Raw genomic sequence first — 72,089 nt, forward strand, 5'->3', positions numbered from 1 at the left:
CCCACATCACCTGCAATCTGCCATTCAGGTTGGTTTTCCAGACCTACAGCAGGTGCAGTCATGACCGGGTTTGCAGATATGGCATGAATCCATGCTAGATGCCATCTGACAATTGCCTGGAGGACGACAGAGGGTCCCAAAATCCAAGTTTGGGTGCCAGACATATGCAAATGGACTAGCTGTGGGAGCGCAGTATTGAAAAAAGAAGCGGACTAGAGGTTGCGTCTTGGTAGCCGGGCGGGAGCTTAGAGAAAAAGATGGACAGTCTGCCACAAATGGCGAGAAATAGACAGTTAGCAGGGTGCATTGCAGCACTGTCTGACACACTCTAATGCTCACCTACCGAAAGATAATGGTTAATCACAATCCATACCTCCCATGATAATTTTTTTCCTGGGTGTAGAGACCTGGCCTTTATAACCCTGACATGACATATTCCTGCCTAACCCGCCCATATGGCCCATACCCTAACTTTAATTGTTGCTCATTCACAAGCATTATATTTACTCTGACAGTGCTCGTTATTGGTTGAATGTGTTGCTCTTTTATATTTGGTTTGACATACTGAAGGATACCTTGTTTTCCCATAGTTGCGTTAACTACCTACAGCACGCAAAGGAGTCTACACACTGACATAATTACAAAATGTATGTGAATCTAGAGTACTTAACTTGATGTTAACTCAACCCTGCTTGATTCAAATGTTATGATATCTGATATACCTGTAATGTGAACATTCAATAAAATAGTTTATTTGAGAAAACTTAAACTCATTTCTGTTCTCAAAAGGCAAGGCTCTGTCAAAGATGAGAGCTACGCCAGTTCCGCCCTGCTATACACACACAACACCATTCTGATAGCACACACTCCAAATGGACTCAGAGGTCTCATAGATAACTTTGTAAAGTTCATTGATAGCTTGGTCCTTGGATGAATGTCACCAAAGCACATTTTTATCATTTGTGTCTGACAATAGTGTAAAAGAATGGTAAAAGGCGTTACCGTGGTGAATAATTTCCCATATTTGAGCATGTTATTCAGCCCACGAAGACTACCCAGCATCTTTAATAGATTTAATCACTCATTTTGCAGGGATGCTGAGGAGTCTATTTCTAAAATGTATAAGCTTAAATTCCTGTCATTTATGACATATGGGGCATCCACATGGGATTACTGGCATTCCTCTAAACTCCAATAGGTGTTGAATCATTTTTGCAAACAATTGTGGGCCTTTCTCCATCCAACTTTCACTATTTTGCACACAAGGGGTTGGACTTTACTTATGTTGATGATTTTATCAAACTTGCCCCTCTCCTCTCATTATAGGGAAACTGACATGATTCTTTAAGAACAATATTTTTGCTGTCACAATCCCACTCACCTGAAAACCAGGAACTGTGGAAATGGATAGAGTAGCCCCTCCACACTGATCACAACAGGATGAGTGATTGATCTCAAGGGGAAAGTAATGTGAATAAACCCCACTAGATGCCTTTGGGGTTGAGAAAGATGGTGAATGAAGGGGAGTCCTGGAGCGTCGCGATAAGGGAAGGAGGGTATCACAGACAACGCCTGTTTAGTAGGAGTCTTAGGAGTGAAGGGTAGTTTAAGTTCTGAAAGACATAAACAAGAGAGGGACTTTAGAGGAGGAATGGACTAGAGGGAAGAGGGAATAGCGTTAAGGAGACCTTCTATCTAATAGAAAGAACAGGAGAATGTGCAATCAATTCAGGTTTCAATTGCGTGCTGATTTTTTGTTAGTGTTATAAGCCTTGAAGGGGAAGTTCTCCCAAGAATCCTCAGTACTCCAGGGAGAAATAATGAAGGAGGGAAATCCAAACAATCCAACGAATCGCAACAGTAGTTGTAGCTCAATGTAGTGTTGTTGAAGGCTCCGAATTCACACCGGGAAGGCACATAAGGAGACAAGTAACCATGCCTGCGGTTTTGTGATAATGAGTATAATGAACACGGCTCCTGCCACGCTCCTGGTGGGGAAATAACTGATTAAGAGACCGCACCCGCAGTCAGTATGCCAAGTAGATGCTCACGGCTCCTGCCGCGCACCTGGAGAGACAAGAAATGAAGATGTGACCGCAACCGCGGTCAGTATGCACAGTAGGTGCTCACGGCTCCTGCCGCACAGCTGGAGAGACAAGAAATGTAGATGAGACCACAACTGCGGTCAGTATGCACAGTAGGTGCTCACCGCTCCTGCCACGCACCTGGAGAGACAAGAAATGTAGATGAGACTGCAACTGCGGTCAGTATGCACAGTAGCTGCTGACGGCTCCTGCCGCACACCTAGAGACACAAGAAATGTAGATGAGACTGCAACTGCGGTCAGTATGTAAATTGGGGGCTTCCGGCTCCTGCCGCTCACCTAGGGAAGGTAACAGTAATGCTAAAACCGCAGTTGCGGTTATGTACATAACAAACCGTGCTCACGGCTCCTGCCGTGCACCACAAGTGGATTCGTGGTTGGGAAGACGACGAGCGGTCAACAGCCTCAGCCACACACCCCAGGAGGATATCAAGAGTTTTAAACCACGTCCGCGGTTGGGAAGCGTCATGAAATGTCAACGGCTCCTGCCGAACAACACAAGGGAATTGGAAAGCTGAGAACTGGATTTGCGGTCCGGTAAAGCAACAAGGTGCCAACGGTTCCAGCGGTGCACCTGGAGAAGGTCAGAGGTCAGGAGACTGCATACCCAGTCAGCAGGGTTTGAAGAGTGCTCGCCGCTCCTTTCGTGCACCGATAACAGAAGATTGTGAATGCTAAGGGCTCCTGCGCTCTCTCCAAGCCTGAGCTCCGTATGAAGGTAAATTCCAATAAGCCAAGCAACTTGTGTTGGCAACTGGCGTCCCTTAAATAATGTGATCCCTGCACACATGGTGTGTCTCAGCCAATGGGAAGGAGAGGGGATATAGCAGGGAAAGGAGAACAGCATCCTGGACCTGTCCCAGTCCGGGTTCCGCAGCAACCACAGCACCAAAACTGCCCTCATTGCCGCCACCGATGATATCAGGGCCCTGCTAGACAATGGAGAAACCGCGGCCCTCATCTTCCTGGACCTACCAGCCGCCTTCAAAACGGTCTGCCATTGCACACTTCGCACATGCCTCAACGATGCCGGGATCCAAGAGAGGGCCCTGGACTGGACCACCTCCTTCCTCTCCGGCAGAACACAGAGAGTCTGCATCCCCCCCTTCTCTCCGAAGCCACCGAGATCATCTGCGGCGTACCCCAGGGCTCATCCCCCAGCCCAATGCTGTTTGACATCTACATGGCACTGCTCACCCACGTTGACCGACTGCACGACCTCAACATCATCTCCTACGCTGATGACACCAAGCTGATCCTCTCCCTCACCAAGGACCCCCACCCTGCCAAAACCAACGTCCACGAATGAATCGCCGAGTGGATGAAGAACAGCCGACTGAAGCTGAAGTCGGAAAAGATGAAAGTCTTCATCTTTGGATCCACCCCCTTGGCCTGGGACGGCTCCTGGTGGCCGACCGCACTGGGAACAGCTCCAACACCCACCGACCACGCACGCAACATAGGGGTCATCCTCGACTCCACCCTCTCCATGACAAGGCAGGTCAACGCCATCTCTTCCTCCTGCTTCAACACCCTCCACATGCTCCGCAAGATCTAGAAGTGGATCCCCACCGAAATGAGAAGAACGATTGCCCAGGCCCTCGTCAGCAGCAGGTTGGACTGCGAAAACACCCTCTACTCAGGAGCCTCTGCGAAACTCCTGAAACGACTTCAACTCATTCAGAATGCCTCTGCACGCCTGATCCTCGACGTCCCTCACTGCAGCCACATCACACCCCACCTTAGAGACCTACACTGGCTCCCCGTCAATAAAAGGATAACCTTCAAGCTCCTCACCCATGCACACAAGGCACTCCACAACACCGGACCAGCGTACCTCAACAGACGACTCAGCTTCTACACCCTCGCCTGCCAGCTTCACTCCACCAACCTCACCCTCGCCACAGTCCCCCGCATCCGAAGAGCGACCTCCAGCAGCAGATCATTCTCACCCCTCGCTGCCAAGACCTGGAATACCCTCCCCATCCACCTACGGCAGACCCAAGACCTGCTGACCTTCAGAAGACTCCTCAAGACCTGGCTTTTTGAGCAGTAGCAGCATTCTCCCCCCCCAGCACCTTGAGACCCTCACGGGTAAGTAGTGCACTTTACAAACGATTGATTGATTGACTGATTGATTGATTGATTGATTGGAAAGATAGAATATGTTTAATGGAATAAAAAGTGAAGTATGTCAAGGACATAAGTGGTAACTTTACCTCCCCTCAAGGGTCTTCTATTAGGTTGAGGTTTAGCTGCATTACGTGCATGATACCTCCGTACCAGGTGGTGTGCATGAACATACATGGGAGGGTTCCCAGGTCCTTTCCTCAGGAGGGTATTCCTTCCAATCCACCAAATATTACAGTCTCTCATTTTGTTTCCGTGAATCCATATTATGGTTCACTTCATACTCCTCTTGGTCATGAAGTAGCAATGGGGATGGCGGAATCAAGGGATGAGTAGAAAGAACAAAGGGCTTCAGAAGGGAAGTGTGAAACACCGCATAGATGCGATATTCATCCAGTAGTTTCAATTTCATAGCCACAGGACTGATGATTTGTACTATCTAAAAGGGACCAACAAAACGTGGCTGCAACTTTTTGGGTCCTGTTAATCATAGGTTTTTTTAAGATAACCAAACATTATCTCCCAGGGTATAACTAGGAGCAGGGCATCTATGTGTCTCTGCCATGTGCTTTCTTAATTTCTTTGGTCAGCTGTAATTGGGATTGGGCTGTCTTCCATATCTCTTTCAGATTTCTACATAGGGAATCTATTGCAGGGCCTTTAAAAGTGGATTGCAAGGGCACTGTTCTAGGGTGAAAACTCATGGTACAAAAGAAAGGTGACATACCTAGAGCGGAATACAAGCTGTTATTGTATGCAAACTCCACAACAGGAAATGCTTTTACCCAACTACTGGTTAAAGTGGCTAACAAACAACAAAGATACTGCTCCATTGTCTGGTTCATTCTCGCTGTCTGCCCATCCGTCTGCGGATGGTAGGCGGGCGACAGACGTAGATCCATTTTTAATGTGGAATCTATTTCCTGCCAACATTTAGAGATGAATTGGGGCTATCGATAGGAAACAATTATAGAGGACGCTCCATGCAAACGTATGACGTTTTGTATGAAAACAGATACAAGTTCACTGGCGGTAGGGATCTTGGGAAGAGGCACACAATTTGCTATATTAGTAAAGGAGTCCACCACTATGAAGATAGTGGTGAAGCCTTCTTCCTTAGGAAGATCCGTGATAAAATCTATACTCACAGTGTGCCAGGGATAAGGGGGGACAGAAAGAGGATGTAATACCCCAACAGGCGGGGTGTGAGGTACTTTCTGTGTTGCGCATATGGGGCAAGAGGTGACATAATGTTGTATATTTCTCCCACCAAAACCATCTGTTACAAATATCCTTAGTCTTCCAAGTACCAGTGTGGTCCCTAAAGCCGAAGAGTGGATCCACTGTAAAACCTGATCACGATGTTTGCTCGGAATGTACAGCTGTTTCCCATGATAGAGCAGACCCTGTTTCAGACTATAATTGGGTTGGTCCAACCAAGAGGACATATCTGTTTCGGTTAGTGCTTTTTTCAGCTCGGCACATAACTGATCAAAGGAAATGCACCCTAGTATTTTATCAGGGGGTATTCATGCCTCAAACTCAGGATTAATTATTTTATGTGGGAGTGACACACTTAGACGAGACAGAGCGTCTGCTTTGACCTGTTGTGCAGCAGGTTGGTAAGTGATCACGAAGTCAAATTTGTTGAAGAAAGATACCCACCATATTTTTCTGGGTGTTAATGCCCTAGCAGTGTGAAAGAATTCTAAATTCTTATGGATCAGAATAAATGGGTATAGGATGTATAGCTCCCCAAATGTAACGTCTCCACTCCTGAAAGGCCTTTTTAATGGCGAACAATACTCTTTCTGCGATTGTGTAATTCTGTTCCACAGGTAGTAACTTCTTTGAAAAGAATGCAACAGGATGCATTTGTCCTGTCATGTCCCTTTGCGATAAGACCCCTCCTACTGCATATTGTGACACGTCTACTTCAACGAAGAAAGGAATAGCTGGGTCAGGGTGTATCAAAACAGGAGCAGAGGTGAATTCTGCTTTTAATACATCAAATGCGTGCTGTGCTTCTGGAGACAACACAAAAGGAACCCCTTTTTTCACTAGCCTGGTTACGGTGTTACCACATATGAGAAATGCGTGGTAAAGTGTCTGTAAAAATTCGCAAATCCGAACAGAGACTGTAAGTCTTTAACACAAGTGGGTACAGGCCATGATAAGATTGCTTCTACCTTCTTTTTATTCATTTGTATCCAGCTTTCAGAGATCACAAAACCCCAAAACTCTACCTTGGATCCATGGAAAGTGCATTTCTCAAGTTCAGATAGCAGATTCTTTTCTCTTAGCCTTTGTATCACTTGTTTCACATGTTCCTTGTTTTCAGCAGGGGTTTTAGAAAAGATCAGAATATATATTAATCGTCTATATAGACGATTAAGAAACGGTCCAGGAAATCCCGGACTATTTCATTCATGAAAAATTGAAAGGCGGCAGGGGCGTTGCAAAGGCCAAAAGGCATTAAACAGTATTCGAATATGCCAAATTTACAGTGGAACCCTGTTTTCCACTCATCCCCTTCATGTACTCTGATGAGATGGTACGCCCCTCGGAGATCCAATTTAGTAAACACGGTGGCATATTTTCTTTGGTCAAGTAGTACAGGGATGAGTGGTAACGGGTATTTATTCTTGATGGTAACTTTGTTAAGTGATCTATAATCTATGCACAGGCGAAGACCTCCCTCCTTCTTTGATATAACAAAAAGAGGCAATGAGATCAGTGACAAAGAGTGATACATCGTCTGTTGAAAAAGGAAGTTTGTTAGTGTAAGATGAATGTGGTATATGGAAGATGATAGCACATTACTGCATGGCTATGGTTCAGTAGGCCATATCATGGATGAGCTGCACTTTATTCTGAGAGACCATTGCAGTCATGTTAACATTAGTACAATTCTCACAATACTTTTCCATGGCCTATATGGCACCAGGTCTATATGGCATCTTACTCTGAATGTGTATAAAGTTAATATGACTATGTTCTGTGGATACATCCCTGGTGCATCCATGGTTGGGGTGCTTACTAGTTGTTTGAATGACATTTGAAGTGAATGTATGATCCAGTGGTGATGTTGGTGGAGCGTGTGTCAATTTCACTGACCGCACAGTGAGGCCAATTGCCTCTTCCATTGGAAATGGATGGTGACTCAGTGGATGAGTGTCTGTCAGTTCCACTGGTTCCCTCCCCCTGATGGCAATATTCTCCTTTAACTGGACCCATCAATGGTTCTGGTGGTGACCCCTACTAAACTACTTTGCTTCTGTATCCCTATCCAAATTATTCTCTTGTGCCTTCACTCACAATTAATTTCCAAACAGTTTGGCATTTATTGCCAAACACTTTTAACAATGTTTTATATATTTTTTCCTCCTATATTCTCTCTACTGATTGAGGTAGCCGCGAGGAGCTTGTGTCTCAAAGCCGGGGAGAGGAGATCAGCGTGACTGTAGTGGCAGTGGGGGCAAACTACAACACCCATCATTCCCAGCGCCTGGAGGTGCTTGAAAACGCAGGCCGGCAGCACGATGTAGCCGTGATTAGCTTGTGTCTCGAGCCCGGGGAGAGAAGACCAGCGTGACTGCAGTGGCAATGGGGGCAAACTACAACGCCCATGAGTCCCAGCACCTGGAGGCACTTGAAAACGCCGACGACGGCCTGCAGGATGGTGTAGTCGCAAGGAGCTTGTGTCTCGAGCCCGGGGAGAGGAGACCAGCGTGACTGCAGTGGCAGTGGGGCCAAACTACAACGCCCATCATTCCCAGCGCCTGGAGGCGCTTGAAAACGCTGATGCCGGCCCGCAGTGCGGGACACGCACGAGGACGTGCCTGGGCCACGCCCGGCAAAGCCTGGGCCAAGGGAGGGCCCGTCCACTCCCGCTGGCCTGGGCCCTCCCTCTGATACCTGACATCTGGATTATGGTACTTTCATTCGTTTTATCTATTGAACCCCTTATTAAAAATGGTAAGAAAGAAAACAGTTGTGGACAAAACAGGGAGAGATAGTGTGGCAACCCTTGATGCGCTTCTGACTAGAGCTGCAAGCGTCCTATCTCATGAAATAGAGCTCAGAGAGAGGAGCTTGTCCATGGAACCGCTCTTGCTAGCCAATACATCATCCCCAGGCAGCATTTGGAGATTGTTCCCTTGTCCCCCGTTTTCCAATCACCTGACGACCTTCCACCTGGTCAAAGGGAGTCCTCAAAAAATTCTCGATCACCTTCTACACCCACCCCGAGGGGCAATGAATCGCCAACTTGCATTAGTGTGGTCAATCCTGCCCCCTTAAAACAACAAAAGGTGCATGGAATTGCCAAACCAAAACAAGCTAAACCTGCAAGAGTAACTAAACCAAGGGCAGTAAATGCAAAACCAGCTGACCGAAATACTGTGACATCGCAAGCTTTACCAAGTACAAGCCCCACGCCCGTGTGTTAGAGATGGACAATGAATTTTGGGTAGAAGTCACTAAACGAATGACCAGTCTTCTTGATCCTATTCTTTTCAAATTGACAAAGATTGAAGAAAAATTAGTTGCCCTTGAGTCTCAATTTACATCTGTACCATCTTCAACCCAGAATGCAGAATCTACACACACACGCATGGTTAATCCACAACACAATTCCTGTGCCCGTGGGGATGTGATCACTTTATCATCTTCAAGTATCCCCCCAAGTACAGCCATATCGGAGGGTTCACCACCTCTACTGTATGAGCAATCCCGCCCTCAACCACCAGCCCAATCCTCACTAGTCAAGGACAAAGAAGAAGAGACACACAAGGCAAACCGGAATGCACAAGGGCCAGGGGAACCAAGAATGGCACCTCATCCACCAAGAACAGGCCATCTTCCTGCAGCAAGGGAAGCTAATAACCGCCAACAATCCCTCTATCCGCCTTATTACTGGTGCTGACCAATGTTCCCCTTTTGCCCCCAAACCAGCAGGAATCGACCACGCAGATTATGGACAAATGCCTGCACTGGCTATCTAGCCAATCCATGAACTAGGGTATGGGCAGTCATAAGTTAGCCAGCCAAATTATCATGGCTAGAAGGGTGAGTTGGGTGGGCAAATCAATGAAAACTTTTTCTGGGGACTGCGTAGTGATAACTTTTGAAAATCCTTATACTGGCTTTTTCCTCCTCAGGAATTTGGATAGGCCTCGCCCTAGGAACACGCAGATTATTCCTCTACCAATGGAATATTTTTATAAATAGGCCCCACTTCCAGGTCACAATCAGAGGGGCAGCTTAAGATCAGGATCTTTAACGTCACATTAGTTAGACTGCCCAAACACCATATCGGGTGTCGGGTTCTCAAACAGATTTGAAGCCCTTTCTGATATGGAAGCATACGACTGAGCATCAATACCCACGTACCCACCTCATACAATCTCACCCAATATTGTGCCCACTAGGCAGGTTTCACCCTTGTCCATTTTACCCAGGGAAACAGGGAACAGGAACATCATAGGTCTAGTTTCATGGAATTTAGCAGGAATTGCTTCAAAAGTAAGAAACGTGGAGTGGCTTAATTATTGGCAAAAGAGGGATGTTATATGGTTCCAAGAAAACTGGTCAGTGGAGCCAGTCTTCTTTGCAGGGTTTCAGTTTATTTACACTCCAGCTGTCCCTTCATCGTCAGGCAGTGCAAAAGGCGGTTTACTAACCCTGGTTTCTCCAATTGGAGGTGAAAGATCAGGCCCATAGGATATTAATTAATTTCTACAATAATAACTTTGGGGGCAACATGAAACAAGTGGTTGATTATCTAAATAACGAAAATCGATCAATTAATTTACAGACAGAGAAGGACCCTCCCAGCCTTATCTGGCTGGGGGATTTTTATATTCATTTATATAAACATACTAAGGTGAGTGTGTGTGGGTTGGAAGATCCAGAAGGTAACCCTCTTATACATTTTACGCACAGTGAAAATGGTGACACGCTTAATAGGCTACTGCATACAAGTCACCTGACAATAGTTAATAGTGGCAAGACAGGTCAAATAGAGCCCACATTTAGGAGAAACAACTCAGAGTTCACAATTGATTTTATTTTAGTTTCTTCTGTTTTACAGGATAGAATTGATCACTCTTGCAATGTTTTTACCGACCACACTGACCATGCAATATTACTTATTCATCTAAGTATCCCCCAAAAAGTGAAGAGACATCATCCGTTAGTGAATAACATCTCACTATCTAGAAATAATGGATATCAACTATAGTGGGCACAGGTGGAAAAAAAAAGAACCTGGTCCCTGACATATTGACTAAAGTGAAGGGGGACATTCTACTCTGTCTGATTGAGGATGTCTCTGCCTCCCTTTTAGTCTCCCAGTTTGAAACCCTTCTTCTAAAATTAAAAGCCACACTTTCCCATCATAAACCAGCAAATGGTACACCACCCGGTTGGTGGTTCGATTCACGATGCTCCCTAGCTAAGGGAACCCTTGATAGTGCCTTAAAAATGAAACCTAGAGTTCCAGCACTGATAAGTTCACTTCGCAAAGATTATAAACAGGCAAGAAGTATACATGTTAAGGAACTAAGGGAGAAGGCCTTGGAGGATCTGGGACAAGCCGCAAGTTCATGTGATAGCAGGGAGTTCTGGAAAGTTATAAATGCTCCATTCTTCAAAGTCTCAAATGATCTGTCCTTGGATAGCCATGTAGAGGAAGTTGCATGGATAGGGCATTTCGAAAGCATCTTTGCATTACATTCCCCAAAAGAGTTTCCCCAATTAGACCAACTGTGCCACACTAACGGGACCCTGACCTTCTCTCTGCATGAAGTGAAAAAGGGATTGGAAGCCTGTGTTAAAGGAAAAGCTCTGGGTCCAGACAGGATCCCAATTGACCTTTTCCAGGTCGATTTCGAGCTATGGGTCCCTTTGTTGACAAATGTATTTAACAGTATAGAGGTGGTGGGTCCCCCATCTTCTTGGAGCCACAGTATAATAGTCCCAATCTTTAAAAGGGGAGATAGAGGCTGCCCTAGGAATTACAGGCCCATTTCCCTCCAGGACACAACTGCCAAACTTATGGGCCGGCTGTTGTTAGCCAGGTTGGAGGAGTGGGCCCAAGACCACAACATTTTAATGCAATATGGTTTCAGAAGGGCAAGGGGACAGTGGACCAATGTCTCAATCTCTCACTTTGCATAGACAAGTACACAAAGGCCAAAGGAGGGAAGTTATATATGGCCTTCGTGGACTTGTCAGCGTCCTTCGATTGTGTGTCCCACCCTAGACTGAAGTTGATGATGGAGGGTATGGGGATTGACCCGCTGATTATCAGCTTCATTCGTTAGCTGTATGCCAATGCCACTGCCTCTGTGAGGTATGGCAGAACTGGGGACTACATGCGGTCATTCAAGATTGAGAAGGGAGTCAGGCAGGGCTGTGTCCTTGCCCCATTACTTTTCTCCATCTATACCAACGGGGTGGAGGCGGCCCTGTCTGGCCTCGCCCTAGATGTCCCGAAATTTTACAACATCTCTCTCCCAATTCTGGCATACGCTGACGATGCGGTTTCAATTGCTAGGACTGGGATAGCCCTTCAAAGCCTTATATCCTCGTATGTGTCATTTATGGCCTCATCAGACCTCAGGCTGAACAAATCCAAATCATTCATTATTATAGCGGGAGGTCCTAGAAGCATTAAAACATCATATTTCCATCTGGTCTAATAAAAAATCGAGGTAGTTGATTCCTTCCCATACCTGGGAATATTGTTTGATAACAAACAACCCTGGAACAAACTAGTGGCTGCAAGGGCCCTGGGTATGGAAAGAGGAACCCAAGCCATAAAGGGCTTTGCTAAAAAATTAGGCGTCAGCCCTCTTAATATAATAAAAACATATACCAAGCTAAAACTAAGGCGGCGGCAACCTATGGGGCTGGAGTGTGGGGAATGGACCAAATTGATCAACTGCAGATAGTGGAAGACACCTTTTTTAAGACCAGGGTCTCGCTACCACCTTCTACATCTAATTATATCCTGCATCTCGAATTGGGCCTCCCATATCTGTCTGACTTTATCAGAATGGCACCCTTTCTGTTGAGGCTCTCGATTTGGCAAAGGGCTACCGTCAAACTGACCCAACATATAATTGGCGATTGCCTGGGGCTCGAGGGCCATAGCAGGATTGACTGGCTCAGATATTTGGAGAGGGAAGTGATTACAATAGGGCTGGGAGACCTCTTTAGGGACCCAACAAACTGTATTAATGTCCCTGAACAGAAATGAATTAACCCATTTTTGCTGTAGGCCAACCGTGACCGCCGGGAAAAGAACAGGCATTCCCAGGCGCTTGCAGTCTATGATCAAATTCCACCAAGACCAGAGGAAGGATACTGCTACCTTTCTTCCGTAACAGTAGCCGAACACAGATTTATTCTGCGGCGCTTCCGCCTGCATCTAATTCCCTTGATGTTGGGGTACAAGCATGCAGATCTAGGGCCCTGCCCCTGTGATAACTGTTCACCACAGTCTGACCTACATTTGGTCCTTTTCTGTAAGTTTTATCTCAACGAAAGAAAACGGTTCCTCCTCCCAATTTTAGGGCGGATACATTTCTTGCAATGCAGAGTGGCACTGCATTTTCTGAAAGCTCTTTCGAACCCCCACGTCTGTTATTTTGTAGCTTCCTTTTTATGGGCCTGATGGAGGAATAGAAGGGCCAGGGGTTTGCTATCATGAATTATGACTCTTGATCTTCACAAATTTATTTGTACAGACGATTTCGGTTTTATGAACAAATTAAAAAAGTTTAATAGGGTTTTAAAAATGTTTTATGCTTTTTTAATGTGATTTAATCTATGAATTTGTGCTTTTATGATCTGTCTGCACATAGATCAAATAAAGATTTAAACTGAAACTGACTGAGGGCTCACCATTTCCATTGTAACTTGATATTCTCTTCAACTCAGAATCTCTCTGGGCTCTCTTCTGGCCGGGCATTGTGAAAGGTGTGACCCACATCCTGGTTCGGATGTTATACAGTACTTCTTGTATGAAATTAGCAATTGGCAACTACATTCAAATCCTAAATTACAATTCAGTTCTAGTCCCACACAACAAATATCAATTCACTATTTTGGGATTAAAAATCATACCAAATCACTATTGATCTACTTTTGAGGTATTTTTGATACATACTGATTTGAGATTTTCATTTTCCAAGTTGCAATTTACATTAAGATCTGCAGATTGATGCGTTGTGTATTAGATCCCTGCTTTCTATCACAAACCACATAGTAGCTATAAAATGAGTAGGGAAAATTTCAGCCCCACAGAAAAGGCAGGACAACCATATTTTATAAGGAAAAAAAATAATATCCACCGTACATGAAAAAGGTATTGCAAGTCAGCTCAGGTTTCTAATACTTCATAAAAGTGAAACATGTTAATTTCTGTTGCTGAAAACAGTATTGATGCAGTTTATGGTTCTGGGGCCATATTACACATAGCGCCCAGGTGGTGCAATGGGCGTTTGCACCTGCTTGGCGCACCCCCGGGGCACTTTCGTATTACAGAGGTGACCGCAGATGCTTGTGCGGCTCCTTCTGTGATACTGATAGCATTGGCGCACCTACAGCACCAGCGCTTTCTCAAGAATACGTTCCATCATTTGAATGGGGGCGTGGCCCCATGCAAATGAGGGATGCCCTTTGCCTGTATTATAGACGCGGGCGCCGAGGCAAAGAAGCTGTCAGGGGGCGCACTGACACTGCTCAGTTTACTATTTCCATTACCTCCTTTTCATACTTCCGTGCTTCTTCCCTCCTTCTATTGGTGGTGGTCCTGTCATTTCATCCTTTTTGGAAATAAGTGTTATAAAACTGATATAAATACTTGGGGCCTGATCCACAGAGGTAGACTTAATCTTTGATGTAAGTTTATGTTTATTTGGGAATTCACAAACAGTAAGTTTACAAGTGCGGAGGCTCCACTATCAGGGCAGAGAAATTGCACGTAAAAGGATAGACATATCGTATGTTTTTAAGTGCAAATTTCTCCGCCGTAAACTTACTATTAAAAAGAAGGCTTGTGAATTCTAAAATAGAGGTAAATTTGCATACAAGTGTAAGTTTACATTTCTGAATCAGGCCCTAATCGTGCACCCTTACTAATTAGGATAAAGGTTGTTCTACCCTTCGCAATCCCTATTTCGTTATTTTGTATTTTATTCTAAATATGGTAAACAAACTCGTGAAATTATAACTTGTTCTTTGAAGCAATCTATGAATACAAGTATTGAACGTAGCATCAAGGCCAATTTAAAAAAAAAGGGTAATATATTACATCTCTTAGTATAGATATGCACAATTTTTAAATGATATCTGAAGTGCTAGAGAGCTGTAATCAGATTTTATTCAGATTGCAGAGAACCACAGGAAGAAGTCATTATACTCAGTACTTTCCTGATTGCTAATGAGTAAAAGCACAATTTAAATGTGGCTCGTAATATGTGGCTATTGTAATTGTATTGTCGTGTTGTCTGGCCAAGGGTAATTTCCTCTATTTCATTAAGCATCAGTCTGTAGCGAGCTATTAGCGTCCAACCAAATGCATGTTCCAAATGGAATGGACACAATGTTAATCAGAGCCCAGGAATAAACTCAATTACATATATTACCCAAACATTCTGCATTTGTGCACTTCACAGAGTTTAGAGCTTTTATTTCTAAAAGTACAGATGATTTTCAAACTACAGGAAAGAAAGAGTAAAGCACCAAATATACTACACACTGTTGCAAAAATTGGTTGCCATTTGCAACCAGTATTTCTTTGAGCAGTAAAGATTTTAATTTTACGAGCACATTTTATGAACATGCCTTTGCAGTAATATGTGGCTCCATAAAACTTCGATTTGCAGGTGGGTAGCAAAAATATAAATGAGGTAGGTTGCAAATTGTGAATCACTCTGATTAATGTCTACCACACAGATGGTGGCCTGCTATGATCAGTACGCCACACTGTCTGTAATGGCTTTTAAAAAAAGTAAACTTTTTTTTTTTAAAGGCAGCCTGTTTTCTTTCAAAAAAAGAGATGTGTGTTTTAAAATGTGTTCTGTTTTTCAAAAGCTTGTTTCAGTGTTGGCAGTGTGTAAAGTTGTTTTGCAGCACACAAACAGTAATAAATTGAAAAGACAATACGTGAACAATCTCAAATCAATTTGGGAAATAGAGTGAATTTGAATGAATACAATGACACCAAAAGAAGTTAAATCCAATCAGTAGAACCAGACATGAATTTTTAAAGTTTTTAGAGCAAAATAGCACTTAAAGTATCAAAGCGCCAATCGAAGGTATCTGGTCACGCAAGACCAGGGCAAAGTTTAAAGTTGAGGCCAACCACAATGGAGTGCAGGTTGAATAGACCTTTGGACTTATAAGAAATTTTGAAGAAAAAATCCTGAGAAGGTAGAGTTTAGCAGGGCACGGCAACAGCCTGGTCCCAATGAGGAGTCGTTGTTGTCAGAAAACCGATGGAAGGAGTCGCAGTGAAGATTTTCTACCTTTGGACTTTGCCACTTTTTTGAAAGTCAAAAATCTCCAGCGGGTCAGTGTTACAGGCTGTGACTGACCAGGGCACAATGATATCAGATACCTTTACCTAGGGGTGCCACTGAACAGTATTAGCTGATATGTAGAAAAACACAGCAGGAGCTATAGCAGATTCAGGCTGACGAGCGATGCCCTGATCCCGGTCTATTGTAGGTTTTTAGGGCACTTTTTGGTGAAACATTTTTTAAGTCCCAATTTTAGGAACAGGCAAGAGCAGCATCTCTAAGACTACTTCCAAGGTCTAGTTCCTGGGAGGCACCCCTTGGGTTATTAGCAAAGGCCAGGAAAAAGGGTTCAAGATCTGTGGATCTTGTAGCTCACAAAGGAGGCCAACCAACTGGCCCTTGGAGTCACTTTCAGGGGTCCTGAGTTCAAAGAGATGGTCCAGTTCTCCTTCAAGCTTGCTGCTGGTAGGCCTTCAAGCAGCAGAGCAGTCCTCTGAAAGCAGCAGAGCTGTCCTCTGGGGATCCAGATGGTCTTTCTGAAGGGCTCCACAGGTCCAGGAGTGTACTGAAGTGTTGGTCTGAGGATCCAATATTTGTACCCGGTGCCAGCTTTTGAAGTGGAGCAACATCCTTGGCTACCCCCACATCTGGTTCTGCAAACTTCTTCCCTTCTGTCCATGCTCCAAGACTTCTGGGGTGACCAAAAACTAGGGTCAGGTTCATCTGTGTGTGTGTGTGTGTGTTCAAGTCCCTATGAAATGAAAGTGAGGCAGGGAGCCGCTCTGCCCCAACATTCCTGGCAAGATTGCACATCCTGCCTATACCCAGTCCTCTTTGTCTCTCTGTCTGACAGAATACACAAACACGAGCAGCAAATCCATTCACAGCCATGTGATCCAGCACAGTGGCAGCAGATACTATGGGCCTCATTACGATGTCGGTCGGAGTTGCCTCTGACCGACATCGCTGCAGATGCGGAACCGATTGACCTCCGGTCGGCGGTACTGACACCACAATTAAGATGTGACCACACATGGTGTGGTTGCAAACTTCCATTTTTCAATGGGAGCCTGTACGGCGGTCCAAAACCGGCCGCAGCACAAGCTCCCATTGTAACTGTGCTTAGGAAGGTGGTATGGGTAATAGGATATAGGCGCCAAGGTAATTACACACTCCTAAAATCTATGTTTATGGCATCAAATTTTTTTCTAAAACGGTGCTGAAGGGATTGAGAGAACCACCAGCCTCCCTATTATTTCTGGCCGAAGCCAAACAGGAACATAGTATACATTTCCCCAGCACACGCAATTCTATAACATTTTCATTTCTGCTGTTTTACACATATAAAAGAAAGCACATCAAGTCAGGAAATCAGTTTCTTCTTATTTCTCATCCGAGTTGTTTAATGAGTGTGATCTTTCCAAGCCAAAGCCAACACGTGTTTCGTCGCCTCAGTATTTTTGTACACGCGACTTGTTCACGGCTAGGTAGGAAATAAATGCATAAAAGCTAAAATTACTTATACGTATGCATCCATTTGTAAACACAAATGTGCACCCAGGGTAAGGACAACACCATTAAAAGTGTGAGGGCCACATCCTTGCACCTCCACAATCTGTGTTCACGCACATATACATTTTACATGATGTGACATGTGTGTCCTGAACATCTATGATGCTCATACTTTAAATCAGCATCTTTAAGAAAGCAAAACACAGTGAACGTGACATCGGGAAATTATGTGAACGTATCTAGTTCTATATGTAGTTAAGAAGGCAAGCCACCTATACCTTCTCCGTGTCACCCAGTGACAGAAACAAAGTCTCCAAATTGTGAATTGAGAAAAACTCTCTAGCGTCACAACCTATGAAAATTACTCCATAGAATGGTGAATAAACTAACCTGAGTAGAGTGACTGAATAATAGTCTGAAACAATAAGAAAGAACATCTAAGTTCAGAAAAGGTCAACAAAATGTCCATTTATAGCAAGTCTGCACTGCACGATAAACACAAAAGCCCATGAGACTACTACAATACATACATGTAGTGTGGTGATAATTCCATGCCACTCTGATCCTGTGGCGTGAGGTATAGTCTTAAACTTCAGGGCAAATGATAATGTACCCAATATCCTCCTGGTACTCGTGTTAAGCAATCTGTGGACGATATAAATTATAAAAGACTAGTCTAAGAATGGGATTTTACTGAATTCATGTAAAACAAAAGGGCGCAAGACAATACTATTCACGCCTGCATGAAACGCCACAAAATTCATTATGTGCCGCCAAAACCTACCCGTCAAGGTGCCGATCCGCGTCCCCGTACCTCACGCCGTCCCTCCTGAATTACGAGAGCAGGTGTTCATCGCAAAGTGCTCTATTTGAAGTGAAAAATCCCCGAGACAGCGTAAGACGTATACGTAAGAACATCTACGGTAAACAATCCCGCCATCTTGAAAGTTACAATAATACTATCAAAGTGAACATAGCTGGAACACCTAATGAGTAGCATTATTTTCTATGTGAACCTCACAAAGCCACAAACACATCCTTCCTATACGTGCATATGTGTGTGTAAGGCACATAACTGAAACCGAGTGTTATTTAAATTATTACATGAAGCTGAAGTGGGACTACGTCCCGATTGCTGCGGCCATCTTTGAAAGGTCCCGCTGAGCATCACCTGTGCTTATAGGTCAGCACTGTGGCGAGAAGCTCCATATACGCTCCAAATACGAACAGATCTTAGTTTCAAATGTAAAAATCACCTGTGTTACGAAGGTGAACAATGAGGCCTATTAACATCATTATGTGTGTGATATTAGCACTAAGCTTTGTCTACATATCAATGACTATTGTTTACAGTGAGTAACTGTATATTGTAAACAAAGTATCACAGTGCATATTATGGATTTTATTGTACAGTACAGATGACAATTATCTCTTCTTGTATCTCCTGTTTGGGAAGAAATGTGCATACAAATGTATCCACAAAAACAGTCATATGTTATTTTAAAGCAACTCCCTTTTACAATCTTCATTTGCCTAAGAAGTAATTCATCTCGTGATCCACATTAATCCCCACTTCCGTGGTCCGTAGTTTGAGGATCCATGATGCCTCATTTCTGCGTAATCTCAATTCTCCATTCCCCCCCGTGGGTGTACCGGAGTCTGTTCTATCCCATAGAATGAGAAATCTTTGTGTAGTCCCTGAGCAGGGCAATTGGCGATATGTGTCGCAATAGGGTATCTGAGATCACTCTGTTTGACGGCCCTCATATGTTCTCCAATCCTCTCTCGGAGTGTCCTAATAGTTCTTCCCACATCGTTTTTGTTGCATCTACACTCTATTATATACACAACAAATTTAGTGCTGCAATTGATGTTTGTGTTGATCTTGTGGGTTGTGTCATCTGGGCCCAAAAATTCTAATTTCTTATCAGCAGCCCATTTGCATACTGAACAATGTCCACATTTGTAGAAGCCCACCGTGAATGTTGTGAGCCAGTTGGTGTCTTTTTTGGATGTGGGGTAACTAGGGCTCAATAGGTTCCTGAGACACATGCCTCTCCTGTATGTGATTTCTGGTCTGTCGTTAATCGACCCAATTAATGTTGTGTCCTCTCTCAAAATGTGCCAGTGTCTGTTAAGACTCTTACTTAATACATTAGAAAGATTATTGTAGTTCGTAACTAATCTGATTTTGTTGTCTTCTTTCTTTTTGTTTGTATTTTCCTTCAGTGTGTCTTGTCTCTTAATTCTCCCGATTCTAGACTTGGCCTTCTCTAGAATTGTTTTGTTGTAGCCCCTTTGTTTAAAACGTTTCAACATAGTCTCAGTACATGCTTCAAAGTCTAGTTCTGAGCTGCAGTTACGTCTTGCCCTGACTAATTCTCCATATGGGATAGCATTTATCTATTAAGGTGTTCCACAAATCTGATCAGTCTCTCAGTGTCTCCTGTCCAGATCATCAGACAGTCATCAATGTATCTGCCCCAGAAAAGAATAGAGTCTGTCCACTCTGCGCCCTGTGGGCCCCAGATCCTGGAGGAGATGTGGATCTGGGGACAACAGGGCGCAGAGTGGACCTTAATAGTAACACCTTAAACATCAGATTTACCTATGAGCATAGCAAGGAGAACATTGTATTTTTGGATACAGAACTTTTGGTGAGGGACAGCCAAATTTAGAGCAGGTTATACCGCAAAAGCACAGCGTGCAACTCCATCCTTCACGCACCGAGCTAACATCCCACTCATCAGATAAATGCTATCCCATATGGAGAATTAGTCAGGGCAAGACGTAACTGCAGCTCAGAACTAGACTTTGAAGCATGTACTGAGACTATGTTGAAACGTTTTAAACAAAGGGGCTACAACAAAACAATTCTAGAGAAGGCCAAGACTAGAATCGGGAGAATTAGGAGACAAGACACACTGAAGGAAAATACAAGCAAAAAGAAAGAAGACAACAAAATCAGATTAGTTACCAATTACAATAATCTTTCTAGTGTATTAAGTAAGAGTCTTAACAGACACTGGCACATTTTGAGAGAGGACACAACATTAATTGGGTCGATTAACGACAGACCAGAAATCACATACAGGAGAGGCATGTGTCTCAGGAACCTATTGAGCCCTAGTTATCCCACATCCCAAAAAGACACCAACTGGCTCACAACATTCACGGTGGGCTTCTACAAATGTGGACATTGTTCAGTATGCAAATGGGCTGCTAATAAGAAATTAGAATTTTTGGGCCCAGATGACAGAACCCACAAGATCAACACAAACATCAATTGCAGCACTAAATTTGTTGTGTATATAATAGAGTGTAGATGCAACAAAAAATATGTGGGTAGCACTATTAGGACACTGCGAGAGAGGATTGGAGAACATATGAGGGCCGTCAAACAGAGTGATCTCAGATACCCTATTGCGACACATATCGCCAATTGCCCTGCTCAGGGACTACACAAAGATTTCTCATTCTATGGGAAAGAACAGACTCCGGTACACCCACGGGGGGAATAGAGAATTGAGATTACGCAGAAACGAGGCATCATGGATCCTCAAACTACGGACCACGGAAGTGGGGATTAATGTGGATCACGAGATGCATTATTTCTTAGGGAAATGAAGATTGTAAAAGGGAGTTGCTTTAAAATAACATATGACTGTTTTTGTGGATACATTTGTATGCAAGTTTCTTCCCAAACAGAGGATACAAGAAGAGATAATTGTCATCTGTACTGTACAGTAAAATCCATAATATGCACTGTGATACTTTGTTTACAATATAATATACAGTTACTCACTGTACACAATAGTCACTGATATGTAGACAAACCTTAGTGCTAATATCACACACATAATGATGTTAATAGGCCTCATTGTTCACCTTCGTAACACAGGTGATTTTTATATTTGAAACTAAGATCTGTTCGTATTTGGAGCGTATATGGAGCTTCTCGCCACAGTGCTGACCTATAAGCACTGGTGCTGCTCAGCGGGACCTTTCAAAGATGGCCGCGGCAATCGGGACGTAGTCCCACTTCAGCTTCATGTAATAATTTAAATAACACTCGGTTTCAGTTATGTGCTTTACACACATATGCACGTATAGGATGGATGTGTTTGTGGCTTTGTGAGGTTCACATAGAAAATAATGCTACTCATTAGGTGTTCCAGCTATTGTCACTTTGATAGTATTATTGTAACTTTCAAGATGGCGGGATTGTTTACCGTAGACGTTCTTACGTATACGTCTTACGCTGTCTCAGGGATTTTTCACTTCAAATAGAGCACTTTACGATGAACGCCTGCTCTCGTAATTAAGGAGGGACGGCGTGAGGTACGGGGACGCGGATCGGCGCCTTGACGGGTAGGTTTTGGCGGCACATAATGAATTTAGTGGCGTTTCATGCAGGCGTGAATAGTATTGTCTTGCGCCCTTTTGTTTTACATGAATTCAGTAAAATCCCATTGTTAGTCTAGTCTTTTATAATTTATATCGTCCACAGATTGCTTAACACGAGTACCAGGAGGATATTGGGTACATTATCATTTGCCCTGAAGTTTGAGACTATACCTCGCGCCACAGGATCAGTGTGGCATGGAATTATCACCACACTACATGTATGTATTGTAGTAGTCTCATGGGCTTTTGTGTTTATCGTGCAGTGCAGACTTGCTATAAATGGACATTTTGTTGACCTTTTCTGAACTTAGATGTTCTTTCTTATTGTTTCAGACTATTATTCAGTCACTCTACTCAGGTTAGTTTATTCACCATTCTATGGAGTAATTTTCATAGGTTGTGACGCTAGAGAGTTTTTCTCAATTCACAATATGGAGACTTTGTTTCTGTCACTGGGTGACACGGAGATGGTATAGGTGGTTTGCCTTCTTAACTACATATAGAACTAGATACGTTCACATAATTTCCCGATGTCACGTTCACTGTGTTTTGCTTTCTTAAAGATGTTGATTTTAATTATGTGCATCATAGATGTTCAGGACACACATGTCACATCATGTAAAATGTAGATGTGCATGAACACAGATTGTGGAGGTGTAAGGATGGGGCCCTCACACTTTTAATGGTGTTGTCTTTACCCTGGGTGCACATTTGTGTTTACAAATGGATGCATACGTATAAGTAATTTTAGCTTTTATGCATTTATTTCCTACCTAGCCGTGAACAAGTCGCGTGTACAAAAATACTGAGGCGACGAAACACGTGTTGGCTATGGCTTGGAAAGATCACACTCATTAAACAACTCGGATGAGAAATAAGAAGAAACTGATTTCCTGACTTGATGTGCTTTCTTTTATATGTGTAAAACAGCAGAAATGAAAATGTTATAGAATTGCGTGTGCTGGGGAAATGTATTCAAGCTCCCATTGTAGTGAAAAACAAATAAAGGAGTTTTTCACTACCAGGACATGTAAAACTTAAATCCATATGCCCTATAAGTTACCTCTAAGGTAGGCCCTAAAGGTCCTATTGGGCTCTGGTGCCTACCTTAGGGGTGATGTATATAAGTATTAAAAAGGATGGTTTAGGCCTGGCAAAAGGTTTATTTTGCCAAGTCAAAATAGCTGTTTAAAAAATGCACCACAGGCTGCAGTAGAAGGCATGAGACAGTGCTACTTTAGTGGGTGGCACAATGAGTGCTGCACGCCCACTAGTAGAATTTAATTTACATGTCCTGGGTATATGTAGGGGATTACAAGTCAAATACATGTGCCAATCAGGTGTAGGCCAATTTAACCAGGTTTTAGGGAGAAAGCACAAGCAATTTTGTGCTCGTTAGCAATGGTAAAGTGCAAAGAGTCCTAAAGCCAACAAAAACAATTTTGAAAACAGGAGGGATGAAAGCAAAACATTTGCAGGAAGACCACACCAAGGATTTAATGTCTAACAGGTCACAACACCATTTTAGGATTTTAGGGATTAATACATTGGAAAAATATATTTTTGTGATTGGCAACATAGAATCCAAGTGTTTGCGATCATACAAATCTGGCTCATAGCTATAGTGCATTGTCATGCTACTCAGTAAAGTGGGCACTGAGAGACACACAAGACTGGGAGAACACTCAGGGTCTCATTCTGAGTACTGCAGGAAAACCAGGATTTGGGTCAAACACTGTTTGCCCTTGATTCTGATAATCTAAGTTTCCACCCTAAAGAATGAAGATTTTCATGTGGATCAAATTACCTCACCGTATAACCCACCCATCAGAATGAGTGCCTCAGGCTGGTGGTAAGAAACAGTAAAAAATGCCAATATGTCCGCCCAATCAAATTGAGTGGGTGGACATGTAGCTATTTCTCAGATGAAAAAGATTGGCTGCGGCAGAGACAGAATAGTCTCAGCCATGGCCAAACTGACAGTCTGATGCATTTAAATCAGGAGGGAAGACCTTCATGTTGGTGGTATGTGTAGTCCGTCACTGTTGCAACATAATGCCAACTTATAAATCACCCTGTCAAAATGTATCCCATGCCACATGTAACCCCAAAAACTAAGGCTTTCAGTTTACAATTAAAACAGCTTCAACCAATAGAACATCACCCAAGGGAATCTTCTCTTTTTAGTAGAAAACTGGAAAACACCATATGTTGCTGCATATACACCACTTTGACAACAGTAAGTACTAAAGCAGTAAAAGTGCAGCCTCTACCACTAAACACTTTCTGTTTGTCATGCTCCTACTATGACCCATATTGGCCCTTGTAAGCCACTCAATATGTCTTTTTGATCATCCACAGAGTTGGATTTCCATGAACCACATCTACTCCTGTTTTAGGAGTATAGCTCACCTCATATGACTTTAGATCACTGGTCCCAGCACATTTCTGTGTACCCCAGGGCAATAGGTACTACTATGATGTTACCCTCCTATATGAGAAGAAATAGTAGTTTGTTTTCCAAAAGCTCAGGTAAAAAGATTGGGACAACAAAGATCACTTTGTCCTACAGACACATCTAAAATCACACTAATCCAAAGACACGCTGTATCCAACATTGCTATTCTTAATTTTACATTGCAATTGTTTGAAACCATGCCTATCAGAGCTGTATTTCCTCTTAGAGAAAGACAAAGCCCATACCTTGAGAAATTTCCAGCAAACATGCAGAAGTCCAGAAGAGGTCCATGCACCAGTTTCTCTAAGTATTTGCTGCATAGACTGCATACAATAACTTAGAAAATCTACAAGTTAGTGCAAGAGCTGCAGACACTGAAGCTTTTAACGGAAAGAAGTAGCCACGGCTCTGTGTTTCTTAATATACGATGAAGGCAGAATAGTTTGACCATGGACTTGATCTGTGCTTCCAGACACTAGAAGAGTGTGTTCATTATCAAGCCCCAGGATAATCAATGGAAATATTGACCTGTACTCATATTTTTAACCAAAATAGAATGTGCACTAGAAAATTGAACACTTTTGTAAGAAGTAGGGTTATTGGTTGAGAAGGGCACGCGCCCTTCTCCAGCAACAGCCACAATACCCATCAAAGTGAACCACTAAAAAACCTCTATTCAACCTTCTGGTAGTTCGGCACAAAAGCAGCTAGGCTAAACTTAGAGACAATGTATAAAGTATTTATACAGCACTCACACAGTAATAAAATGAAAACTGGATTCCCCTAGGAAAAGTGCCTGGCCTGGACAAGGTGCAAGGGGGGCTATATAAAGCTGATAAGGAGATCAGGGGTATCTATTTTAAGCTGTTCTTTAATAGTATCATGAATGGGTTACCCATGCCACAGTCATGGGTCAGGGCTGAGATTATTCCGATCTACAAAAAAGTTCTAAGGTCCCTCTCTTCCAACTATTGACCTATAAGCCTCATTGATAGCTTACAGAAGCTTTTTAGTCTAATCTACTGAACCGATTGCAAGCTTGGATGGAGGATGCAAATGCGCTTACTCCCCTACAAGCTGGTCTTAGGGAAGGAGCCAGAATCACTGACCAAGTCTTCCAATTGCAATTAGTATATTGGATATATGTTACAATGGGTGGTGGCCATTGATATGTTATCTTTGTCGACCTTTGGTCGGCATTTGAACTCGTCACTAGGGAGACCCTGTGGGAAATCATTAGCAGGCTTCATATGAATAATTATGTCCAGGTCAGGTGGGAAACTTCTGGGGAGCTGACAGGCCCTATGCCAGTGTCTCAGGGTGTGAGACAAGGGTGTATCTTAGGTCGAACACTTTTCTTGCTTTTCATTAATGACCTAATGTCCTTCTTGGAGCAGTGTGAGCATGATGCCCGAGTCTGGCTAGCAGGAAGATCCCGGCACTCCTGTTTGCAGAAAATGCCTTGTTGATCTTGAAGTCTCCCAAGGGAATTCAAAATCTTCTTGATCAGTTCGGTGTGTTCCTCAGACAGAAAGGACTTTAGACCTATATCAGCAAAACTAAGTATATGGTCGTACATCCCTGTCATGCCACTTGGTCACATCCAGTCTTCAATGGTGTTCCACGAGAGAGCGTCCACACTTTTAACTATCTGGGGTTTACCCATAATGAGTCTTTTGGCTGGTCTTCCCAGATCCAGAAGTGCAAACTTAGGCTGGAGCATTTTACAGGTCGCATTCTGAGCGCTGTTCAGTGATCTAGCTTTTGTCCGGTAACACCAGCATTGTAAATCTACAACCTGCAGGCACTTGGGGGGGTTGTTACATGGTGGAGAACTCTGGGGGCATGATAATGCAAATGACATGGAAAAGTTGAAGAATCGATTTCTATGACTCCTCACCAATTTTCTAGTTAGCATCCCCCTTGTTCCCCTCCAGCTAGACCCGGGTACTAGATCTCTTACCAATAGGGTAAGACTTAGACCTCTGATGTATTGGAGGAGGATTTGGTCTGCTGCCCAGCTGGTATCCTTCAGGATGAGCCTAGATAACATTTTAAAGTGGCATGGGGTCAATAGGATTACTTGGTTGGAGTACATCAAACGTGGTTTAATTGAGATCAGCAGTGAGACCCTTTAGGTACATCCAGAATATGCTTATGTTATGTTAGGGTATTTAAGCCCATGCTAAAAGGGATTTGTTAGAGACACATAGATGAAGGGCTTCATAGGCTTGGGAGTGTGGGCTTCTTCACCTCAGGTTCCCTAGAGTTCAAGGAAGCTCACTCACTGGAAGAGTACATGGATGATATTGAGCCCCTAGCTGCTAGCACATTGTATATAACATTTATGTTTGAGGCCCTGCCACTTCAGCCATTTAAGGTGAGATGGCCGCGTTCCTTTATTGAGTTGGAGTTGAGCTGCCTCTTCTGACCTGGGACTAAAGAAACCTTAGAGCATATATTGTTCTTCTGCCCTAACACGCACACAGGCGGGTTTGGATTTTGCCATAATGTCACAACATGGCGGTCAGGGACCGTAGATCTATTAAGAATATTAGGATTAAATACAGCCCACTCAATAGTCTTTGCCATCTCCCGATTTTAAATATACATGTGAAGACATATTCTGAAATGGGTTGCTTTCCCACCAGCAGATAGGTTGGGGGACTTGTATTTTTCTCCATTATTTAATATGTAAGTGGCTGATATTTTATGAGTGACAATTTGATTTTATTAGGGATTTGGATTATTGGCTATATTCATATCTATTTTATCTTTGCTATATCATGATTCAATGAGGCCTATCCGCTGTTAATGTAGGAATTATATGCTTTCCTAGTAGGGATTCCATTGTGTTAACTAACACGGGCATGTAGCATTTAAAATGTGTCCCGGCATGCTATTGCAGCCTGAATGCTGTTTTAAACTTCCAATTTGACTTTGAGGTTCTGTAGCGATCCGAACCCGTGTATTCGGTATCGTAGTACTGACACGATTTTAGTACCAATGAACCGTAAATGATCCATTATATGCATGACAGTGTTTTCGCTGCGCAACTAGCATGAATTCGCTGAGATATAGGCCATTCTGTTTTAAGTCATGGCATCCATTTTAGTTACGGCATCCATTTTGTTTCTTGCCCTCACATAGTCAATGAACGGGCGATGACCCCGGCAGAATCACCTTGTTAAGGATACGTAAGCTCGAGCCCCGAGAAAGGCTGACGCTGCATGACTAGGCAGAATCAAGCTGCCTCCCTTGCCTGAGGCCAGTCCTGCTATACTGGTTCTCGTGTCCATTGTCCTGACTGAAAGGCCGAAGACGGTAGCCATGCCCGTTTATGATCCATAAACACCTCTTATCCTACTTTTCAATCCTTTGCACCTGGCTCTGCTCCTCTCCTTCTGGGCTTTTACAATGGGGAGGTTACGATTTTTATGATGGGGAGGATCGGGCAAAGAATGGAAAACTGACAAGGGGACCTGATCGAATACCGAAAACCTACGATTAGTTATTGTTTGATATCTATTTACTGTTTGTTTGGGATACCGGGTTGGGCATGAGAAATATTCGTGTAATGTTGCCTAAAGACATTTTTCGTGTATTTAAGGAACAACCCACTTAATGCAATTTGAACAGTCTCGTAGATTCTGCCTCTGTGTGGTTCCTATGACTTCTGTGTCCCTGCAGTGAATAAATCTTGGTCTCTGACGCCACCATCGAGAAACCCGCGTCTCTGTTTATTTGTGCACCGAGACAGGAAGGAACTCATGGGTCTTCGGGTGTTGTTTCCCTGACACCTCTGGACTCTTAAAAGTCCAGAACCTCAAATTGGCGCCCAATGTGGGGCGACATCATCCGGTACCGGTCCAAAGCCTGAAAAGTTCGAGGAGTTTCGTGTAAAGATTTCGGAGGGAGGTACCCCGCTTCATCGATCCCTGCATGTCGTAAAAGTGGCCCGACGATCTCTTCCACGAGGGTTCCCGTTCCCAGACGGCTACAGAGGACCGCTGCCTTGACTGTCGCCCTGTCTTGGACCCGAGGTGCAGACCTTAGTACGGCGAGACGTAGACGGGTTCTCCTTGGTGACGTCTTCCACATTTCAGATAAGTATTAAGTGGGTTACGCTCAGTTTGGTTGTTCCTTGTTGCTCTGGTTTAATTCGTAGATTATCATTGGTTGCTCTTGTTTAGATAATCTTTGTTTTGGTATTGGTTCATTTTGGTAGGCCTAAGTTCCCTGCGCATTTTGGTTGGAATTTGTCTTTGTTTGTCATGACTAACAGTAGTAATTGTTTCCTGTCCTGGTTACGTTGCAACGGGGATTCCCGGTTGGAGGATTCGTGTTCGGTTCCTCCGATTGGAACTCCTACATATGAGCTCTATTGTAAACACGGTGTAGGTCCTATTGCGTATAATGATGTATGGGTCCGTTATACCAGAAAAGATGGTGTCCTTAGTTGGCCACCGCATGGTAGCTTCGAAAGCGAAATTCTAGACAATCTAGAAATGAAGTTGTTTAAAAGAAAAGCCCGGCCGGCAATGCTTGATTCTTTTCGCGTATGGCGTAAAGAAGCCAAACAGAGAGAAATTAGGAAGACGAAGAAAGAACAGAAAGAGAAAGGGTTGACTTTAATGGAGTCTGCTAGGCAGCTGCATGTCAACGAGACTGAGAAAGCAATGGAGATGGCGAATAGAAAATATAATTTGGCAATTGATAAATGTTACCCTGTATTGCCATCTTGCCCTACTAAGCCGATAGAGGACCATGAAAAGGATCCTCTGTTGTCTTACCTGTTGAATTCACCTCCACCGTATGCACAGGGTATTACAGTACCACAGTTACTACCTGTTGTACAGCCAGCTGCTGGTCAGCCTGGAATAGTTGCTCCACTTCCTTTGATTCCAGCTCCTGTCTTTCCCGAAGTTAATGTTCCTTCGGCACCCCCTCTTCCTGGGTCGCCTGTTCCGCCTTTGCCTGTCGTTTCGCAAAATGCTTTACCTACTACTCCCACCCTTACTATTTCATCTGCTCCAGCTGCCCTGTCCCCGAACCCTGTGGACATTCTGACTCCGCTTTCCGTTCGTCGGAAAATAACCGACTCTCTAACGAATATCTTAACTCCTCTCTACAGGTCTTTAATTGGGACCCCCGTTTCTGACTCTATACAGAGACGTAGCCAGCTTCCTGGTCCCCAGGAACGAGAAATGTTAGATTCGACAGCTCTTAGGTGGATGTCGAAAGCTGCGAAGTATGATGCACGAAGAATGTTAGATACCTTTATGCAATGGAATGAACCAACTCAACGTTATGTTTTTGACGTGATGTGTTCTCTTGTGCGGGAGGAATGGGAAGATGATGACTTAGATTCCGTCCCCTCTGATCTGATAAATGTTCAGCAGAAATTTGCCGCAGGAATGGTGATAGGTTCAGAAGTAAGGGAAGCGATAGAACTGATTTTAGCTTATAGGGATGATTTGCCTCTTCAAGCGCCAAGGGACCCTGATGGTTCACCGATTACTAGGAAAAGACGAGGTCAATATCCAATGAGGGAAGCTCCACCGATATGGCGCGATGCAGTCCGAGCTGATGCGGCTAATGGTATTGCAGCTGCTCCGGCACAATTCCAGAGAGTGTGGATACACATCCCTTGGAAGCGGGCCGAAGTATTAGCAGTCAAACAAGCGCTACCAGACCCACGTAAAAACCCTGCTGGTTATTATAAAGAGTTAACACAGACAGTTCAGGCGTGTGTCATGAATTTGGCAGACATTGAAATGCTATTTGGCAATGTAGTGCCACAACCTATATGGGCCAAGATTCGGCAAGAGAACCACCCAGTCGCCCTAGGAGGTGATTGGCCAGCTATTGTAGCAGCAGATGCGCAACAAGTTGGCGGTGCTAAACCTGAACCTCTGATTGCTGCCTTACCTGGCAGAATAATTAATCTGATGAAAACGCTGATGCCAGTGTTACGAGTTAATTGGGATAAGCTATCGGCATGCAAGCAAAAGAAGGACGAAAGCGTCTCTGACTTTTTCACTAGATTTGAAGAGACCTTTGTAGACCACAGTGGGCAAGATATGAGTACTGAGGGAGGCCAGAGGTTGTTTGTCGACAATTTTGTGTTTAACTTACTACCTGAGCTTAGTAATAAGTTAAAGGATTCTGAAAGTGCATGGGCAGTGTCGACGACAGCACAGATACTTGCAACTGCTCAGTATTACGAGAATAGAGAGAAAGAAGAGAAGGAAAAGTCAGAAAAGAAGACAAAAGATTTGAAGACTAAAGTACTATTGCAACAGGCGTATCCGCCTCGCTCGAATCAGTCAGATTCACAGCAGCGACCCCAGTTTCAGCAACAGCCACAATTTCAGCAAGGGACGTCCCAAAGATTTAATTATGGTTCTTCCCGACAACAGTTAGCATGGAATCAGTGTGCCTATTGTAAAAAGGAGGGTCATTATAAGAATGAGTGTCCGGTACTGCACGCACAGACTAGTGGTGTCCCAGCTCAGAGAGGTAATGTTGGGTTTATGCAAGCTCCTAGAGGTAGAGGACGTGGTACAATGACACCACAAACCGATCGCCCATCAAATTATTTCGATCAGCGAAATGTACAACCTGCGCAACTAGGTAGATCTCCACAGTATCATGTTGAAGATTACTATGATCATAATGAAGAGATTCAGAGAAGCGAGTACTAGGACAGCCACAGGCAAAGAGAGGGAGTAGTATCAGTTCCAGTTGATCAGAGTGGACCTTATGTCGCAGTAGTTACATCAGGCGTGGTTGAACCGTTTCTGTTGGATACTGGCGCGGCAAAAAGTTCAATTATGCATGCGAAACTCCCCGGCGCACCTTTGTCTGGCTTAACGAACACTTCAGGAGGTTTCTCAGGCGCCCCTGTTCACAATCCTGTTTCTAGTCCTTTATCAATTTCCGTTGGGCCATGCGAACTAGAAGCACCCCTTATCCTAACAACCGGTTGTAATGAGAATCTGCTTGGTTTAGATCTGTTGAAACGCCTGCATGCAACACTGTACTGTTCTCCTTCAGGAGTACAGCTCACATTAGGCAAAAGAGTCATCTCTCCAATGTACTTGTCGATGGATAAGCTCCCACCGGAGCTGCGTTCTCTCCCTGATACTCTTTGGGCGACTGGTCCTAACGATGTAGGCCTCTTGGAAATCCCCCCTTATGTGGTAAGTCTGAAAGCGAATGTTAGATTCCCACGAATCCCACAGTATCGGATTTCAAATGAAGGTGAACGTGCACTTTTGCTGATTGTGAAAGACTTAACCCCTTCGATGCTCATGACGGAACGGTTCCGTCATGAGCATCGGTTGGGCTGTGCTCATGACGGAACCGTTCCGTCATGAGGACAGCCCCCGGGGGAAGCGCTGGCGCTCCCCCCCTTGTCCCTCGATCTTGGCCCCCTTTACGGGGGTGGCAGCGGAAGAGCTTCCGCTGCCACCCCCGACCCCCCCCGAGCCCCCCCACGCTTTCTGATGACGTCAGCGCGCACAGCGCGCGCCGGCGTCATCAGGAAGCGTTGGACGCGCTGGAATCCATTTCTTCCAGCGCGTCCGAGGGGAGCAGAGGTAGGTGTTTGGCGTCTGGTGGGGGCCGCGGCGGTGAAATCTCTAGTATTGAGGCATCGGGGGAGAGGAAAGAGTATTTCCTCTCCCCCGATCTCTCAATACAGGGCATTCCTGCTCCACGATCGCGCACAGCGTCGCGATCGTGGAGTAGGGATGCCCCACTAGACACCAGGGATTTTGTATTTGGAGTTTGGGAAGCGACCCCTTAGGCAAGGGTCGCTTCCTTGGGCACGATTCTTTGGCAAAGTCTTTTCTGCCCCCCCTGGGGGCAGATCGGCCCGCTTTCTGCGCGTTTCTGCCCCCAGGGGGGGCAGAAAAGCCCACTAGTCACCAGGGATGCTGTTTTTACTATGTAGGAAGCGACCCCTTGGGCAAGGGTCGCTTCCTTGGGGGCAAATTTTGTGGAAGTCTTTTCTGCCCCCCCTGGGGGCAGATCGGTCCGCTTTCTGCGCGTTTCTGCCCCCGGGGGGGGCCGAAAAGCCCACTAGACACCAGGGATATTGTTTATGCTATGTAGGAAGCGACCCCTTAGGCAAGGGTCGCTTCCTTTGGGGGCCAAATAATTTGAAGACTTTTCTGCCCCCCCTGGGGGCAGATCGGTCTTCTTTCTGCCCGTTTCTCCCCCTAGGGGGGGCAGAAAAGCCCACTAGACACCAGGGATGTCTATTTCGTTATGTAGGAAGCGACCCCTTGGGCAAGGGTCGCTTCCTAGGGTGGTAAAGTGATTAGGAGACTTTTCTGCCCCCCCTGGGGGCAGATCGGTCGTCTTTCTGCCCGTTTCTGCCCCCAGGGGGGCAGAAAAGCCCACTAGACACCAGGGATGTCTTTTTCTTTATGTAGGAAGCGACCCCTTGGGCAAGGGTCGCTTCCTTTGCGGCCTAATTTTTTAGAATACTTTTCTGCCCCCCCTGGGGGCAGATTGGTCGTCTTTCTGTCCGTTTCTGCTCTTTGGGGGGGGGGCAGAAAAGCCCACTAGACACCAGGGATATAAATATTATTGTAGGAAGCGACCCCTTGGGCAAGGGTCGCTTCCTTGTGCGCCTAAATGTTTTGAAGACTTTTCTGTCCCCTCTGTGGGCAGATCGGTTTTATTTTTTTGCCGTTTCTGCTCCCATTGGAGGCAGAAAAGCCCACTAGACACCAGGGAATTAGTTCAATTAGAAATAGAAGTGACCCCTCGCTTCCAGGGTGCAATTTGTTATATGTATTTGGGTCACCTGCCCCGGGACTGAATAGCCTTTTTTTTCCTGCTGTTTTCTGCCTGACCTGGCACACAAACCGATTGACCATTTGGGTAGTGACATGGCATGTTATAATGTTTATTGTTATATGTTTTGTGATTTCCAATTGTAATGTTTTTTTTGTTTACTTTTTTGTTCTAGGTGAAGGCTTTTCTTCTGTTCACGGTGACATTTTGGTTCTGGTGGTTTTGCTGTTTGTGTAGTTTGGTAAGAGACTGTTTTTTTGTACAATGCAAATGTGTTTGATTTCTCTGCCTGTTTTTTTTTGCAAATGGTGTAATAATAGCAGTATGTTTGGTTTTTGAGTTTCAAAAACTTTTTGCATTGGTGCATGATGTGTATTTTGTTGTCTTGTGAGTAATTTGTTTTTTTTTTCTTCTTTCTAGTTTGATATCGTTGGTCTTTGCTGTGTCACTGCAGAGTTTGTTTCTGGTGAGTGTAGCTGTCTCTTTTGATTTTGGATTGTATAGTTTTTGAGTACATTGATCTTATTGATATAAGGTACACATTTCTTTACTTACTTGGTTTGCACATTGTTGGTTGTTGTTGACTTGTTTGTGCAGTCTTCCATCTTAGTAGGTATAATGGCTAGCCGCAGGATGACTGCTCAGCAGGTTGTTGGTTTGCTGTTTGAGTCTTCCTCTGATATTGGGTCAGAGACTGACTCTGCTTCTGAGGGAGAGGGGGCAGGGGACGATTCTGGCAGTGAGTTTTCTCTCCGTATGGGGTCATCGGATGATGAAGATACTCTTAGCGCGGATGAAGTGCCTGTGTTAGAGGAGGAGACTGATGTGCCGATAGTGCGGCAAGAGGCATCTGGGCTGCAGCCTGCGGCTGCAAGGCTTCCCGTTGGTGTAGTGCGGCAAGAGACATCTGGGCTGCAGGCTGGGACTGCAAGGCTTCCCGTTGGTGTAGTGCGGCAAGAGGCATCTGGGCTGCAGGCTGGGGCTGCAAGCCTTTCCGTTGGTGTAGTGCGGCAAGAGACATCTGGGCTGCAGGCTGGGGCTGCAAGTCTTCCCGTTGAAAGTGATGACCTCTGGGTTGCCCCTGGCATGGTGCAGCCGGAATTTCCTGAGTTTACTGGTGTTCCAGGGTCTAGAGTGAATACCGAGAACTTTTTGCCTGTAAATTTTTTTCAGTTGTTTATGGACGATGTGTTTTTGGCAGAGATTGTTGAGCAGACTAATTTGTATGCCGAACAGTTTTTGAGGGACAACAGTGCCAGTCTTAAGCCACACTCTAGAGCTACCCGGTGGACTCCCACAAATGTTGAAGAGATGAAGAAGTTCTTGGGTTTAACTTTTTTGATGGGCTTGCTAAGGAAGCCATCATTGGCTTCATATTGGTCTAGCAGTCCCTTGATGGCAACGTCTATTTTTCCGGCAGTCATGAGTCGTGACAGGTATTTGCTTCTGCTTCGGATGATGCACTTTGTAGATAATGGTTTAGCGTTGCCACGAGATCACCCTGATTGTGACCGTCTTTTTAAGATTAGGCCTGTCCTTGATCACTTTGTTGATCGATTTTCTGAGATTTATGCCCCTGGTAGAGAAATTGCAGTGGATGAGTCTTTGGTGTTGTTCAAGGGCCGCTTGGTTTTTAGGCAATACATTCCTAGTAAGAGGGCACGCTATGGAATAAAGCTGTATATGCTGTGTGACAGTAGGACTGGATATGTCTCTAATTTCAGGGTGTACACCGGTAAGGAATCTAGGTTTAACCTCCCTGGTTGTCCGTCCACTTTTGGAGTGACTGAGAAAATTGTTTGGGAACTTGGAAGAGGATTTTTTAACAAAGGCCACCATTTATATGTAGATAACTTCTACACTGGTGTACGGTTGTTCAGGGAATTGGCCAAAGTGGACACTTTTGCTTGTGGCACAGTCCGCTGTAACCGTAAAGGTTTTCCGAAAGAACTTGTTTGTCAAAAGCTTGTGCGGGGACAGTGCAGTGCGTTGCGTTGCCAGGAGCTTCTTGCTGTGAAGTTTACAGACAGGAGAGATGTCTACATGCTGACTTCCATCCATGATGAAAGCACTGCACCTGTGACTGTTTGGGGTCAGGTCGCTGAAGCGCGCAAACCTGTATGTGTTTTAGACTATAATAGGTACATGGGTGGTGTTGACAGAGTAGATCAGAGGTTGGAACCTTACACTGCTCTTCGTAAGGCTTACATTTGGTACAAGAAGTTGGCTATCCATCTTTTCCACTTGGCAATGTTTAATGCTTTTGTTGTGTTCCAGGATTCTTGCCCTGAGTCAAAGATGACTTTTGTTAAGTTTCAGGAGTCTGTAATAGGCAGCCTTGTTGTAGTGGAACAGGCAAGTGTTCCTAGAGTTGGACTGGTGGAGGATGTTGCTAGATTGAAAGAACGCCACTTTCCAGATCACATTCCTCCCACACCCGCAAAAGATTTTCCCAGTAGGAGATGTAGAGTCTGTTGGCGAAGAGGTTTGCGGAAGGAGAGTCGTATGTACTGCCCCGATTGTCCCTCTCATCCTGCACTGTGTCTCTCTGCTTGTTTTAGAGCGTACCACACGCGAAAAATTTTTTGGGAGGATTCTTGAGTGGTAAAGTGAACTGGCTGGTCTGTATTCTTTGGATAATTTGATTCTGTTTCAATGTTGGTGTTAGTGCAATGTATTTAGTTGCTGATTTTCTGTTAGAAGATTTGTATCTATTTGCAATTTGTTTGTGTTTTTATTTTTTTTCTAAAAAAATCCAAAATGTGATGGCGGCGTTCCCTCAGGTCTCCCGGTAAAAATGGTGCCTCACTTGTGTGGGAGGCCCAAGTACCCGCGGCAGGCAAGGGCCCCAAACGTAGTGAGGCAACATCAACATTGCCTATCCCAAATGTCGCCTCACTACGTTTGTTGTCCTTGCCTGCCGCGGGTACTTGGGCCTCCCACACAAGTGAGGCACCATTTTTACCGGGAGACCTGGGGGAACGCTGGGTGGTGGTAAATTTGTGTGAGCCCGGTGATGCCACTACTTTCCCACCCCAAAATGTGTGAAAAAAGTGATTTTTTGAGCAAAAATTGAGGTTTGCAGGGGATTCTGGGTAAGGAAACGTTGGGGGATCCACGCAAGCCATACCTCCCTGGAAGCCGCCGGGTGTCTAGTTTTCAAAAATGCCTGGGTTTGGTAGGTTTCCCTAGATGGCCGCCGCGCACCGGGCCAAAAACCAAAGTGACCCCCCTTGCAAAACCAGGTGGTTTGGCGATAGGCCATCTTGAGGTGGCCTCACTACGTTTGGGGCCCTTGCCTGCCGCGGGTACTTGGGCCTCCCACACAAGTGAGGCACCATTTTTACCGGGAGACCTGGGGGAACGCTGGGTGGTGGTAAATTTGTGTGAGCCCGGTGATGCCACTACTTTCCCACCCCAAAATGTGTGAAAAAAGTGATTTTTTGAGCAAAAATTGAGGTTTGCAGGGGATTCTGGGTAAGGAAACGTTGGGGGATCCACGCAAGCCATACCTCCCTGGAAGCCGCCGGGTGTCTAGTTTTCAAAAATGCCTGGGTTTGGTAGGTTTTCCTAGATGGCCGCCGCGCACCGGGCCAAAAACCAAAGTGACCCCCCTTGCAAAACCAGGTGGTTTGGCGATAGGCCATCTTGAGGTCGCCTCACTACGTTTGGGGCCCTTGCCTGCCGCGGGTACTTGGGCCTCCCACACAAGTGAGGCACCATTTTTACCGGGAGACCTGGGGGAACGCTGGGTGGTGGTAAATTTGTGTGAGCCCGGTGATGCCACTACTTTCCCACCCCAAAATGTGTGAAAAAAGTGATTTTTTGAGCAAAAATTGAGGTTTGCAGGGGATTCTGGGTAAGGAAACGTTGGGGGATCCACGCAAGCCATACCTCCCTGGAAGCCGCCGGGTGTCTAGTTTTCAAAAATGCCTGGGTTTGGTAGGTTTCCCTAGATGGCCGCCGCGCACCGGGCCAAAAACCAAAGTGACCCCCCTTGCAAAACCAGGTGGTTTGGCGATAGGCCATCTTGAGGTGGCCTCACTACGTTTGGGGCCCTTGCCTGCCGCGGGTACTTGGGCCTCCCACACAAGTGAGGCACCATTTTTACCGGGAGACCTGGGGGAACGCTGGGTGGTGGTAAATTTGTGTGAGCCCGGTGATGCCACTACTTTCCCACCCCAAAATGTGTGAAAAAAGTGATTTTTTGAGCAAAAATTGAGGTTTGCAGGGGATTCTGGGTAAGGAAACGTTGGGGGATCCACGCAAGCCATACCTCCCTGGAAGCCGCCGGGTGTCTAGTTTTCAAAAATGCCTGGGTTTGGTAGGTTTCCCTAGATGGCCGCCGCGCACCGGGCCAAAAACCAAAGTGACCCCCCTTGCAAAACCAGGTGGTTTGGCGGTAGGCCATCTTGAGGTGGCCTCACTACGTTTGGGGCCCTTGCCTGCCGCGGGTACTTGGGCCTCCCACACAAGTGAGGCACCATTTTTACCGGGAGACCTGGGGGAACGCTGGGTGGTGGTAAATTTGTGTGAGCCCGGTGATGCCACTACTTTCCCACCCCAAAATGTGTGAAAAAAATGATTTTTTGGGCAAAAATTGAGGTTTGCAGGGGATTCTGGGTAAGGAAACGTTGGGGGATCCACGCAAGCCATACCTCCCTGGAAGCCGCCGGGTGTCTAGTTTTCAAAAATGCCTGGGTTTGGTAGGTTTCCCTAGATGGCCGCCGCGCACCGGGCCAAAAACCAAAGTGACCCCCCTTGCAAAACCAGGTGGTTTGGCGATAGGCCATCTTGAGGTGGCCTCACTACGTTTGGGGCCCTTGCCTGCCGCGGGTACTTGGGCCTCCCACACAAGTGAGGCACCATTTTTACCGGGAGACCTGGGGGAACGCTGGGTGGTGGTAAATTTGTGTGAGCCCGGTGATGCCACTACTTTCCCACCCCAAAATGTGTGAAAAAAGTGATTTTTTGAGCAAAAATTGAGGTTTGCAGGGGATTCTGGGTAAGGAAACGTTGGGGGATCCACGCAAGCCATACCTCCCTGGAAGCCGCCGGGTGTCTAGTTTTCAAAAATGCCTGGGTTTGGTAGGTTTCCCTAGATGGCCGCCGCGCACCGGGCCAAAAACCAAAGTGACCCCCCTTGCAAAACCAGGTGGTTTGGCGATAGGCCATCTTGAGGTGGCCTCACTACGTTTGGGGCCCTTGCCTGCCGCGGGTACTTGGGCCTCCCACACAAGTGAGGCACCATTTTTACCGGGAGACCTGGGGGAACGCTGGGTGGTGGTAAATTTGTGTGAGCCCGGTGATGCCACTACTTTCCCACCCCAAAATGTGTGAAAAAAGTGATTTTTTGAGCAAAAATTGAGGTTTGCAGGGGATTCTGGGTAAGGAAACGTTGGGGGATCCACGCAAGCCATACCTCCCTGGAAGCCGCCGGGTGTCTAGTTTTCAAAAATGCCTGGGTTTGGTAGGTTTCCCTAGATGGCCGCCGCGCACCGGGCCAAAAACCAAAGTGACCCCCCTTGCAAAACCAGGTGGTTTGGCGATAGGCCATCTTGAGGTGGCCTCACTACCTTTGGGGCCCTTGCCTGCCGCGGGTACTTGGGCCTCCCACACAAGTGAGGCACCATTTTTACCGGGAGACCTGGGGGAACGCTGGGTGGTGGTAAATTTGTGTGAGCCCGGTGATGCCACTACTTTCCCACCCCAAAATGTGTGAAAAAAGTGATTTTTTGGGCAAAAATTGAGGTTTGCAGGGGATTCTGGGTAAGGAAACGTTGGGGGATCCACGCAAGCCATACCTCCCTGGAAGCCGCCGGGTGTCTAGTTTTCAAAAATGCCTGGGTTTTGTAGGTTTCCCTAGATGGCCGCCGCGCACCGGGCCAAAAACCAAAGTGACCCCCCTTGCAAAACCAGGTGGTTTGGCGATAGGCCATCTTGAGGTCGCCTCACTACGTTTGGGGCCCTTGCCTGCCGCGGGTACTTGGGCCTCCCACACAAGTGAGGCACCATTTTTACCGGGAGACCTGGGGGAACGCTGGGTGGTGGTAAATTTGTGTGAGCCCGGTGATGCCACTACTTTCCCACCCCAAAATGTGTGAAAAAAGTGATTTTTTGGGCAAAAATTGAGGTTTGCAGGGGATTCTGGGTAAGGAAACGTTGGGGGATCCACGCAAGCCATACCTCCCTGGAAACCGCCGGGTGTCTAGTTTTCAGAAATGTATAGGTTTGCTAGGTTTCCCTAGGTGCCGGCAGGGCTAGGGTTCAAAATCTACAGCTAGTCACTTTGCCAAAAAAAGGGTCATTTTTCACTGCAAAACCACGTTGCGTTTTGCGCCGTTTCCTGTCGCGGGCACTAGGCCGACCCGCACAAGTGAGGTACCATTTTTCTCGTAGGACTTTGGGGAACGCGGGGTGGGTGGAAATTTGTGGATCCACGCAGATTCCAGAACTTTCCATCACAGAAATGTGGGGAAAATGTGTTTTTTTTGTCAATTTTTTACGTTTGCAAGGGATTCTGGGTAACAGACCATGGTGGGAGGCAGTCAAGTCACCCCATCCTGGATTTCCCTGGGTGTCTAGTTTTCAGAAATGTATAGGTTTGCTAGGTTTCCCTAGGTGCCGGCAGGGCTAGGGTACAAAATCTACAGCTAGTCACTTTGCCAAAAAAAGGGTCATTTTTCACTCCAAAACCACGTTGCGTTTTGCGCCGTTTCCTGTCGCGGGCACTAGGCCGACCCGCACAAGTGAGGTACCATTTTTCTCGTAGGACTTTGGGGAACGCGGGGTGGGTGGAAATTTGTGGATCCACGCAGATTCCAGAACTTTCCATCACAGAAATGTGGGGAAAATGTGTTTTTTTTGTCAATTTTTTACGTTTGCAAGGGATTCTGGGTAACAGACCATGGTGGGAGGCAGTCAAGTCACCCCATCCTGGATTCCCCTGGGTGTCTAGTTTTCAGAAATGTATAGGTTTGCTAGGTTTCCCTAGGTGCCGGCAGGGCTAGGGTACAAAATCTACAGCTAGTCACTTTGCCAAAAAAAGGGTCATTTTTCACTCCAAAACCACGTTGCGTTTTGCGCCGTTTCCTGTCGCGGGCACTAGGCCGACCCGCACAAGTGAGGTACCATTTTTCTCGTAGGACTTTGGGGAACGCGGGGTGGGTGGAAATTTGTGGATCCACGCAGATTCCAGAACTTTCCATCACAGAAATGTGGGGAAAATGTGTTTTTTTTGTCAATTTTTTACGTTTACAAGGGATTCTGGGTAACAGACCATGGTGGGAGGCAGTCAAGTCACCCCATCCTGGATTCCCCTGGGTGTCTAGTTTTCAGAAATGTATAGGTTTGCTAGGTTTCCCTAGGTGCCGGCAGGGCTAGGGTACAAAATCTACAGCTAGTCACTTTGCCAAAAAAAGGGTCATTTTTCACTCCAAAACCACGTTGCGTTTTGCGCCGTTTCCTGTCGCGGGCACTAGGCCAACCCGCACAAGTGAGGTACCATTTTTCTCGTAGGACTTTGGGGAACGCGGGGTGGGTGGAAATTTGTGGATCCACGCAGATTCCAGAACTTTCCATCACAGAAATGTGGGGAAAATGTGTTTTTTTTGTCAATTTTTTACGTTTGCAAGGGATTCTGGGTAACAGACCATGGTGGGAGGCAGTCAAGTCACCCCATCCTGGATTCCCCTGGGTGTCTAGTTTTCAGAAATGTATAGGTTTGCTAGGTTTCCCTAGGTGCCGGCAGGGCTAGGGTACAAAATCTACAGCTAGTCACTTTGCCAAAAAAAGGGTCATTTTTCACTCCAAAACTACGTTGCGTTTTGCGCCGTTTCCTGTCGCGGGCACTAGGCCAACCCGCACAAGTGAGGTACCATTTTTCTCGTAGGACTTTGGGGAACGCGGGGTGGGTGGAAATTTGTGGATCCACGCAGATTCCAGAACTTTCCATCACAGAAATGTGGGGAAAATGTGTTTTTTTTGTCAATTTTTTATGTTTGCAAGGGATTCTGGGTAACAGACCATGGTGGGAGGCAGTCAAGTCACCCCATCCTGGATTCCCCTGGGTGTCTAGTTTTCAGAAATGTATAGGTTTGCTCGGTTTCCCTAGGTGCCGGCAGGGCTAGGGTACAAAATCTACAGCTAGTCACTTTGCCAAAAAAAGGGTCATTTTTCACTCCAAAACCACGTTGCGTTTTGCGCCGTTTCCTGTCGCGGGCACTAGGCCGACCCGCACAAGTGAGGTACCATTTTTCTCGTAGGACTTTGGGGAACGCGGGGTGGGTGGAAATTTGTGGATCCACGCAGATTCCAGAACTTTCCATCACAGAAATGTGGGGAAAATGTGGGTTTTTTTTCAATTTTTTACGTTTGCAAGGGATTCTGGGTAACAGACCATGGTGGGAGGCAGTCAAGTCACCCCATCCTGGATTCCCCTGGGTGTCTAGTTTTCAGAAATGTATAGGTTTGCTAGGTTTCCCTAGGTGCCGGCAGGGCTAGGGTACAAAATCTACAGCTAGTCACTTTGCCAAAAAAAGGGTCATTTTTCACTCCAAAACCACGTTGCGTTTTGCGCCGTTTCCTGTCGCGGGCACTAGGCCGACCCGCACAAGTGAGGTACCATTTTTCTCGTAGGACTTTGGGGAACGCGGGGTGGGTGGAAATTTGTGGATCCACGCAGATTCCAGAACTTTCCATCACAGAAATGTGGGGAAAATGTGTTTTTTTTGTCAATTTTTTACGTTTGCAAGGGATTCTGGGTAACAGACCATGGTGGGAGGCAGTCAAGTCACCCCATCCTGGATTTCCCTGGGTGTCTAGTTTTCAGAAATGTATAGGTTTGCTAGGTTTCCCTAGGTGCCGGCAGGGCTAGGGTACAAAATCTACAGCTAGTCACTTTGCCAAAAAAAGGGTCATTTTTCACTCCAAAACCACGTTGCGTTTTGCGCCGTTTCCTGTCGCGGGCACTAGGCCGACCCGCACAAGTGAGGTACCATTTTTCTCGTAGGACTTTGGGGAACGCGGGGTGGGTGGAAATTTGTGGATCCACGCAGATTCCAGAACTTTCCATCACAGAAATGTGGGGAAAATGTGTTTTTTTTGTCAATTTTTTACGTTTGCAAGGGATTCTGGGTAACAGACCATGGTGGGAGGCAGTCAAGTCACCCCATCCTGGATTCCCCTGGGTGTCTAGTTTTCAGAAATGTATAGGTTTGCTAGGTTTCCCTAGGTGCCGGCAGGGCTAGGGTACAAAATCTACAGCTAGTCACTTTGCCAAAAAAAGGGTCATTTTTCACTCCAAAACCACGTTGCGTTTTGCGCCGTTTCCTGTCGCGGGCACTAGGCCGACCCGCACAAGTGAGGTACCATTTTTCTCGTAGGACTTTGGGGAACGCGGGGTGGGTGGAAATTTGTGGATCCACGCAGATTCCAGAACTTTCCATCACAGAAATGTGGGGAAAATGTGTTTTTTTTGTCAATTTTTTACGTTTACAAGGGATTCTGGGTAACAGACCATGGTGGGAGGCAGTCAAGTCACCCCATCCTGGATTCCCCTGGGTGTCTAGTTTTCAGAAATGTATAGGTTTGCTAGGTTTCCCTAGGTGCCGGCAGGGCTAGGGTACAAAATGTACAGCTAGTCACTTTGCCAAAAAAAGGGTCATTTTTCACTCCAAAACCACGTTGCGTTTTGCGCCGTTTCCTGTCGCGGGCACTAGGCCAACCCGCACAAGTGAGGTACCATTTTTCTCGTAGGACTTTGGGGAACGCGGGGTGGGTGGAAATTTGTGGATCCACGCAGATTCCAGAACTTTCCATCACAGAAATGTGGGGAAAATGTGTTTTTTTTGTCAATTTTTTACGTTTGCAAGGGATTCTGGGTAACAGACCATGGTGGGAGGCAGTCAAGTCACCCCATCCTGGATTCCCCTGGGTGTCTAGTTTTCAGAAATGTATAGGTTTGCTAGGTTTCCCTAGGTGCCGGCAGGGCTAGGGTACAAAATCTACAGCTAGTCACTTTGCCAAAAAAAGGGTCATTTTTCACTCCAAAACCACGTTGCGTTTTGCGCCGTTTCCTGTCGCGGGCACTAGGCCAACCCGCACAAGTGAGGTACCATTTTTCTCGTAGGACTTTGGGGAACGCGGGGTGGGTGGAAATTTGTGGATCCACGCAGATTCCAGAACTTTCCATCACAGAAATGTGGGGAAAATGTGTTTTTTTTGTCAATTTTTTACGTTTGCAAGGGATTCTGGGTAACAGACCATGGTGGGAGGCAGTCAAGTCACCCCATCCTGGATTCCCCTGGGTGTCTAGTTTTCAGAAATGTATAGGTTTGCTCGGTTTCCCTAGGTGCCGGCAGGGCTAGGGTACAAAATCTACAGCTAGTCACTTTGCCAAAAAAAGGGTCATTTTTCACTCCAAAACCACGTTGCGTTTTGCGCCGTTTCCTGTCGCGGGCACTAGGCCGACCCGCACAAGTGAGGTACCATTTTTCTCGTAGGACTTTGGGGAACGCGGGGTGGGTGGAAATTTGTGGATCCACGCAGATTCCAGAACTTTCCATCACAGAAATGTGGGGAAAATGTGGTTTTTTTTTCAATTTTTTACGTTTGCAAGGGATTCTGGGTAACAGACCATGGTGGGAGGCAGTCAAGTCACCCCATCCTGGATTCCCCTGGGTGTCTAGTTTTCAGAAATGTATAGGTTTGCTAGGTTTCCCTAGGTGCCGGCAGGGCTAGGGTACAAAATCTACAGCTAGTCACTTTGCCAAAAAAAGGGTCATTTTTCACTCCAAAACCACGTTGCGTTTTGCGCCGTTTCCTGTCGCGGGCACTAGGCCGACCCGCACAAGTGAGGTACCATTTTTCTCGTAGGACTTTGGGGAATGCGGGGTGGGTGGAAATTTGTGGATCCACGCAGATTCCAGAACTTTCCATCACAGAAATGTGGGGAAAATGTGGTTTTTTTTTCAATTTTTTACGTTTGCAAGGGATTCTGGGTAACAGACCATGGTGGGAGGCAGTCAAGTCACCCCATCCTGGATTCCCCTGGGTGTCTAGTTTTCAGAAATGTATAGGTTTGCTAGGTTTCCCTAGGTGCCGGCAGGGCTAGGGTACAAAATCTACAGCTAGTCACTTTGCCAAAAAAAGGGTCATTTTTCACTCCAAAACCACGTTGCGTTTTGCGCCGTTTCCTGTCGCGGGCACTAGGCCAACCCGCACAAGTGAGGTACCATTTTTCTCGTAGGACTTTGGGGAACGCGGGGTGGGTGGAAATTTGTGGATCCACGCAGATTCCAGAACTTTCCATCACAGAAATGTGGGGAAAATGTGTTTTTTTTGTCAATTTTTTACGTTTGCAAGGGATTCTGGGTAACAGACCATGGTGGGAGGCAGTCAAGTCACCCCATCCTGGATTCCCCTGGGTGTCTAGTTTTCAGAAATGTATAGGTTTGCTAGGTTTCCCTAGGTGCCGGCAGGGCTAGGGTACAAAATCTACAGCTAGTCACTTTGCCAAAAAAAGGGTCATTTTTCACTCCAAAACCACGTTGCGTTTTGCGCCGTTTCCTGTCGCGGGCACTAGGCCGACCCGCACAAGTGAGGTACCATTTTTCTCGTAGGACTTTGGGGAACGCGGGGTGGGTGGAAATTTGTGGATCCACACAGATTCCAGAACTTTCCATCACAGAAATGTGGGGAAAATGTGTTTTTTTTTTCAATTTTTTACGTTTGCAAGGGATTCTGGGTAACAGACCATGGTGGGAGGCAGTCAAGTCACCCCATCCTGGATTCCCCTGGGTGTCTAGTTTTCAAAAATGTATAGGTTTGCTAGGTTTCCCTAGGTGCCGGCAGGGCTAGGGTACAAAATCTACAGCTAGTCACTTTGCCAAAAAAAGGGTCATTTTTCACTCCAAAACCACGTTGCGTTTTGCGCCGTTTCCTGTCGCGGGCACTAGGCCGACCCGCACAAGTGAGGTACCATTTTTCTCGTAGGACTTTGGGGAACGCGGGGTGGGTGGAAATTTGTGGATCCACGCAGATTCCAGAACTTTCCATCACAGAAATGTGGGGAAAATGTGTTTTTTTTGTCAATTTTTTACGTTTGCTAGGGATTCTGGGTAACAGACCATGGTGGGAGGCAGTCAAGTCACCCCATCCTGGATTCCCCTGGGTGTCTAGTTTTCAGAAATGTATAGGTTTGCTAGGTTTCCCTAGGTGCCGGCAGGGCTAGGGTACAAAATCTACAGCTAGTCACTTTGCCAAAAAAAGGGTCATTTTTCACTCCAAAACCACGTTGCGTTTTGCGCCGTTTCCTGTCGCGGGCACTAGGCCGACCCGCACAAGTGAGGTACCATTTTTCTCGTAGGACTTTGGGGAACGCGGGGTGGGTGGAAATTTGTGGATCCACGCAGATTCCAGAACTTTCCATCACAGAAATGTGGGGAAAATGTGGTTTTTTTTCCAATTTTTTACGTTTGCAAGGGATTCTGGGTAACAGACCATGGTGGGAGGCAGTCAAGTCACCCCATCCTGGATTCCCCTGGGTGTCTAGTTTTCAAAAATGTATAGGTTTGCTAGGTTTCCCTAGGTGCCGGCAGGGCTAGGGTTCAAAAACTACAGCTAGACTCTTTGCAAAAAAAGTGTAAATTTTCAGTGTGAAAATGTGGTGTGTTCACCTTAGGTTTTGAGCCACTTCCTGTCGTGGGCACTATGCCTACCCACACAAGTGAGGTACCATTTTTCTCGGGAGACTTAGGGTAGTTCAAATTTGTAAAGCAACTGTTATTACCTGTTGATTTTTGATGCATTTCTCCCTTCCAAATGAAAGACATTGTGTAAAAAAAAAGTCATTTTGAAAAATGACCAATAATTGTCATGCAAATATGAGTATTCCCAATTTCGAAAATGTGCAAATATGCACTGTTTCTGAACTCTGTAATTTGTTCCCATTTCAGAAATACATAGGTGACTTTCATACCGATTTTTCCAAGTATACATTTTCCGACAATAATTGCTATATACCCGGACCAAAAAAAAAAAACATTACAAAATGCTGCTCATTTTTCTACTCTGGGTTCGTTGGGCTCTTGATGAACCTACAAGTCCTATATGTCCACACAACCAGGAAGGTCTACCGGATGTAACGGTACATTGCTTTCAAAGAGATGTCATAATTCGAAGAAGTTACAGGTAAAAACGTTGACTCAAGAGGCTGCTTTTTTCAACAAATTTTTAATTTCTCCTATATTTGCCTGTAAATTTCTATAAAGAAACCTTGATGGATCTACGCAAATGACCCCTTGCTGAATTCAGAATTTTGTCTACTTTTCAAAAATGTATAGCTTTCCAGGATCCATTATTGTTTTGTTACCCTTTTCTACCGTTAACTGGAAGGAGGTTGAAAGCACAAAAAATAGCAAAAATAGGGTATGTCCCAGAAAAATGCCAAAACTGTGTAAAAAATGTTGGTTTTCTAACAAAAGTCTGTCATTCCCTAAAAGCTGGAGAAATTGTGATTTCAGCCCCACAAACCCTTTTTTGATACCATTTGCAGAGAAAAACCCAGAAGCTTTCATTTGCAGCCCGTTTTTCACATTTTTCACAAAAAAAAAAAAAATTGCTGTATTTTGACTAATTTCTGGGAACCCTCTAGGAGAATCCACAAACCCTGGGTACCTTTAGAATCCCCAAGATGTTGGAAGAAAAGGACGCAAATTTGGCGTGGATACCTAATGTGGTCAAAAAGTTACAGGGGCCTAAGCGCGCACTACCTCAAATAGCCCAAAAAGGGCTTAGCACAGGAGGGGAAAAGGCCTAGCAGCGAAGGGGTTAATACAGAAAGATGTGATAGAGGAAACTAGAGGAAACGTCTGCAATAGTCCTGTTCTGCCGATTTTAAAACGCACGGACCCTTCCAAACCTCCGATCTATAGATTTGTGATTGACAAAATAGTGATTCCGCAGTTTCCTGTGGTACCAGATATCACTGCATTATTGACGTTGATTCCTGCCTCAGCCTCATGGTTTACAGTGATCGACTTGAAGAATGCCTTCTTCAGCATTCCGATAGCCGAGGAAAGTAGAGACATTTTTGGTTTCTCCTTAGGAGGTCGCAGTTTCAGATTCAAACGCGCTCCACAAGGTTATTGTGAGAGCCCCTCAATTTACAGCCAAGCATTGAAGAGTCAACTAGATGCTCTTGTACTTCCTCCTGGTGTTGCTCTGATCCAATATGTAGATGATCTTTTACTGGCTACTGATGACAAGGAAACTTGTAAAATAGCTACAATTTCTTTATTACGTCATTTGTCAGACTTACATCACAAGGTTTCACCTTCCAAACTGCAATATTGTTGCCAAGAAGTGACCTACTTAGGTCATCTTTTGTCAAAGGAGGGAAGAAGGTTGACCCCAGAGAGAATCAAAGCAATTTCGCAGATGACTGTACCAAGCACACAGAGAGAAGTACGTGCGTTTTTGGGTATTACGTCATACTGCAGGCAATGGATCCCAAATTTTTCTCTCATGGCAAAACCATTGGTAGCCCTGACTGGAAAAGGTGTTCCGAGCCCTTTGCCATGGTCGGATGAATGTCAACAGAGCTTCTCCGACTTACGTGATGCGCTGTGTTCAGCTCCTGTGTTGGGTACTCCTGACTACAGTAAGCCGTTTACTTTATATGTCCATGAAAGAGAAGGTTGTGCGTTGAGTTTATTAACACAACAATTTGGTGACAAACAGCGGCCTTGTGCATATTTCTCATGCACATTAGACCCGGTAGCCAGAGCATTGCCAAGTTGTTTGAGAGCTACAGCAGCAGCTGCAGTGTCTATTCGACAGTCTGCTGGACTAGTCATGAACAACATGTTAGTAGTCATGGTTCCACATGCTGTGGATACACTCATGAATCAAACAAAAACTCAGCACCTCACCAGTGCTAGACTATCAGGCTATGAGCTGACGCTTTTGGCAAGCCACATTCAGATCAAGCGATGCAACATATTGAATCCAGCAACGCTGTTGCCGACTACCCAAGAGTCGAGTGATTCAGAGCCTCATGATTGTTGTTTCAGAACTGAGGAAGAGACAAAAGGTAGGATTGATTTAAAAGACACTCCGTTACTAGATCCAGATGGCACTTTGTACGTCGATGGGTCGTGTTTCAAACTACAGAATGGTGATGTGACGGCCGCGTATGCAGTTACGACTTTGAGTACGATTGTTGAGACCGCAAGAGTAAGTCAGAATTCTGCCCAAGCTGCAGAATTAATTGCATTAACAAGAGCGTGTGTTTTAGCTGAGGGAAAAAGAGTGAATGTGTTTACTGATAGCCAATACGCCTTCGGCGTAGCACATAGTTTTGGACGTCTGTGGAAAGAAAGAGGTTTTCTCACGTCCCATGGGACTAAGATCCAACATGGACAGTTAGTCACCGATCTATTGGAATCTCTGACCCTACCGAATGAAGTTGCGATTGTGAAGTGCAGTGCACATCGAAAGATTACGGATGATGTTGGCCGTGGGAATGCGTTCGCTGATGAGGTCGCCAAAGAGACGGCCAGGAACATGACGAGCCGAATGTACGTTGCAACGTCTGCAAGATGGATTGCTGAATCAAGAATGCGTGAGAATATGATTGAAAGTGTGAAGGCAATCCAGAATGAAGCAACTGAAAATGAGAAGAATGAATGGAAGGAGAAAACGGGTAAAATGGATTCAAGTGGATGTTGGGTTGATTTGTCTGAACAGCAGCGTTGGATGTTACCTGATGCATATGTGCTCGCAGTAGTCACGATGGCGCATGGAGCGGCGCACATCAGTTCGAAAGGGATCTGTAAAATGTTAGCTCCAGTATGGAAGAATGATGGAATTACTAAGTGTGCGGAAAGAGTGGTGAAAAACTGCATGATATGCCTGATGCATAATCCTGGCAAGGGAACCCCAACCCCAACTGGTCATTTTGCTCCCCCTTCTTGTCCCTTTGAAGTGATTCAGTTGGATTTTATCCACATGGACAGGTGTAACAATCTTAAATATGTCCTAGTGGTAGTCTGTGCCTTTTCAAGATGGATTGAGGCATATCCATTAAAGGATAACACTGCTATGTCCACTGCCAAAATCCTCTTCAAAGAGTACTTCCCCAGATATGGTATGCCACGGATTGTTTGGTCGGACAATGGAAGTGAGTTCATAGGGAAAGTTATGAAGAGTGTGTGTGCAGGTCTGGGAATCGTCCAGAAATTCCACAGTGCGAATCACCCACAATCAGCAGGTTTGGTTGAAGGGTACAATGGTACCCTGAAGCTGAAACTTGCTAAAATTCAAGCTTCCACTGGTCTATCTTGGCCAGATGCACTGCCTTTAGCTATTCTGTCCACCAGAGCGACTGTACACTCTCGAGTAGGGCTTAGCCCATATGAAATTGTGTTCGGTCGTCCTGCTAATGTTTGGGGAGTCCCTAGGCCAAAGGAATTCAAACAGATCGAATATCCAATGTTGATTGATTATCTTTATGACCTGACTGCTAAACTAAGCTTTATTCACCAACAGGTATTCGAATCCTTGCCTAAACTGCCAGAGAGTCCAGGCCACACGTTGAAACCAGGTGACCAAGTGGTGGTACGGAATTTTGAGCGAACCCGGAACCTCCAGCCAAGATTCGTGGGCCCGTTCCAAGTGCTCCTAACAACGAGTACTGCTGTACGCCTAGCTGGAAGGAAGAATTGGGTGCACGCTAGCCATACGAAGCGTGTCCCTCTCCCACTCCCCTATGACAACTGGGTTAGACAGGGATTTGGTGTATCCGAGACAGAACCTGTTCCTAGGCTCATCCCTTTCAGTGATGCAGAGTACATAACGGACCCACGAACTGAAACGCAGAACTCTGACACCTCAGCAGGAACCGCTCCTTTGAACTTTGGACAGAGTGTTGTACAAAGTGAACATTTGTCACCTGTGGAGTCGAACATTTCTGCACCTGTAGACCAGCTATTCCAAGATCAGACAAGACCCGGGAAGTACAGATATAATCTACGTTCTCATGCTATGAACCAAATGACATTGCATAATTACCTTTCTGTTTGAAAACTGTTTTGATCTTATCGCATCCCATTCAGTCAGGAAGTTTGCTCTAAATTTTTATCTTTTTGTTTTTGTTGTTTTCTCACCTTGCCGTCTGGGTTACCGTAGGGTCATAACGTGTGCCTTGTTTTAATTTGCAGGGAACCAGACACAAGGTCGGTTCCTTCTGTTTACTTTGGGAACTCCCAGGGTAGACAGAGGCAATTTTTTTAACAGGTACAAACCATCCGTTGCGAACGGTTGTAGAAGATGGAGCTTCCTGAACTGCGACGGGTTAACGTCATAAATGTGCACAAGACAAAACTATATGACATATTGTATAGCAAATGTTTTCTAATGCAATGTGCTCTGACACTTCTGATTATTTTAATAACTTTGGTAGGCGGAATTATTTTGGGTATTCAGTTGATCTTTACACCTGTTACATCTACAGTATCTCCCCGTGTTCCCGTTTCTCCGACTGTTGTTTCTCTTCATTCTTTCCATCCTTTTCCTGCCCACGAGCAAGCTCGACGCTCTGAGTTTATAAATAACACTTTCATTCAACTCTTGCACCAACATCAACTAGTGGTTAACACAACGAACTGCTGGGTGTGTGGCTTGATACCACATACCATGGACAAGGGCATCCCTTATCTGGTTCTGCCCTTTAGTTATAATGGATCATTCTGGGCATTTCAGACCATGTTCGCTTATGCGCTAGAGACCTATCCTCCACGACCTCCGCGTTCCACTAGGTATAACTCCGCTAATAGAGCCTTGGTAAAAGGAATCACTGACATGGTTAGAGACGTCAATAACACTCCGTTCATTCCCAAGGATGAATTGCGAGTTTACATGGGTTGGAATGTTACGGAATATGGCATTACTTTGGGTGAGAACAAACGTAAAAGCTCGACTCCGATCTGGGTCGTACCCCACCAAGGTCAGGTCTGTTTGCAAGGAAATGGGAGGAATCCGAAAGCTCGACTAGGGAAGAGTGACTGTATCGAAACATACGTTTTCCCGTCACAGTCTTCCCCTGCATTTTTAGCTGCTAAGGGCACCTATTTTGTTTGCAAAGACAGAGCATACACATGGCTGCCTGCTGACTTCTCAGGCTCATGTTATATCGCTCAACTGTTACCTCCGACATACACTGCTGCACTGGACTATCACAAAACTAGAGTTGTGAGAGGTGTTTTCAGTAAAGAAGATACTGCTGGCCAAGAAGCAGGAGACTTCTTCAAAGGTTTCCTTCCATTCTGGGGGCCTATGGCCAACAGTAGAAACTTACGTCAACTAACACGGGTAGTTGAATCCACTATCACCGAAACTGCGGGTGCCCTTAGTAACCTGACAGCTGAGCTTCAAGCGGATCGCCTCATGACGTTACAGAACCGTATGGTCCTTGACGTGTTACTTGCAGATTGAGGTGGGGTATGTAAGATGATCCAGTCGAGTTGCTGTGTTTTTATCCCAGATAATGCGCCAACGGTATATAAGGCCATCTCTAAGTTACACAAAATCTCTGACTCTATTCATGTAGAGGAAGGTGACTGGTCATTAATGGGATGGTTCTGGAGTCTGTTATCTGCGTGGGGATGGAAGGTTCTGATAGTCACTGGTGTTGCGTTGGTATTTTTATTTTCGTGCTGTCTCATTGTTCAGTGTGGTCCTGCCTTATGTAGCCTTTGTGTTTCGACATGCGTAAGAGGACCACCTGTTTTTAGAGATACGCCACGGGATAGAGTAATGCTTCAGCAACATATCAGTGACCTGATGAACATAGAAATGGACTCTGACATAGAGTAAGTTATTGCCTATGTAAGGGCAAAAGGACGGTCTGAGGTTCTGTAGCGATCCGAACCCGTGTATTCGGTATCGTAGTACTGACACGATTTTAGTACCAATGAACCGTAAATGATCCATTATATGCATGACAGTGTTTTCGCTGCGCAACTAGCATGAATTCGCTGAGAAATAGGGCATTCTGTTGTTAAGTCATGGCATCCATTTTAGTTACGGCATCCATTTTGTTTCTTGCCCTCACATAGTCAATGAACGGGCGATGACCCCGGCAGAATCACCTTGTTAAGGATACGTAAGCTCGAGCCCCGAGAAAGGCTGATGCTGCATGACTAGGCAGAATCAAGCTGCCTCCCTTGCCTGAGGCCAGTCTTGCTATACTGGTTCTCGTGTCCATTGTCCTGACTGAAAGGCCGAAGACGGTAGCCATGCCCGTTTATGATCCATAAACACCTCTTATCCTACTTTTCAATCCTTTGCACCTGGCTCTGCTCCTCTCCTTCTGGGCTTTTACAATGGGGAGGTTACGATTTTTATGATGGGGAGGATCGGGCAAAGAATGGAAAACTGACAAGGGGACCTGATCGAATACCGAAAACCTACGATTAGTTATTGTTTGATATCTATTTACTGTTTGTTTGGGATACCGGGTTGGGCATGAGAAATATTCGTGTAATGTTGCCTAAAGACAGTTTTCGTGTATTTAAGGAACAACCCACTTAATGCAATTTGAACAGTCTCGTAGATTCTGCCTCTGTGTGGTTCCTATGACTTCTGTGTCCCTGCAGTGAATAAATCTTGGTCTCTGACACCACCATCGAGAAACCCGCGTCTCTGTTTATTTGTGCACCGAGACAGGAAGGAACTCAGGGGTCTTCGGGTGTTGTTTCCCTGACACCTCTGGACTCTTAAAAGTCCAGAACCTCAACTTGGCAATATAAACCTCCTTGTCAAGCCTTAGCCTCTCCTTTTATTCCATATGTCACCCCTAAGGTAGGCCCTAGGTAGCCCATAGGGCATTGTGTACTATATATAAAATGTTGGAGATGTTCTTTTAGGTTTTACATGTACTGGTAGTGAAAAACTCCTAAACTAATTTCTCACTACTATGATGTCTACCTGTCCCATAGGATAACATTGGGTAGCTTTATTGCATTTAATAAGTGCTAACTTTTGATTGGGAACAGATGAGCATTTTATGTTTAATATCTATGAAAATGTATTAAAAAATCCTCTTTAATGATAAAGTTGGTTTTTAAATTATAATTTTGAGAACGCCATTTCAAGTAAAGTAGCATCTTCCTGCCTCTGACATTTGCTGCCGGAAGCCTGTCCTGACCCGGGTCTCATGACTAGGTGTAGTTGGAAGTTAGACCTAGTGAATTACTCCCAGACAGTCATACAATAGAGGGATTAGGTGTGTATCAATCGGCATCTGCTGGCAGGATGTGGGGCCGGAGCTGGGCACAGTACCACTTACAAATGAATGAATGTGCTCTGCCTTTATACAGAGGGCAAATGTCCCTGCATTGTCACTTCAGTCAACTTTGAGACAGGGCAGGGAAAGCAGGAAATTCCATGTACTTCAAAGCCACTGTCTTGAAGCTTCCCCCACCTTCCGGTACCAGAGCACCAGGGTATAAAAGTAGGATCTCAAATACCAACTCTTCAGTACACTTCTGGACCTGTGGATTCTCTACCAGGAATGACTGCTGTGATGCTATAAGGACTGCAGCTCTGCTGGACTTCTGCTCTAAAGGAACTGCTTCACATAACAGGCTTTCCACCACTGCAGTGTCCCTGTAGCCAGCTTAGAGCCAGGGCAAGGGAGTCAGGAATTTCCATGCAAGAGAAACCTCTAGAAACTTCTCCTACTTTAAATAAAATGCAGGTTTAAAAATAGGACCCTCAGACCCACTCTTCTGTTCACTTTCTGGGCCTGCAGAAGGACTCCAAGAGAAATGCCTGCAGCTGTGGCCTGCTGTGTACTCCACAAGACTGCTTTGCTGCACCTAGAAGGACTTTTAGATGCCTGAAACCTGCCTTGAACCCTCAGAGGTGTACCCTGCTGCATGAGCCCTACTTCATCACCTGAAACCAGGACTACCAAAGTCAATCCAAGGGTTCAATTGCTGGCCTCCTGTTCAGAGCCACAAGGACATAACAGGCTCCCACTATCTTGAACTAAACCTGAACCCAACCTGGGTGAATCGTATCCCCCTAAGTGGTGTCCCTCATTCATGGACACTTGGTGGTGGTGCTGATGATGCCCAGGTTGCCAAAATCCAAAACTTAAAAAACCTTTGCCTAAAATGGGATCTGAGAACAGAGGGAAGTCCAGCACCAACCTGCTCATCGATCCGCCCGAGGTGCATTGCTGCTTGGCTGGACTTTGCAGTAGCTCCAGCTTTGTTCTTCTCCACTTCAGCAAATCCTATTCAGTGTCCCCTGAACAAAGGGGTATCCAGGCTCCTGGAACTCTTGTCGGTTACCGCCTCATGCCTTGTTCCGTTGGAGATTTTCAACTTCCAAAAAAGAGAATCTTTACCACTACCTTGTCCAGCGGCTCCCCAACGATGATGCTTCCTCCGAGGACACCACCTGCATCCTTGCCCTGCTGAACTTTACCTTCTCAGGACATTTTCTCAAAAGTTTCTTCTAAGTCCAAAGGTAAATGCCGAATGGGTCCAACTTACTTCTTGCACCTAACCAATGCTCCATTGCTGTCAATCATATTTTTCAATTTTGACCCGGTCTCGTACGACGAGATGTCCATGGCTGCCACATTAAAAATGCATAGCTGCGTTTCAATGATTGGATTTTGCTCATAATGGTATCAAGTAATTTAAAGAAATATACTCTATGAGCTAGCTTATTGGTGTGGAATTTTTCATGTATTGTGTTTTCATGTTATTACTGTCTGCATACATATCTTACACATTACCTGACTTCTTTTTGTGCCAAAGTACCCAGGGTTAAACACAGATTAATTTAGGGACTTTTTGTGTTTTATACTGCAGGGATTGTGGCTGTTACTTGACCAGGGCTAACATCCAGTCAACCAACAACTCAATTTCTCACACTAAATTTACTACATTTGGGTATTCACAAATGTAAATTTAAGAGTAACTTTATGAGGGCGGAGTCTCCACACAGGGCAAAGTCTCCAACATCTGGGTGGAGGCTCCCACAAGGGGACGCAGCTTCCACCTGAGTGTGAAGACTACTCCTCAAGTGCAAAAAATCTCTCCTCATAAAGTTACTGCTTGTTACTTTAGCTTTGTGATTGCCCAAAAGTAGTAAACTTATATTATAGTACAAGTTTACCTTTGTGAATTGGGCCCAAAATGTACACATACAATGGTAAATGCACATAATAGCGGAAAAACAGAACTGAGTATACTATTTGCAATCACTAGATGATTTTGGACACAAGAATACACTCATACCTCAGGAACCAATCATACACACTGACAATTGCCATTCACATTCCCAGTGGTTTCATGGGAAAATCCAAAACATGATTAAAGAAAGAAAAAGAGGTATTTTAGGAAATGTTTATAAGAAACTGCATTCCAGGAACACACTGTACAGCACACAGTTGCATGTGAGAATATCATACACAAAAATGCTGTCAAATTTACATTTTGTGGCAGATTATCATTACTTTGCATCTAAAAAATGCCAGTTGGTTGATCTAGCCAACAGCATATCCATGAATCCCGAGGGTCAGTAGAATTTACTATTAGACTCTTCCATGATGATATAATATTTAAAGGTAATGCTTGCAGATGTGCAAGGCTTTGTATGATCGCATTGAACATCTACATTCCACCTTTCAATTTGGACCCATAAGTTCATCATGAAATCAGTAATCTAAATATTTAAATACTGTCTTATGCTAAATGTAATCTTAATGAAAGGTTTAACTGCAAAATAAATGTAATAAGTCTCTGTCAAGATGATCCTGATCTGCGATACAAATATTAGTGTTTAATAATAGCAGTGGTACAGCAGAGCATAGGGTGGGTGTTATGTGCGTGGCTATATAATTGTTAAAGAAAATAAAATGGCATCATGTCAGTCAGACTCCTGATTATGTGATCGAATTTCTGGAGGGAGGTTAGATGAAGCTGCTGTATTGATTTTGGGTTGCATTCAAATCACATTGGATCAGTCAATAAATAGGATTCAGGGCACTGTCCTATCGTACACCGTGTTCAATTTTAAAAGAGGGTGAATATTCACCACCTGGGTAATCAAATGCATAAAAAAGTATTTTGCTCCAAAAGAATGCATTGATATTACATGTTATACGTTTCCTCTGAAGAAACAACAGAATAATGAGTCCATTGATTAGTATGCAAGAGAATTTTGGAAATTAGCAATGGATTGTATGCTTGAAGCGCTACATAAGAACTTAATTTGAGATCATAGGTCATTCATGATTGTAATCCTGCCATTGAAAAAAATTATGGGTGAGTGGGGATGCTAGATTAAGTGATGTATTGGCAATTTGTCACAAGGCATAGACTTCCAGCAGGTGTGCAAGTGCCTTGAAAACTGAAGCCAAAGGATTAGAAATTGCATTTAAAATTAAAGGCAATGCTAAGAACAAAGTGGATGTGAGTAATTTAAAAAGTGTTTAACATATTTAAAGAACTGACCTGGTGTTAAATGTGTGGGAGCTTATATCATTTGGTGTTTGCTTAATCGTGTCCTGCTAGAAAAGTTAAATATAGCAGATGTGGGATTATGGGCCATTATGCAAACATTTTAAGAAGAAACTTACAAAGGTTAAGTGTGCAAGTGTTCAAGACTGTGATAGAAAAAACTCTCTAGAGAGTGAAGATGCGGTAACTGAATGTGTTATGAAACGTAAGGGACAAGTTCAATTAAGAGGAAGCCTTTTAGTTGGTAACAACAAACAAGAATGCGGATGAAGATTGGTAGAGTGAATCTAAAAACTTTGCAGATTTAGGTTCTCCGTGCACAATAGGTAATGAAGATATTTGGAAAGGTAATTTTGTGGAGAAAGTTGGGACCAAAATATTTTTCACTGAAATACAACCACAAGGGTGTAGTGGAGAGAGGATTCAACATAATTGGATTTCATTGGTTTAAATTTGAAATTAAGAACCGACAGGAAAGGTTAGTCTGTATTGGGATGGTGTGATCAGGAGAATTTACATTTAATCTCAAATATGAATAGCAAAGAGCAAGTCGTAGATGAAGGTATACAATTTGGAGAGAAGATGTTGAAGAAATATCCCATCTGTTTGTAGCTAGAAGATTGGCAACTTAGGTGAATTTGAATTAAAAAAATAGTACTGTCTAAGATACACAAGGCTAGGAATATTGTGATTTTATTGAGAGAAGAAGTGACTAACACATTGGAGAACTTAGTAGCTGTTGTTTTGTTTGAACCTATTGAGACTTCTGCATGTATTTCACCTTTGGTAGTGGCACTCTGTAGTCATGTCAAATGAAGATTATGTTTCGATTTCCACCATCTAAATTATAATATTATAGTTGATCAGATTTGTTACCTAGAATAAACAAAATGTTACCTTTGGGCTGGTGGCTTAGTGGACTAATGCATCCTCTGCAGGGGCCTGTGTTTGACCTCATGGTGACAGATTCAAATCCTGGTGGGTCCACTCAGCCTTTCATCGATCTGAAGTAGATAAAATGAGCACCATTAAGTTGGATAACAATAAATATCTGTTGTTCAGCACCTTGAGACCCATTGGTGATAAGTGTGCTTTACAAATACATGTGTTATGTTATGCTGAAGGGTGCCAGGTGGTTTTCCATATTGCTTTGTCAGAGCCATACCATCAAATTGTATTGTGAAATAGAGCAAGGAATGAACTGCTTTTATTACACCAACTGGAAGTTTTCAATATAAGTACATGCCTTTTGGGTTAACATCTGCATCAGCAGTTTTTCATAGCCTAATGAACCAAGCTTTTGGGAATATGACGTGTGTTAGATTTTTTCAAAGTGACATACTTATTGGTTAAAAAGACAAATCTGACTATGAGCAAACTTTGGAGGAAGTATTCAGCATTTTGGAATCAAGTGATTTTGACAGCTGAATTTTGTTAGTGGTTGCTTACTGAGAACAGTGTCCTATATTTGGGACATGTGATTGATTGTGAAGGGGCATGATTGATGGTGAGGGGGCAACACCTAAATTATTTTTAGTTGAAGCTATACAGAATGCACCAGCTCCTAGTTGTTAGCATGCGGTGTGATTGTTTAACGGGCTTGCGGACTTTTGTTCCACATACATTCCAAATGTTGTGACCGAAACTTTCAACATTAGACAATTGTTAAAACAAAGTGTATATTTGAGTGGACGGCTGAGTCAGATTTGGATTCTCGTCTATTAAAGAGTCTATAGCGAAAATAGAATCTTCGAAAGGATTTGACAGTAAGGTGCCTAGTATAATCACTACTGATGTACGCTGTAAAAGGTTAGGTACAGACATGACACAAGTAAAGAAGGATAGGAGAGAGTGTAATCGCATATGCTTCAAGATCTTTGTCTCTTACTGAAGAAAAATGTTCTGTTATTTAAAAGGAACCACTTGCTTGTGCCTGGGCTGCAGACCATTTTAGGCCATTTGTATGGATAACATATTCACTTTGAGGTGTGATCATAAGTAAAATTCTCACCACCGAAGGCACAACCAATGGATCTGCTAAAGTGACTAGGTTAGACGTAAAACTGCAAGAGTATAACTGTCAAACTGTGTATGTGCGAGCTATGAAAATGTTATCACAGATTTTCTTTCCCAAATGTCAAAACAGTTGGAAATGTGTGAGGATGGAATGTGTAATAAAATTCAAATTGTTTATGTCCAGGTTACCTCATGTATCAAGAAGGATGAATGGGTACATGAGTTTAAGAATTATGTCATGTTATTGCAAATTTTGGGTTATCTCCGAAAGGGATAGCCAACAAGATTAGAATTAGGTGAACAACATGAGAAAGTTCGGCGAGAAGAAAGTGTAATTCCCCCCACTAGTTTGTATAAGTCATTTGGGGAGTGGTGTCATGATAAGAATCCTTTTCAGATTCATGTTCAGTATGTCACAATGCATGCAAATAATCCCATGGGTGTTTCCTATTCTGGAGTCAATATAGAGTCTGTGGCTATTGTCTATGTGGGCCCGATTGGATTAACACACACGTTTCTAATTGCGGTATTGGATTTGTTTTCAGGATGACCCGTAATCAATGTTGTGGATAAAGTGAATACTGAATCAATTCTATTTTTTTACTTAGGTATTTTTACAAGAAGGGATGCCTGCCATTCTAATAAGTGATAATGGCAGTTTGTTTCCAATAGAGCAAGAGCGAACTTTAACAGTCTTATATTAAAACACAGTACTAGATCGTTATATAATTCTAACAGCAAGGGTATATTTGAGCATTTTAACAGAGCATCATTCAATTGGCTGTTAGGAGTAATCAATACTGGGGGATACAATTGGAGATTTCTGTGTGGGCTTATCGTGTATCCACTTGTATAGTAACTGGTTGTTCTCCATTTGAATTGATTAGTGGTAGGAACCCGACAGCCAAATACAATCCTTGTTGGTTGTTTAGTGCTAGTTTAGTACACTGTTCAAAGGATAAAATTTGTCACACAATGGAGTCTGCACCGTGTAAGAGTAAATCTAAGTCCGGTAATAAGCATGGAATTAAGCATTTTGCAATTCTAGTAGAACAGTTGGTTCAAGTGGCAAATCCAGGTAAGGTCCCACAGGGTGATAGTCAGGTTTTCGAAGCTGTGGAAGTGGTTGAAATACTTATGAATGCTGTGTGCCTGATGGACAGGATAGTGTGCAACCTCAATATATAGCTACATGTTCCACGCCTATTGTATCTACTTTTCAGTCCACAAACGTCTAAGCTATGATATTTCAGAGGCTGTAATTATAAGAAATTGTGACAGAAATGAAATGACAGTGTCTATGAATTTGGAGAAAACTATTTCAGAAAATGGAAATGTTTATATCCATTCTGAGATCAATATCACTACTGAGACTGTTTATAATGCACATTTTCCTATGGTGTGTCTGAAAATGGTATGTGTAAACATTGGGAATCTAAAATGAAGGATCTAGGGACTTGTGAGCAAACTTCAATACCTATTGAGTCTAAATGTAATAGGAAGCTACCTGTGTGGTTAAATGATTATATTTGTGAGGGTTTGCCACTGTAACCAAAGTTCATTTCTTTTATGCTTGATTTTATAAGTTTCGTTAATCTATTTTTGAGAAGAAGAATGCCTTAATATCTTTTCTCAATGTCTTTCTTATCTAATTATTCATAATTATTTGTTTTAGGAGTGAGAGATGTGTTATGGGCTTGAGTATAATAGTTAGCTACAATATAATGCTATTATGTTGATGGAGCGCGGAAACCTGGGTATCGGGAATGTAGTCAAAACCCCGTACCTAATATCCTCCCTTCGTCACAGGCCAAATATCACATTAACACATTCACTCTTTCAATCAGTGGGGGGGCCCATATCACCAACATTCACACTTCTCTTCTCACTGGCCTGCACTTAGAGGAGAGATAAATGTTCCAAGCGCTGACATGAAAGGAATACCTTATAACCTATAGGAAGAAATTATTTACACATCTGTTCATTAAACCTTATATCTACACATCATAAACCTGAAACCTTTAAGATACTCCTCCCACATAATCGATGAATCATTTAGTTGGATTGGTAAAGTAATTTACTCCGGCTAAACACACTCAAGATCCTGATCTATCCTCTCTTAACCCCTTCAGCGCGGCGCGGATTTCCGCGCCACGCTGAAGGTTCCGTGCGCGGGCGGGGCCATGACGGAACGGTTCCGTCATGCGCACAGCGCAACCGACGTGCATGACGAAACTGTTCCGTCATGCGCGTCGAACGGGTTAATAAACGACCAAAACACATTTTGCTTGTTAATCAATATTTTGTTTATCTGAATAATGCAAGAATTTTAGTTCCATCTGTAAATTTATTAATCATTACGCAACTCACAAAACACCACAATTACCTATTCTGGCTGTCGGTCGTCCTCTAAGTCATCAAATTTTGTCGTCAGCACGCTACAGTCCCAAAGATCGGGTCAGAGACGTGCAAGTATCGATCAGTGCCCATAGATTCCGGAAGTCTTTAGTTCATCAAGAAATTGGTCAGCAATTTGGTCTGTCAAAGATTCAGGAACGCAGCCGTCACATAGCGTCACCGTCGTCTCCGTCAGCAAAAGAAAATATAAAGAAGCAGCAGCCCTCTCTATTCTACCGTCATTTATATAATAGAAATAAGGTCTAAAAGATACAATTTAGAGAATTTGGGCTCATCCGATTGGTCGGTTGGGGTCGTCCGGTGAAGTTTCACACAGTTCATGATGTCATATCGTCAGGCATGATCCATCCGGATTTTTATAAAAGTCTATTGTCAAAACACTTGGCAGGCATTCCGTCATGACCTTGCTTGGGCACATCGAGTCTGGGGTCATATCCAGGCCACGCATGCGCATTTCACCTGAAACCTCGTGGAATGGTGGCCATCGCGTCGAGTCAGTCAGGCGGCCATCTTGATTTTAGGCCCAAAGGACAACTTAAGCGAAACAAACACAAAAAGTAATTAAAACATAGAAATAACGAATACATTGTTAAACCCTCACTAATTCCCCTATGTTCTTGTAATTATCTAGCATATTGCGACATTTAAAGCGTTCATATTCACCCATTGATGTCATCTGGTGCAACATACGATAACGTTACAAAAGCAACATATATCATGCGATATTCTATTTTTCTAATGTTAATATGCGTACATATGTTAATAATAACAATTATTTAGTCATGCAAAATGCAAATCCCACGTGTATTTCATACATTAGTAATTGTTGATTAGATTTCACACAAACACATTAATAATTTTATAATTAATAGATTATTCTAATTAGTATAAACATGCAGAATAGGGGGGTATATAAAATGTTGTACTACCCACTGTATCAATCTCCCCTTTGGTGAATTTATCATCACATCATTAACATTTTGTATCCCTTTTCATGGAGTAGAGGTGAGTTCTTGCTTTTATTCATAACTCAGTCTCCCCAGTCTTCTCTTTTTGCTGTGTTATACATATTCTCCTTAACTTCTTCTAATTCTATTTCTTCAAATTCTTGTTTCTTATCTTTTCTCCTTAAATTTTCTCTTTTTAACTTTTTCTGAATTTTCTTCTTTTTATGACAAAGACATCCTAATCTTAATATTAATACTAGGAAAATCAGACATGTTAATGGAAATAAGATCTTACCTATAAAGTTACTACCTAGGTTTACTAAGAAATTTGTAATAGAAGATATTTTCTTACCAATCTTTTCCCAAACACCTTCAACCTCCAGTGGTGCAATTTCATCATGCAGTTCAGTTATATTTTTAGTCTAAATTTTCAAATCTTTACTTTCGTCTGAAATGTAAGTACAACAATGTTGAACTTTCAGCATTCCACAGACTCCACCCTCTTTTGCCAATAATATATCAAGGGCAAGTGGATTTTGCATTACCATGGCACGCATGGCAACCAATTCAGTATTAACCAATAAAAATCCTCCAGCGGTGCTTGTTGACAAGCAATCCACTACTGTTGATAGCTTTCTAATTTTGTTCGCATTCAGAGATATTCCCACTGCTGGTATCAATGCTCCAAAGATGTCACCTGCAATTTCTGACCAAGATTCTCTCTTTCTACGTGCTAAATAACTACCTAAGTTATGTAAACCATCTTCTCCTCTTCCCATATGAAAAATCTTCGGAAAAGGCCTACATAACATGTGCCATACCAATGCTCTGGCAATCGATAATACGCCTTGTTCCTGCAAATAAAGTATAATCCAGGAAAAACTGGATCATTTCCTCCTTTAAATCCCCATCCACCCATGATTCAGTATGTATCATGGGACTCACTGTTACCTTCAAAGTAATTATCATATGCAGTCTGATTCCTTCTAATACACAATTTTCCCTTCTGAGGCCAATCTAAAGCCATAGTTGGACTAGCTTCTCCTTTCAAGTTTTTTTCCATTTCTACATCCCAAACTGTCTTTTCCACTTTTCCCTCAGATGCCTTCCTTTGCATTTTCAATCTCCTTTCTTCAACCATATCTAAAAATGTCTTTTCTTCTTTCTTGAAACTGCAAGTCAAATTGTTTCTAGATTTATATTCTAATGTTAGTTCTTTAGTCTCTAAGAAGAATTCACCTAATACCTTTGCAGGTTTTACCTTATATAACTTGTTAATTGATGGCACTTGTGAAAATATGTTATCTTCATCTGAAACATAATATTCTAACTTCCCTGTTTGGTAAAATAAACTAGCTATTACCCTACATGTTATTCCATAAGCTACTGGAAGGTGGTGATAAGTCACTCCCTCCGAAACAGATGCAGGTATAGCAGTCCCTTACATACATATTCATACAGTAATTTCGAAAATACATTGCTAGAAAAATCAGTTATAGACCTGTCCTTATGCAAATAATTTCCATCTATTTTAGTCGGAACTACCTTTTGAGTCTTCTCTACATTAGTTTTGTCTTCACTATGTCCTTCTATTGTGTCTATGGTATCCTTAAATGAGATCGTTAGAGCTAGTATACTCCACAGAAACATTAGTAATCCTGTACAACAACAACACATTTTACACCATCTTTTCAAAAATATACATCTACCTTTTCTACTATCTGTGTTTGCCATTTTTGTAAAAATTAACAGTGTCTTTTGACTTAGCCTCTTCTACTTCACAACTAGTTTGTCTAACCCAAGGCTCTAAGCACCTCCTTGGTTCTACCAGTTTTTGTCTTTTCCCCGTATTTTATTGTCTTTCCATTAGCAGCTTTCTTGTCTCATTCAGTTTGGCGTCTCATCATCTTTCACCTTTCCTTCGTATGAATACAGAATGTCCTGAACATCCATCTCTTCTCCAATATCGGATAAGATAACTCTCAGGATTTCCGATTCCTTGTCTTCCTCAACCACTTCTGGTACAGTCACCTCAGGGTTTCCTTGGCTATCCGCCTGTTCTTTTACTTCAGGCAGGGCCACATACGTCCATTCCGGAGACTTACACTTCTTGTTAGGTTTCCTTGCTCTTTTGATTTCTTTAATTACAACTATTTCTTCGTCTTTTGATTTCTCTTGACTTGTCACATCATTCACTTGTTCAGCTCTTGGTGAATTTACTTGTGTCAGTCGATATCTCAGCCTTTTTATTTTGTTTGGCCAGACTTCATCTTTTGCTGCTCTTTTCAGTTTACTTCCTTTATCATTCTTTTCAGTTCTCCAAGCTCTCTTTTTTAGAACTCGACCTTCTGGTATTTCATCTTCGCTTTCCTCTGATTCAGTTTCAACCTGCTTTTTACTTTCAACAGCTTTTCTTTCCACCACTTCTTTCGTTTTCCCTAATTCTGTCCCTCCTCGAACCTCCGGCACGCAATCTTCTTGCTGACTACTTGTCCCTACTTCTAACTGGATGTTGAAGTTCCTTACACCTCCTTGGGGGTCTTCCGCAGAAATCTTTCCCTCTCTCTCTGTATCTGTTATTTCAGGTGGAATTTCTCTCAATCTTTCATCTGGAACTTCTCTCTCAGCAATTTCTTTTATTGTCGTTTCACTGTCCTTTTCTTTCCTTGAACCTAGAGTTCCTTGTTCATTTTCTGAGTCTGAGCTGGTATCAGAAATCTGTAGCCTTCTTCTCAAGGAATTACTTCTGGGGATAAGAGTTAGATCTGACTCCGATTCCCCCCTTTCAGGGTTTTCTTTTGTTCTTGTCTCTTCCTCATCTGATTCACTACTAGATTCTGTTTCATCAAAATATTCTCTTTCTGTGCTATCCACTGGCATTGCTCTACTCATAATGATTTCATGGGGGCTCAACCCTGTAGTTCTATCTGGAATTGATCTAATAGTCTTGAGTACTAGAGGCAAGACATCAGGCCATTTCATACCTGTGGCTAAACACTTTTTTCCTATCCTGTTTTTGATAGTACCATTCATTTGTTCCACCACACCAGAAGCCTCTGGGCGATAGGCACAATGTAGTTTTTGTTGTACATTCAATGCTTCACAAATCAATTTTATGATCTCATTATGGAAATGTCTTCCTCGGTCTGATTCAATTGTTACTGGGAACCCGAATCTAGGGATAAATTCCTTCAATAGCAATTTTGCCACTGTGATTCCATCATTTCTTCTCGTGGGGAATGCTTCCAACCATCTAGAAAACAAACAGACCATAACTAGAACATACCTCAACCTGTTGCACGGAGGCATTTCAATGAAATCTACTTGCATTCTGGTAAAAGGTCCTCCTTCTCGACCTATTGTTCCTAGACTCACCACTGTCTTTCTCCCAGGGTTGTACTGCTGACATATAAGGCATCTCTGACAAAGATGTTCTGCTACAAGTCTGAATTTTGCATTGTACCAGGTCTGCGTAAATGACCTGATCATGGCATCTCTCCCTATGTGTCCCTGATCATGATACATCCGTGCCATAGCAGACATCATGCTATCAGGCATAACTGGTCTTCCATCCCGATAGACCCACACATGGTCTTTCTCCCTTGGTGCACATCCTACTTTTACCCACTGCTTCATTTCCTCATCTCCTGCTTCTTCCTGCAACTGCCTTACTTCTTCCCGGGTACCCACAATGTTAGTAAACATCAAGGTGCAAGAAGTCACTTCTTTCCCCTTTGACCTGTTTATTGAATTCTGATTATGTGCACAGTATTGGGCTATATCATTGGCATACTTGTTGCCGATGGCGATGTAATCGCCAGACTGACTGTGGGCAGCACACTTCACAACAGCCAATTGCCTAGGCAGCTGTATCGCCTCAAGCAATTTTCCAACCACCTCAGCATTCTTAATGGGAGTTCCACTTGATGTCAAAAACCCTCTCTGCAGCCATATTTGGCCAAAATCGTGCACCACACCGAATCCGTACTGGCTGTCAGTCATCACAGTCACTCTCACACTCTTCCCAATCTTGCATGCTCTAGTTAAAGCAACAAGTTCAGCTACTTGGGCACATTTTACTCCTTTCAGGTAGGATGCTTCCATTACTGCTGCAACTGTGCAAACTGCATATGCTGCACTCAACATTCCATCATCTGTTCTTAGGCAGGAAACATCTACAAACATCACAAAATCACTTTCTGGCAATGGTATATCTTTTATGTCAGGACGTGGTTTGGTACAGAAATCGAGTACATCCAGACAATCATGATCTGCTTCAACTCTGACTTCCACATTCTCAGCATCAGGCAGCAATGTTGATGGAGTCACATTCAAACATCTCACAAGACTTACATTTGTTGCACCTAATATGACTTTCTCATAAAGTCATCCGACTATGTGTCATGTACTGAGTGTGACTCCTTGTTAAAAGGATTGCCACATCATGAGGTACAAACACTTTCACATGATATCCCATCATAATTCCTGCACTCTGTTCAAAACTTCGACAGGTAGCAGCCACTGCTTTCAAGCACCCAGGTAAGGCTACAGCTACTGGGTCTAGCATTGATGAAAAGTATGCAATTGGTCTCCTCAGTTTTCCATGCTTCTGTATTAATACAGAAAGTGCACATCCATTCCTCTCACTGCAATACAATTCGAACTATTTTTCATAATCAGGCATACCTAATGCAGGTGCTTCACACAACCCATCTCTCAATCGCTTAAAAGCTTCCAATTCTTCTTTGTTCAAATCAATGGGATCTCTCACATCACTTCTTGTCCAGCGTACCAAAGGCTTTGCAATCAGGGAGAAATTGCTTATCCATGGGCGACAATATCCAACCATTCCAAGAAACATTCTCACCTCTCTTGGGGGGTCTCATTCCTTTTATGATCCTGATTCTGGCTATTGTTATTTTTCTCAGTCCCTTTTTGATATTATGGCCTAAATAATGTACTTCTTTCTTGCAAAATTGTAATTTTGATGGTGACACTTTAAGTCCTCCATCTGCTAGATGACTCAGCTAGGCTATAGTGTCCATTACACAGGCTTTGCGGGTCTTCGACGCCACAAGAAGATCGTCGGTATATTGCACTAACACCAAATACTCGGGCATCTCTAGACTCTCTAAGGATTTCTTCAGTATCTGATTAAAGATCGAGGGGCTTTCTGTATACGCCTGTGGAATTCGGCACCAAGCCAAAATACGCTCGCCAAAACGAAACGCAAAAATTTGCTGGCTGTCAGGGTGCAATGGAATAGAAAAGAAAGCATGGCATAAGTCAATTACAGTATACCATTCTGCATCATGGGGAATCTGATACAAAATCACAGATGGATTTGGTACAATGGGACAACATGATACAACAATTTTGTTTATCTTTCTCAAATCTTGCACTATTCTGAACTTTCCATTAGGCTTTTTCAGTCCCATAATTGGGAAATTACATGGACTACTCCTTATTTCTCTCAGAATGCCTTGTTTTATCATCTTTTCAATCACAGGAGTAACTCCTTCAATTATCTCAGGTGTCAATTTATATTGAGGGATATTTGGGTAGCTTATTCCTTCCTTCACTGTTATTTTTACTGGGTCCACATTTCTCATTAGTCCCACATCTCCTCCTGTGAAATCCCAGACTTCTGCCTTTACTGTTTGTTTCAATTCTTTGGGTAATTCATCAGGGTTAAATACAGCATAGGCTTCAGTAATCTCAGTTTCTCTGTTCACCATAGTCATCTTATACAGCACATCTTCATCAGGGGTCTCAAATGCTATACCATCAGGGGTACAGAAAATGGTGCAACTCATTTTGCACAGCAAATCCCTACCTAACAAATTCACAGGACTTGTATCGCACACAACAAAGCGGTGCATTTCAGAGAACTTCCCTATGCTAACTTTCACTGGTTCTGTAAAATGAGTCTTAATCTGTCAGTTGGATACTCCAACTACTTGGATTGTTTCATCCGAGAGAGGAAGATTCTTAACATTAGCTGACCTAACTGTTGATCGAGTAGCACCAGTATCGACTAGGAAAGTTATATTTTCATTATTTATCTTCCCATCCACAAATGGGCCTGTCTGGTCTACTTCTAGAGTTGCGCCAAGTACGCACTCTTCTTCCTCCCCTCGGCACCGTTAATAACCTTCTTCTGAATCGCTCTCATCGCGTTGTAGTGCTGGAGCAGGGTTTTCTATTGAAATTTATTGAGATTTAAACTCCAGTTTTATGTTTATATGTCATAACTAAAATTACTGATAATTAATTATTAATTATTAATTTTGTTGAAGTTTCTGATTAACCAACATTACTAATGAAAGAATTACACGCGGGAATGCATTAGTGTTGCCTAATTAATATGTGAACTAAGTTGGTGAGCGAATTAATTAAATAAGTGTTGTTAAAAATGCTAATTGTTTTGTTTTGTGTTTGCGCTTTAAAATAATGTGCTTTAATGCTTCTTTGTGTTGCAGATGGCTAGGTAATTACATACACATAAGGGTATTAGTGGGAATTAACACTGTATAATCATTACGATGTGGTAACGTTGTTTTGTGTTTCTTTTAATTAAGATGGTCCGTTTTGGCCTAATCCAAGATGGCCGATATTTACAGCCTGCACTTGAGTGATTGAAATGTGACGAGAGGCCTCGCTGAACATGGTTGAAAACCACCTGACTTCGGCCTCTGACTGTATTAAAAGTTTCTGTGAGGACAGCAGCTCCAGGCTTGCTGCCAATTGCCCTTGGAGAAGAATAAAGCCACAATGAACTCTGATAAACTTGCGGTGGCTTCACTATGATTCCGAGGAAGAGCATTCATGGATGTATCATTTTTTAGTTTGAGCTTCCTTCTTCCGTGTTTTTATTTTTGTGATTTTTGTGAGCGGAGGTTTTCTAAATGTTGCGAATCAACATCCTTTCCTGCTAGCTCTGCTCAATGGCTCAACGGACGTTTAGAGTTTGTTTGTTACTTTTAATTTGTTAGTTTCCCTATAAATATTGTTAGACTAGAGCGGGTCGGAGGCCACTTCTTCCCAGACCTATGCTCGTGAGGATCGACGCTGATTGAGAGGACGGCGACTCGGAAGACTTTACTGAGAGACCTGTCCTGACCCAAATCCTGACATTTAGCTAGAATAGGTAATTATGAGAATAATGTTTTTGCTATTGATTGACTTTCATTTGAACTAATTTAGATAAAAGATAACCTTTGTTTGAATTCCAGTGTCGGGTGGTTATTTCTTTGTCAATTATTGAGTTCCGAATGTATTTCCTGTGTTTAAAATCATGACTCAAGACATATCTTTAAGGTCGCATTGACCTCGCATTAGATGCAGATTGGTTTAGGGTTTCTCTCGTATTTTCAGTGTGGATAGAGTAATAGTTATGAATGTTAGTGTGATGGGCCCTAGCGTATGATGAGTGTATGTGCGTATGACTGTGGAATTACTCTGTCCGTGGAAGTAGGGAGAATTTATATGTTCCGATCTGCAGCAGTTTCCTGGTAGCAGTATGATGGTTTTAGATTATTGTCTTGATCTGATAGATTGCTTGTACATAGGCTTTTGGATTCATTGATTTATTGATTGATGTTGATATGTGTACTAATACTATATGTTGAAGTTGTCGTATTGAGTTCTATGTAGTGTGTACGGCTTCTGGAACGTAGGGAGCTGGTGACGGTTCCGTAGTAGGGCAGAGAGAAGTGAGTGCTGCTCTCGGGAAAGACGGGATTGTTGGCCCTGTACGTATGCGGGGAAAAACGTGTTACAATTGAAGTTGCGCGTCGCATTGTCTGGGTTCGGAATTAGTGACATCGTCGTGTGTTACTATTAGAGACATACTTTCAGTATAAAAGGAGTGCGTATGGTAGCGAAGGTTATCTGTGAAACTCTGGTCTTAAGTCCCAGGGATCCGTAAGGTTTGCCGTTAAAGCTTACTGCTGGAGAAGTAATAGGTATTCTCTGAGCTTGTTTGAAGGACTGGGCAGAGGTAAACGCTGCTTGGTTAACGTGTGTTATAATTCTGTAGTGGGACAGACTGTTCGCTGTTCACGGGAAAGGCAGGATTCTGTGTGGATGTACTACATTTTCTGGTGTGAAAGTGCATGAATGTATAAGCATTTAGTTGATTGTGAGACTCTTTGGAGCATTCCAGGAGGAAACAGTTAATGGATGCATGTTAGAAGGGCAGAGTAGAGGGATGTGCTACTGTGTCAACGAAAGTAATAATTTCGTAGTAGAGCAGAGGTAAGCGCTGTTCTAGAGAAAAGTGGGATTCTTGTGAGGAAGATTTTCTTTACTATTCTGTGGTTAGCGAAGCAGACAATGGAGATGTTTATATGTTGTAACTAATAGATTTTGTAGAATCTGAAATGAAGTCTACTGAGAAGGTTTTGTAAAGGAGGGGTAGACGAGTGACAGGAGACAAGAGTAGAAGCGACTGCAGTGACTACTGACGTCAGAAACAGACCACGCTGTGATTGGGCAGTGGATTAGAACAGTGCTCGTGCTGGGATTGGTGCGTTGGGGTGAGTCGTGCAGGGATTGGAAGAAGTACAGGGTGACGTAGACGCTCCAGGATTGGTGCGTTGGTGTGAGTCGCGCTGTTATTGGACAAAAGATCATACAGTTGCGGAAGGGTCTAGAGAATAGTGGTAAACGCTAAAATGTATTACCAAACGGAGGAAAAGAAAAAGAAATCCTTGTTCGGTAAAATTAAAAGGTGGTTCGACAAGGATAAAGACATAATAACTAGAGAAGGTGAATTGTTACCTCCGACAAGAACTCCTGCATCCTTCATGGTTGCGAAATATGGGTATCATACCTGTATATGGTTAGACAACTGGGCTAAGTACACTAAGGAGGATGGTGTTTTAGCGTTCCCGGAACATGGTTCATTTAATCTGGCCGTGTTGAGAAATTTACGGGAAAAAATGATGTGTCTAGAGCCTAGACCAAGGCCGACACAGTTTGAGGCGTTGGTAGAATGGGAAGATGAGGTGCATGAGCGAGAAAAGCAGAGGAGTGGAGGAAATTATAGGTATATTTTTGGGAGGAAATATGATCGTGAAACTCATCATGATCGAATGAGGAGATGGCGAGATGCTAGTATGTCAGAAGGACTATATCCTATGAGAACTGTTGAAGAAACGGAAGAGAGGAAGGGTACGGAAAAGGTGCCTGATACAGAAGTGAGAAGGTATGGGGCTAATGATTATGAGGATGAGGTCTTGGATGACATGATTTATAAGAGACCACCTCCATATAGACCAGAACCAGAAGAGAGAACGCCAGTTGCGACTCCCATAAGAGATACTTTACGAATTGTTAAAACTGAGATTGTGACACCTGATCTGAAAAGTGGTAGCTCTTTCACGGAAAGGGAAAGAGAGAGAGAGCGAGAGAGAGAGAATCAAATTGGTGACGAGAAAACAAGAGAATTAGCCAGAACCACATCTGAGCTGACTGAGAAAATTAGAGAGCTGACGAAAAATCTAGAAGCTGTTACAGTGCCTGTAACCATAGGTCTGGTTGTGCCTATTTTTGATAAGCAAAGAATGGGTGAGAATGGTTTGACAGTTCCCTATGTAGGAAATGGTTTGGTTGGTTCTTGCTCTTTGGAGGAATCAGGAATGAGGACGGGAGGAAATAATTTGAGACAGTTGAGACATGACACATGTAGTGGAGGATCAGATGTACAGCCTAATTCAGGATTGAATACTGGTTGTTTAGGAGGATCGATTTTGGAACCACAGAGGATGGCAGAACAAGTGGGTGCAGTGAAAAAGTCTACAGAAATAACAGCTGAGGATTTGAATGATTGGTTGAAAGTTCTTCAAAAGAAGGATGAGGATTCACAGGCAATTGATGTAGCCAGGTTGCGCATAGAATTGGAGGAGCTTATTGCAGGAACAATTCCTACAGAAATATTGAAAAATCATCATGATGGAGAGTTGTTATTCATGTGGAAAAGTATCACCTGGAGGGCTAAGAGTACACATGACAGGTTAAAAGCAATAAAGCAATAGCGAGTGAACAAGGAGTTGACATGGATAAGGTGAAAGCTTTGCAGAAGCCTTACAGAGTGGACTTCTCGGATAAAGACATTGAGAATCTAAATGGTGTTGGCAGAACAGGGCAGATTAAGGAAATGATTTCCTTATTGCGAAAATGGGGTGATGTGGAAAAGTGGAAGGA

The sequence above is a fragment of the Triturus cristatus genome, chromosome 9, assembly GCF_964204655.1.
Source record: "Triturus cristatus chromosome 9, aTriCri1.1, whole genome shotgun sequence".
Lineage (NCBI taxonomy): Eukaryota > Metazoa > Chordata > Amphibia > Caudata > Salamandridae > Triturus > Triturus cristatus.